Source organism: Adiantum capillus-veneris, chromosome 19 (assembly GCF_014529385.1).
Source record: "Adiantum capillus-veneris isolate H3 chromosome 19, ASM1452938v2, whole genome shotgun sequence".
NCBI lineage: Eukaryota > Viridiplantae > Streptophyta > Polypodiopsida > Polypodiales > Pteridaceae > Adiantum > Adiantum capillus-veneris.
In genome coordinates, this window is record NC_140949.1 from 13,678,938 (window position 1) to 13,750,017 (window position 71,080).

General features: G+C 42.5%; 1 protein-coding gene and 1 pseudogene across 3 annotated transcripts; one reads left to right on the plus strand and one right to left on the minus strand.

Moving 5' to 3' along the window:
* Positions 1-13,211: 13,211 nt before the first annotated feature.
* Positions 13,212-13,569, minus strand: LOC147433594 (large ribosomal subunit protein eL34 pseudogene; annotated as a pseudogene).
* An 8,668-nt stretch (positions 13,570-22,237) lies between these two features.
* On the plus strand, positions 22,238-58,720 carry LOC147433595 (uncharacterized protein ycf23-like). Of its 3 annotated transcripts, XR_015185283.1 has the most exons (11): positions 22,238-22,506; positions 22,724-22,789; positions 23,413-23,487; positions 23,587-23,649; positions 31,718-31,780; positions 31,873-31,962; positions 32,160-32,267; positions 56,669-56,791; positions 57,585-57,721; positions 58,360-58,446; positions 58,546-58,720. XR_015185283.1 is itself a non-coding variant. In XM_086490273.1 (10 exons), exons 1-10 carry the CDS (start codon positions 22,261-22,263, stop codon positions 58,332-58,334), a joined length of 1,026 nt encoding a protein of 341 aa, XP_086346399.1. In that variant the 5' UTR covers positions 22,238-22,260; the 3' UTR covers positions 58,335-58,720. The 3 variants fall into 3 exon arrangements, 2 of the variants coding, with proteins under 2 accessions (XP_086346399.1, XP_086346400.1); XM_086490273.1 differs by having other exon boundaries at positions 58,280-58,720; XM_086490274.1 differs by having other exon boundaries at positions 58,360-58,720.
* The last annotated feature ends 12,360 nt before the right edge of the window (positions 58,721-71,080 follow it).

Consider the following 71,080-nt stretch of genomic DNA (forward strand, 5'->3'; position numbering starts at 1 on the left):
GACATGGCAATAACTAAAAAGTGACATCCTAAAACAAGGCTTTGATTGAAAAAGGAAATTGTGTTGAAAAAAACAAACAAACAGTAAGTCTATGACACAAAACAAGGAAAAATAGCTTTTTGAACTCTGTGTTGATGTACCGAGTGCTCGAAGCAAAATGAGTAGTAGATCAAATTCAATAGCAACATCCTTGTGATCAACAATAGACCGCTTCTTTTGAGATTTATGAACCACCCTTAGAACATTTTGCATGATGCTCATCCCTCAAAAAATCCTCCATGTCATAGCAATAGGTGTGTTTTGAAATGCTCTGACAAGCTAAACAAGTAGCTTTGTAGGCCAATTTGCAGCAGCTTTTTGAGAGGAACCTTTGATGACACCGCACCCTTGCACTAGAGTGCCGCATGAGAACCATCTCTTGTATGGAGAGGGGGCCAAAAATTAATGGGCGGACAAAGTTGATATTAAGGATGTAATGGAAATGGCCTATGAACTTTGAGAGTAGCGGAATTAGGAAATTAGATGAAGCACTTTTGTGAGATTACTTTGTGAGCATAGCATATGAACTTAATTGATGGTAGCAACATAAACATGGTACTTAGTTAACTTGGCATGAACAATACTTTTGCAAGAGAGAGAGAGTTTAGAGAACATGACAACAGTTGAGGACCGGATTCATACGAAGCCGGTCCCCCCTCCAATAGGCATTTGTATTATAGTTTCTCCCATCAAGAGAGACTTGGTACAATACAATCTTTGTGTTCCTTGTGACCTAGGTGATACAATGAAGATGGAAAGCTTCATGCATCACAAGCATAACATAAACTTTGTAGAAAGCATTAACTATCCCAAGCCTCAGTCCCAAGGCCTCAAACACCTTGGAAAGCGGAGAGAGCTAGCGGGGAATGAGGATCGGGAAGAGGAAGAAGAAACATTCCATAGGAGAAAGAAATAGTTCCTCACTTATCATCACTCTTCTTGTTAGCATACATAATAGCATAGTAATGGAGATGGAGAAGATGGCAAGCTTAAGCATTGAAGCATGGTTCTTGGTTGGATTTGCATTCCATAGCCAAGAGTGTTGGTGTAGGCTCTCACTTCTCATAAGGTTGGAGAAGGAGGTGGAGTTCCTCAACTTTTACCAAGTGAGAATGATTCACAAAATGAGTGTGTGTGTGGTGTATACCCCCCCAACACCCCCCTTGCTTGCTTGGGGCGAGTTCTAGCCTTTCCACATGCTTCAATCTCATTGGACCCCTCTCCCCGTAGCCAATCACATGCAGCATGCATTCAAGTACATGGTCTTTGGACAAGTGTCATCCTTACCCCTTAGAGAGAGAGAGAGAGAGAGAGAGAGAGAGAGAGAGAGAGAGAGAGAGCTTAAAAATATCTAGATATTTGTTGGATGGAACTAGAAGCTCATTGGACCCCTCTTTAGCCCAACCAATAGCATTCAAGCACACCATGTGGCTAAGCATAGGGAGAGTCTGACATGTGTCCCATGTGCCCTTTTGGTGAGTGGGAGGTTAAGTCAAAGATTCCCCTAGCTTTGGGACTTCCCCCCTTCTTTGTAGGGTCTCTTTTTGACTCAAGCACCTTACCCCCCATGCATGGGAAGCTTCTCAAGTACCTTCCTCATCAAGTTTGTAGGGTCTCTTTTTTACTCAAGCACCTTACCCCCCATGCATGGGAAGCTTCTCAAGCACCTTCTTCATTAAGTTTGACAAGCACCTCAAGTACCTTAGTCATCAAGCACCTCAAGCACCTTAGTCATCAAGCACGACAAGCACCTCAGACACCTTAGGCATCAAGCACGACAAGCACCTCAAGCTTAGGTCGGCTTCCCACCTCAAGCTCAGCCCTAGCTTGCCTAAGGTCAAAGAAATTTTAATACTAACCATTGGAGGTATTTAATGAAGTAGAGGATCCCTTTTTACCCTATGACATCATTCCAAGATGGATGACTAGTCCATTTGGTGCTTGGGAGACGTAGCTGCCGCAAGCATGTCTGCTCTTTGATCCATAACATACTTCCAAAGTAGAGTGACAAGTTCTACTTGGTGTTTGGGAGACGTTGTCACCACAAACATGATTCTAAGCATGCATACTATTTAGATTTGTGCACAATAAAAAGAGAATTAGTCTTATGAGACAAAAACTTTTTTTATTTAAAATGCATTTTCATATGCTTACTCTAGTGCAGCATTTAATCATTGACAAGGTTCATATTATTCTTAAGCTAGGTTCCTTGCATGCATTTAGCATCTTTAAAAGGATAATTCTTTAACTTAATAAGATATCGTCAGATAATCTTACCGTTTCTTAATACCTTGTCCTCATGTCATAGGATGGACTTAGATTGAAGTACTTCTTCTTGATCTTTGATTTTTGGAGGGTCTTCAACTATTGCTTCTTTTGATGGCGCTCCTTTGTAAGGCTTATGTAGGTTCTCATGGAAAACATTGTGCATGAGCCAATGGTTGTGCAACTTCAATTGATAAGCCATCTCATTGACTGGCTTAAGAATTTTAAGGACCATAGTATCTTTTTGCTAGTTTAGCATCATACTCTTGGTGGTCCGTAGGACTCTTGCCTGTAGTATGCCTCAGATGAGCCTTCAAAAACTTTAGCAAGACCCAATCATTTTCCTTAAAGGCTAAGGCTCTTTTGTACTTATTAGCAGCAGCCCCTTTTGCCTTTCCTCTGAGATGGATATAACCCCTTTAATCTTTGTAAAAGATTCTTGTAGGTCTCGGCTATATTCATCAGCACAATGAAGATCTTCCCATGTACTTTAAGTAGTAAGGGACTTTTGGATCTTCCCTCTTTAACCTCAAAAGGTACTTTCCCCATAGAAGTATGTACAATATCATTGTACGCATACTCTATAAGAGGTAGGTACCTCTAGCATTGAGAACATTGATCTACTTCCATGACATGGGCTTTTAGTAGATCAAGAATTGTTAGATTAGTTATTTCACTTTGGTCATCCATTTGTGGATGATAGGCCGAAAGAGAAATTTAATCTACTTCCTAAATTCTCAAAGAGACCCTTCTAGAAATTACTGGTCATTTGTCTGACACTATGGGTGTTGGAAAGCCATGATGCTTGAAAATTTGAGATTTGAAGAGGGTTGCCCTTTGATGTGCCTTAATAGTCTTTTTGACAGGCATAGAGTGTGTTTTCTTGTTAAGCCTGTCGGCTGAAACAATCCAAGTTGCTTCCCTCGATCAAATTTCAACTTTTGGTATACCACGCATTTTGAAACACACTCTTGTATGTTTACTTTTCATGGTAGACCAACAAAAATACATTTCTACTCCTTGAAGAGTAGATTATGGATTCCCTCTTTGCCCCACATAAGGAGAAGTATGGGATTCATACATGACTTTCTTATTGTATGGGTGAGTAACACATAGCTTATTGCCGTTTGGAAGATAACCATTCTTCAAGGTGAATGGTTCTTTTTCCTTCCCTATTGTAAAGGCTGTAATTACGTACTTAAAGTTTCAGTCAGTAGCATACTCATCTATCATAGATCATTGTGAGTTGCTATAGACACCACATTTACCCTTGGTCGTTGTGAAAGTGCATCGACCACTTGATTGTGCTTGTTAGCAATGTGAGCAATATGAAATTTAAATTGAAAAAGAAAAATTTCCCATCTCATATGTTTGTCAGAGAGCTTGGTTTGTGTCATGAAGTTCTTGAGGCTTTGTGATCCATTTGTAGGATGAATGGAGTCCCCAAGAGATAGTGTTTCCACATGTTTAGGGCATATATAATAGCTTGTAGCTCTTTTTTGTATTTGCCCAATACTCACTTATCGAAGTTGAGTCTTTGAATCTCATATGCTATGGCATGCCCTTCTTGAAGCAAATAGCTCCAAGGCAATCACCACAAGCATCAAATTGGACCTCAAATGGCTTTGAGAGATCAAGTAGTGTGAGCACACATTAAGAGATAAGCTTCTCAAAAGCTTCTTGCACTTTTGCAGTCCATGAATACTTAACGTTCTTTTTTTTGTTAAGTCATGTAATGGGCCTTCTATTACCGAGAATTTTTTCTATGAAGCATCTATAGTATGCACACATACTTATGAAGCTTTGTACCTCATGTAGATTCCTTGGATTAGGCCATCCTTTTATTATCTCTAACTTTGCTAGATCCATACAAGTGCCAACTTTAGAGATAATGTGACCTAAATATTGAATCTCTTGTAGGAAAAATTCACTTTTCTTTTGATTAATGAAAAGCTTATTCTCTCTCACAACTTGAAAGATTACTTGGAGGTGTCCCTTGTACTCCTCAAGAGAATTTGAATGGCCTGAAGATTTTTGTCCATCATGAGTTTGAATGCGTCTAGAGAATTTGTCAGGCCAAAACTTGTAAATTATCAAATAGATCTTCTACCCACAACATGGGAAATCTATTTTTGATAGTGATCTTATTTAGTGCTCTATAGTCGACACACATGTGATATGTGTCATCTTTCTTTTGCACTAAAAGCAATGGTGAACAAAATAGAGAGAAGATAGACCTCACCATTTATTTTTCCACCAATTCATGCACTTGCCTCATGATCTCCTCTTGTTGAGCTTGTGAAACTCGATAAGGAGGCTTGTTAGGCGGTGAGCTTCTTGGTAGGAGCTCAATTGCATGGTCATCATCCCTCATTTTATAGGTAGCTCACTAGGGATGTCATCAATGAAAACATCTTGGAATCCATTTAGGAAATTAAACAACTCTAATTTCTCTTGATTCCCTTTATTACAGGGATATGGTGTTCCCCAACTCATTAGCATCTATATCATGCTCTCTTCCCTGTAGGTGAAGTAGATTCTCCTTTTAGGGAGCTTCATGTTGGAAGCCATGCGGTTAAACCATGGTGCCCCAATGACAACATTCTCATGTTTGAGAGGGGAGATGAAGAAATCCTTTTTGCCATTCGATGAGCACTTTGTCCTTTGTATCGCTTGCAAGGAATTGCTTTATGATGGAAACTCGTAGAGTTCTCCATGTCTTTGGGGCTTCACCGTTGCCATGAAGGCTAGCCCACCATTGACGAGCCGATTTTTGGAAGTGCATAGCTACAAGGTGTAGCTTGGAGGACTCCATGAAGCCCTCATCTCCAAAGGCCGCATCAAATTGTTGGATGAAGGCCAATACTTTGTCAGTAGCACCAAAGGTGAGAAAAGTGATACTCTTTCCTCCTTCTTTGAACTTGTTGAGCTTTCGTGACCTTAGCCATGCAGGATAAGATTTGCGATGGCATGCGGTTAAACCATGGTGCCCCAATGACAACATTCTCATGTTGGAGAGGGGAGATGAAGAAATCCTTTTTGTCCACATTGCTTTGGACACGAAGCCTTAGTTTTCCAATTAAGGAAGTAACTGAGATGTCTTGTCCCTTGATAGCTCCATTGCTTTCAATGCATCTCCCATCTCGTGGGCTTGTATGCCTAGCTTAGTGGTCAACTCCGTGGATATAAAGGCATCATGCTCTTCCATCTTTCCCCAAGCATAGGAAAGGAGAAATCTTTGGCAATGAGCATCCTCTTTTGGAGCTTCAAACATAGAGGCTCTAGGAGCCTCATTACAGGAAATTCTCTTGGGGCAAGGAAGATAACCATGGCCTTGATCCCCACACTTAAAACATTTGTGGTCCTTACAAAAAGATTCTAGCTCTCTAGGAGAGAGTTTATATTTACCTTTGAAAACTCCCTTCTCCTTGGACCGATTGTTGTTGTTGCTGGAATAGCCTTGGTAAGAATTTTGGGCATTGGTTTTTCCTCTTGGAATCACTTTTGTCTTTATTTTCCATGGGCTTGACATTCCGTCTAGCCCCTTGTTGGAAATTGATGCGCGAAGCAACCATGGTGTGGTGGATTACTTCGGTGATAGAACCAAATTGTTGAGAGTTAACATACTCGGACATCTCTTTGGATAATCCCGCACAGAATTGTTTCTTTTGCACGACAAAGTCTATCTTTTGAAAGACAGTAGCCTTGAGATGTAAATCCCAAAACTTGTCCATATATTTGTGGATAGACTCATGAGAGAGAAGACTCAAACTCTGCCATTCGATGAGCACTTTGTCCTTTGCATCGCTTGCAAGGAATTGCTTTATGATGGAAACTCGTAGAGTTCTCCATGTCTTTGGGGCTTCACCGTTGCCATGAAGGCTAGCCCACCATTGACGAGCCGATTTTTGGAAGTGCATAGCTACAAGGTGTAGCTTGGAGGACTCCATGAAGCCCTCATCTCCAAAGGCCGCATCAAATTGTTGGATGAAGGCCAATACTTTGTCAGTAGCACCAAAGGTGAGAAAAGTGATACTCTTTCCTCCTTCTTTGAACTTGTTGAGCTTTCGTGACCTTAGCCATGCAGGATAAGATTTGCGATGTCCTCCCCTCTTGTATTCTCTAGGAGGATAACTATTGCTTTCTCGAAAGAGGAGGAAGGTGAAGAAGAAGGAGAAGAGGGTGACCTCTTTCTTGCCCTTTTCTTCCTTTGTTTCCTCTCTTCCCTTTTGGAGTGATGGAGAGAAGGACTATGGGTTAACCGTTTCCTCTTGAGAGGAGTTGGCGATCATTTAGTCCGCCTTCTTCGTGGAGCCACATCTTCGGAGGAATTTAGGGATTCATTACTTTCTTGATCTTTGGATTCCTCCTCTCGTATGCGAGAGAGTCTTCTTTTGGGGGTCTCATCAAGAGGCCTCCTAAGCTCTCTCTCCTCTTGGAGAGGAAAGGAAATCCCATAAGCACGAAGTTGTTGAGTAACTTCGGCTTGCAAAGCGGGGTTGCCCATAGCTTGTTGCAACCTAGTGACAAGATAATTAACAAACATGGGGGCATCATCATTAGCACCTTCATGTGCAAAATCAAAGTTGTCAATGTTCATTCTACTCTCTTGGCTATTGTCAGCCATGTTAATTAAACTTATGTGTTTACTTAGTGTATGCTTTGGCAATTCAAAACCTTAGTTGCTACTCCTCTTAGCCTTTGAAAATAGGCACTTAAGTATCTACACCCACGGCTCGAATTTGTTAATTATAGAGAGTAGAGTGAGTCTAACATAGCGAAGTTGCCGAGCGATAGCCCCTTTTGGACTTCTTATGGCTCAATACTGGTAAAGCCGTAAGCAACTCTAAAGAATCCATTATTAAGACCAAAGCTCCTGAGGTGTGCACCATATCCCACATACTAGGCTCAACAAAATCGATAATAGATCCCAGTCCCACTTACCCTAATGTAATTAACAAAATCAACCATTAATAGGCTACTTAAGGACCTCTCTTCTTAAGTAAGAAAAGAGAAACCAAATGCTCTGATACCAATGTAATGGGAATGGCCTATGAACTTTGAGAGTAGCAGAATTAGGAAATTAGGTAAGCACTTTTGTGAGATTACTTTGTGAGCATAGCGTGTGAACTTAATTGATGGTGGCAACATAAACATGGTACTTAGTTAACTTGGCATGAACAATACTTTTGCAAGAGAGAGAGTTTAGAGAACGTGACAACAATTGAGGTCCGGATTCATACGGAGCTGGTCCCCTGTCCAATAGGCATTTGTATTATAGTTTTTCCCATCAAGAGAGACTTGGTACAATACAATCTTTGTGTTCCTTGTGACCTAGGTGATACAATGAAGATGGAAAGCTTCATGCATCACAAGCATAATATAAACTTTGTAGAAAGCATTAACTATCCCAAGCCTCAGTTCCAAGACCTCAAACACCTTGGAAGGTGGAGAGAGCTAGCGGGGAATGAGGATCGGGAAGAGGAGGAAGAAACATTCCATAAGAGAAAGAAATAGTTCCTCACTTATCATCACTCTTCTTGTAAGCATACATAATATCATAGTAATGAAGATGGAGAAGATGGAAAGCTTAAGCATTGAAGCATGGCTCTTAGTTGGATTTGCATTCCATAGCCAAGAGTGTTGGTGTAGGCTCTCACTTCTCACAAGGTTGGAGAAGGAGGTGGAGTTCCTCAACTTTCACCAAGTGAGAATGATCCACAAAATGAGTGTGTGTGTGGTGTATACCCCCCCAGCACCCCCCTTGCTTGCTTGGGGCGAGTTCTAGCCTTTCCACATGCTTCAATCTCATTGGACCTCTCTCCCCCTAGCTAATCACATGCAGCATGCATTCAAGTACATGGGTAGTCTTTGGACAAGTGTCCTCCTTACCCCTTAGAGAGAGAGAGAGAGATCTTGAAATATCTAGATATTTGTTGGATGGAACTAAAAGCTCATTGGACCCCTCTTTAGCCCAACCAATAGCATTCAAGCACACCATGTGGCTAAGCATAAGGAGGGTCTGACATGTGTCCCATTTGCCCTTTGAGAAAGGGGTGCCCTTTGGGTGAGTGGGAGGTTAAGTCAAAGATTCCCCTAGCTTTGGGACTTCCCGCCTTCTTTGTAGGGTCTCTTTTTGACTCAAGCACTTTACCCCCCATGCATGGGAAGCTTCTCAAGCACCTTCCTCGTTAAGTTTGTAGGGTCTCTTTTTGACTCAAGCACCTTACCCCCCATGCATGGGAAGCTTCTCAAGCACCTTCCTCATTAAGTCTGACAAGCACCTCAAGCACCTTAGTCATCAAGCACCTCAAGCTTAGGTCGGGTTCCCACCTCAAGCTCAGCCCTAGAAGGTCAAAGTACTTTTAACACTAGCCATTGGAGGTCTTTAATGAAGCTAACCCTAAGTTCTTTTAAGCTCCATTAGATGCACATTGCTCTTTGATAGACTACCTCCTTTTGGACCCCTGTGGAGATGTAACCATCTCTCCTCTTGGTCCTCTGCTGAAGTAAGTCTAGAAGCACTTGTTGCACATTGCACTTTGATAGACCATCTCCTTTTGGACCCCTATTGAGATGCAACCATCTCTCCTTTTGGTCCCGTGTTGAGATAGGTCTAGAAGCACATGTCTCTATTCTAACTCTTGTTCCCGTTTATTCTCCCACATTAAATGATCAATATAATATGAGAAAATCATTTGGTAAAGTTAGATATTATATTCTATGACAAAGGATCTTAAAGTAGAACCGCTTGGGACTTTGTTTCACAACAACAACATTTTGCAAAGCTAGTTTTTCTTGGTCGTTGTTTAGCATAGGCAGCCCGAGAGAGAGAATTTTTGAAATCCTTGTCAAAATAGATGCTTTGTTGCCCCAAGCACCTCTAGCAGTGGCATTTTGATATGTTGTGCAAACAAGATCGCTGGCTACCTACACTATAATAGTGTTTGGAAACGCACTTCTGCACCACCATGGCCAAGTTGCATTGCCTGTTGATACCTTGCTATTATTGATAGCATTTTGAGATGACGTCTTACTACTGCCTAGGAGCTTTGCCTTTCCTTTGATGACTTCCACCACGCTTGGAATTGCCACAACGTTTTGATATGCCGCTCACTAGGATGACGACAAAAGACAAGCTGCAGGTGCTGCCTATCAAAATGCCATGCCCATGCTTTGGAGTCCCTACCCACGTGGTTTTTGATAGCACTTTGAAAGGCTTCTGCTAGGGAGGATGGTAGTGACAAGGATCCGTGGCATGCTTGGATGTGTAGGGAAGGAGGCAAAAGAGAGAGAGAGAGAGAGAGAGAGAGAGAGAGAGAGAGAGAGAGAGAGACGTGGGTGTTGGCATTTTTGACAACTGACTGTGATGGTGATGGTAATAGGTGGTAGTGACGACACGGGGATTCACAGCATATGCAGTGGCATAGGGACAAAGCCTGACAGTGGTTGATGGTTACTGCTAGTTGTGGCCAACGACTGCCACTGGCTCTGGCTAGTGGCGGTTCGGACAACCCATATGGCTAGCGACAATGCTAGTTTTGGCTAGTGGCAATGCTGGTTGTGGCTCATGGCAATGCTGGCTGTGGATATAGTGGCGGTTTTGACCAACCCATATGGGGAAAGGAGCGATGACAATTGACAACAAAGAGGGGGTTGAAGCAAGCAAGGCACCAAATGGTAGAGAAATGAGTGTATGGGCGAGCAAAGAGAGAGAGAAAGAAGACAAGGCCAGCTCAGAAGGGAAGTATGAAGTGTGTGTGGTATGTGTATACATGAAGAGAGAGTGGGAGAGCTTGCTCCTCCCTAGTGATGGCCAACCTACTGCGTTACCTCTGTGCATTGCCGAGCCTAATCCTCTCTTTTTCCACTCATTAGAGCTTAATGATAAGCTAAGATGGCCACCAAGACCTTATAATTGTGTGTGGCCCACATTGATTCGGCCACCCGAGCACTACGGCTGGGCATTCTCCCCTTGAACCCCATACTCACGGCTCTACTGCTGGAGGACTAGAGTCACACATATTTTACTTTGATTTTAGATTGTTGGTGCTATGGCTGCACCATAGGAGTATCCATTTGAATAAAAGTGTAAGGGTTACACAAGTTGAGATTGGAGGAGCTATGGGATGTTGGACCCTTACACATAATATTAAGCTCTTATTTTCCTATGGATTGAAATTCCATGGATCATCAATTTGACACTCAAGCTTGGGCCTCAAAGGGGCTAGATTCTAACAAAGTTGGATGCCTTAATTATAACTATGATAGTACTAGGTATGGTGTCAACCCAAATATTAACAACTTTTCAGCATCACTTTTGTGGCATAGCTTGAGGGATCTCATGTACTAATTCTAGTGGTTGTGCCAATGTTTGAGTATAACCCCTAGAACTCTTTGGTCCATGGATCAATAGTTTGACTAGCATGAAAAATTATAGATCCACATGGTAGAGAGCTGATTGTGACAATATCATTCATTTTGTTTCAAAAAAAAACTCATCCCTTGGGTTGGCCCAAGTTTTTATGCATACCCAATTCCTAGTGAATTTGATTGGAATACCCAAACCACAAGAGCAATACGACTCTATAGCTCTTCAAACTATGCATGCAATATAAACATGCATATTAATACGTAAGGAAATAGAATTTTAAAACAAAACTGGTCAACAAGAGGATGACTGAAATTTAACATGTAGAAAAGCTCATGGACATTCAAGGTTAGGTGATTGCTATTGGTATCTCTATATCAACTAATTATCTTGTTATCAACTTTGTAGATGTCACTTAGGTGGAGTAAAAAGGAATTCACTAGTTTCACTAATTGCATGAATTGCAAAGAGCATTACATGCTTAAAAAATTCACATGCATTAAATTTTGAATATTTGATGCTTAATTTTCATCACAAATCTATCATGAGCATTGAGCTACTAATTGATAGTCCACTTGCTATATTGGCAAACACACATACACACGCAGAGGAGATGAAGGATAAGAAAGTATCAACTCTCCTCCAAATCCACCTTCTCTTGGATGTCCCCTCCTCGTTGTTTCTTGTAGATAGAAATTGTGGGTCATGCCTCCATAGGACTCTTCCACCCATGGCTCGCCCCACATCAAAAGTGTGAAGAATCTAAATGCTACTAGTTTCTAGCAGAGATAAGATGGGTGGCAATACCTTGCATTATTTTATCCCAAGCGGGGATTATTGCCACTAGATTTACATGCTTTTTTAGACTTGAGTGGTTGCTCCCTGTAGTCATCATCAATGGACTACGAGAGGGATATGAAGGTCTAGTGCAAGGGTTCATCATTTGAGGGAGAATTCACCACTTGATGAGATGGAGCAAATTCTTAAAGATTAAATTCAAGCAGTCGTGCAAAAAATTAATGATGGATGAATAACTACAAACAATTTGTGCCCTCTTTTCAACAAGAGAAAGATGAAGTTTCAACACACAAAGGAGAAGAGGAAGACCTAATTTTATCCACCTATCACATAGCTCTATCCAATATCATTTCTAGTCAATGCATGGACATTTCTTAGAAAGATTGTGGGAAAAGGCAAGCTAGTTTGAAGGAAAAATTGGCTGACTATATTGATGGAGAAGAAAAACTTCAAAGCCTCCAAGATGACGATTCATTACTCTCTTTGAAAGAGATCACACATGCTAAATATTTCTATTTTGGATACCACACGCAATCATACAATAGAGAGTTCTTTTAATGCTATTGCAAGGAAAATAGATATACCTATTTGATTGGGTCCAAGGCTAAAGAAGAAGCTTAGGGATGCACCCTTGGTAAGATCTCCTCTAGCAGATTATGATGGTAACTCCATAGCAACAACACTTTTTTGACATGAAGAGAAGTGGATTGGATCAAGGATGCAAAGATAACTATAAGGTTGGAGTAATTGAAGCTATTGGCTAAGGTGGACATCAAAATAGACATAAAAATTCATGTTCAATTGTAAAACTTAATTATATTTTTTGCAAAGCATGATTGTATAAATATACCCCAACTCAATAAGAGTACTAGCTTGTAGTGGATTCAGAGATGATTACCCTATGTGAGTAGATTGTAAGCAACTAAGCTATTATATGCCTTATTCACCAAAGCTCTTTGAAAATTTTAGAATCCCTAGGGATAAAAGTGAGTTTTAACACATTCTTCAAGGTAGTCGTTTAAGCTGAGCAACACTTCATACTAAGAAGCTTTTGCCAAGGATCCAATTCAAGATCTCTCTGTCCAAGGTGTCCATTTGTAAAACCAAGTACACAATAATAATCTTTTCCCTTTTCATTACATGATTTGTTAGTTGATACACAATGGTAATCTCTTACTTATGCTCTTCAATATAGTTGTTTTCATTACATGATTTGTGTTGGCTAGAGATGAGCTATCTGTTGGTCAAATATACTATTTAAGCAGTTTAAATCATGTTTTTGTTTGAAGAAGGATTAGAGAGGTATTCCTAAGCTAATGCAAGCTTGCAATGCTAGTTTTGACAACCTATGAAATGAGGGGTTGCAATTTTTTAGCACTCAAAATAACTTTTTTTTCCAGGTCAAGCATGGTGCACTAGGGGATTGGAATGGAGCAAGCTTTTTGAGTGAGCTTTTCTTCTCTTTCTTCTTAGATGATGTATTTTACCAATATGCTCGAGGTGATTGGAGTGAGCTTTTGGGAGAGATTTTTATATTGTTATCTCTCTCTCTCTCTCTCTCTATATATAATATATATATATATATATATATATATATACATATACACCCTTCTCTCTCTCTCTCTCTCTCTCTCTCTCTCTCTCTCTCTCTCTCTCTCTCTCTCTCTCTCTCTCTCTCTCTCCTCTCTCTCTTCTTTTTTTTTTAATGGTAAAGGAAGTAGCAATCTTGGCCATATTACTAAAACTTTGATGTCTGCTTCTCCTTCGACTTTGGAAACTTCAGCACTTTCTTCATGATCTTATACTCCTCCACAAGAAAAGCTTTGATAATTCTCTCTCCAACTACCCCTCCTGACAAAGCGCCATCATACACACAATTTACAATATTTTTCCTCTTGCTAAGATGCATACTATTCAACAAGGCGCGGATGAGGAATCCCTTGTATGCACTTTTCTCTGATGGCACACTTTGACCCACTCGCTCTCTTCTTGGCATATTAAAAGACAAGCTTCCCACCTAACGTTTTTACAATGCGTATCTGATTGGTCTTGGTTACATAGCTATGGCGGTGACGATACGTGAGCCTTTGCATCATCACGCCTACCTTGTGCTAGATGAGAAACCCTATTGATCAAATGTGAGCACTAGTTGGAGAATCGTCTCTCTCTCAATCTCTTTAGAGAGAGAGAGAGAGAGAGAGAGAGAGAGAGAGAGAGAGAGAGAGAAGATAGAGAGAGAGAGAGAGAGAGAGAGAGAGAGAGAGAGAGAAAGAGAGGGGGGACAAAGAGAGACTCTCGCGTATATATATATATATAGAGAGAGAGAGAGAGGTAGAGGTAGACAAAAAGGGAGTGAGAGAGATGAGATATATATATATATATATATATATATATATATATATATATATATATAGAGAGAGAGAGAGAGAGAGAGAGAGAGAGAGAGAGAAAGGAAGAGAAAAAGCCCGCTCAAAAAGATCTGCTCGGAGCGAGCTTTTTGAAGGAAGCTTCTAGAGTGAGATTTTTTACTAGATTTGGCTATGTAGAGCAATATCCAAAAAAAATTCCCTTTGAAGCTAGCTCCTTATTCTTTATAATTCTTATTCTTTATAATTATAAAGAATAAGGAGATAAATGTGGGCGGTTGGATACTGACCGGCGGACACGGGCAAAGCACAGCGAGACACATCACCTTTACCTAACATTGCCCTCCATCGTGGTCATGTGAAGCCACAACAACATTGTAATTGCTAAGTGAAGGTGATACACAACATGGTAGTTGATAAAGCCAAGGAGAGAGAGAGAAGAGAGAGAGGGGGAGAGTACACGAATGGCGTTGCTTGCTGCTATCGGGGATTCATGAAAGAGGGTCGACACTGCTTCCACATTGCTCGAAAAGAGTAATAACTTTATGCAGCAAAAGCTGTTAAACGATTAGGTTTGTTTAAGGATGTTCCCTTTGACAGTTGTGCAAATATGCCCAAATCAATCAAGGTGAAAATGTTATGGATAAGGGAATTTAAGATTTGTACCTTGTGTACCTTGTAGACTAAGGTTGTGTAGTAGGCATTGATCTAGCACCGTTAGATGGTAGAACTAGATCCTAGGGCTCACAACGAATGCAGCTAATAGGTGGCAAAAGCTAAGGCTAGGTGAAGATATTATGTACACTTATTACCCAAGTTCTCATTATGAGCTATGGCCATTTATGTCGGCCAATGTGTATTTATTTTTGAGCATTGAATAATCTATAAATAAATAAGTGTAAGAGAAAAATGCTCACTCTTGCACGGTGGGACATTGTACCCAAGTGTCTGTGTTAGTCTTTTCTCCTCTCCTCTCTTCTCTCTCGTCGTTTCGGTGTAGCACTCCGCTCTAAGAGGTGCACCTGCACGTGCTCGCTTACTCTCTCGCTCTGTCTCTTTCTTATCGCGTATAGCATGGATTATGCGTTGTGCGATTCGTCAGGTATGCAAATTCGTTGTTTTATGGCTTGTAGCACATTGTTTTCGATATTTTGCAGTCCCGCTACGCTGCCATTTGTAGCATTGGTATCAGAGCCAAGAGCTACATCCTTGGTAGGGATTAATGAAAAAGATCCGAAAATTGGTATCCAAACAAAGATCTATGCTATCAGGCACCAAAGATGAGTGCATTTATCCAATTTTTTTCTATTTTATTTAATTTTTGCATCCTTGATATTATTTGTTACTCGCAAATCTTTGAACAACTTATCGCTAATCCTTCTTTACTTGGTAATCGGGGAAAGATAACTAATTAGGATAGTAAAGATCATCATTTTATACCATGAGCAAATTATGTAGTATCAATATATATACATACATAAGCATGATCAACACAGACAAAGCTCGTAATGATAGGATGCGTGTGTTTTATATATGATTAAGAAGAATACGAAGTTTCATGTCATAGGGTGAATCAAAGATGTACAAGAGGAGCTCAAGCACAAAACCTAAATCGAAATAGGTGTAAACAAACAACACACCTATATGTATATATTTCTCATTTCTTCCCTCAACGTAGGAGATGAATCCAAGAAACCTTGAGATGGAGTTGATCAAGAGAGAATCCATAGCTCAATCTTGAGGGACCCCGCCTCAATGTTCTATAACACATCATGGGAAAGATCCCTAAGTAAAATGGTTATAATAAAAGTTATAAGCTTCTTGTTTTCAAAGAGCCACCACATCTGCACAGTGCAAGGTTGACGGGCGTCTACAGTAGCTGCAAGTGATCAATTGCAAGTTCGATAGCATCCAACAACAGGTTGTAAATGACCAAGTGCAATATAAGCGACAGAAGTAGGCCACAAACGGCAATGACCACGTGCAGTAACGTCAGCACCAGCGACAACGGCAACGCAGCGTCACCAATGGCGCACTATGACGATACTCAAACATCCACCACACATCTTAGAAACCCATGGCAAAAGTCATCGATCAGCTCTCTCTCTCTCTCTCTCTCTCTCTCTCTCTCTGTGGATACAGCCAACACAAGAGCTGGGCACGAAGATGGCTTTCTACAGAGAGCATCTTCTCCAGCTTACGGAGAACGGTTTTGTGACGAGTCCTAGATACATGGACACCCACTGGTCTCATGGGATATGATGTGCTATTGGCCAGATCGAGGCTAGGAGATACAGCGGAGTACCAACAGAGGCTAGGACATGCCCCCTGTGTCACGTGGAGCCTGAGATAAAGTTGCACTACACATGCCACTGCCCCATCTACTACGAGATATGAGGCCGCTTCCACTGCTTGTTCAGAAAGGACTTTGGATCACTCTCCAAACTCACCAAGTACGAGGATTAAAGATGCCAGGGTTTGTTTCTGCTCGAGCTGCGCAAACACAGAGAGAGCCCGATGAGAGGAGAGGCTAGCCAGTCTCAAATACACATCACATACTTCTTTAGAGCAGACATTGGACACCAGGAGGAGCTACCACCACAATAGAGCTTGTCGCCTCACACCAGAGGCACACTGATCGACCGAGCGACTAAGTTGGGGAGATCTAGAGGCCCACGACTGCGGAGGACTACATAGCATCGACGAAGGCTACATCAAAGGATTCGGATCACTTTGGCCCGACATGCATGACGCCCGATCAAACTGCTGACCATGGACGAGATTGATGAGATCTGCAAGCGATTGATGCTGGATCTCTTGTGATTTAGCTATCCGAATTAGCTGCTTAATTCACACCTACCAGTTTACGATTCAATATTTTTTTATTTTGTCATTTTGCTACTTTGACTTTGTATCAGATCCACCACATTGTAACGTTCTAGTCTCGTAGGTCACTTTGGCCTTTTTAAGACGTTAATATAACACTTCATTTCATTTCATTTTTCTCTCGTCTTCACCCCCCCCCCCCCCCCCCCAACACACACACACACACACCTCTCACCAGGTGACAACCATGAATTTCTTCCCTCGCATCCATCCACAACACACAAATTACTTGTGCATGGCGGCCATACCCACAATTTCTGCCTGATCTCGCCCTCAACTCTCACATTCCTACGATGGCCAACCTTCGCAATCCTTCTCTTTCAACCTCTCCCAGTTAAACTCTATCTCTCTCCCTCCCTTCCAATATTCTGTCTCTCTCTCTCTCTCTCTCTCTCTCTCTCTCTCTCTCTCTCTCTCTCTCTCTCTCTCTCTCTCTCTCTCTCTCTCTCTCTCTCTCTCTCTCTCTCTCTCTCTCTCTCTCTCTCTCTCTCTCTCTCTCTCTCTCTCTCTCTCTCTCTCTCTCGCAATTACGAACGACAACACACCTAGACTGTGCCGCTCTCGATTTCCAGTTCTCAACCACCTTCTAGCTTTGCATGGCAGCTATCATAGCTCTCAAGTTGCGTAGCCACGATCTAGCCCCTACCAACATTCCCCTATGCATGGAACACACAAAAGCGTCGTTACTTTCGGATGACACTCACATACTTGGAGTTGCCAAACTTTCTTTATTTTTGCCTTTTTTTAGTTTGATGGCCCACTGTTCTCAAAAATCCTTACAATTGAGGCTCTCTCGGTGTGTGTAAGGGCGTGCATGCTTGTAGAAAGGGAGTAAGAAACACGACAACTCGACAGGAGGGAGCACAAGAATAGAAGACGAGGAAGAAGGACAGCTCATGCACACATCAAAAGAGAGGAGCTCAAAGTTGCAATCATGCCAAATTTTTGAGAAACTACCTCTCCTCTCCTCTCTCTCTCTCTCTCTCTCTCTCTCTCTCTCTCTCTCTCTCTCTCTCTCTCTCTCTCTCTCTCTCTCTCTCTCCCCCCCCCCCCCCCCCCCCCCCCACACACACACACATACACAAATAGGCGCCACAGCAACCTCCACATCTCCCGACCTACCATCGTTCATACCTCTTCATCGTCTAAGCTCGCACTACGCTTCAACATCTTCCGATTGCTCTCCTGACATTGGCAAGTTCTACCGGCACCATCAGGCATTAGTAGCACCTATCCGTCGATTCAGTTTGCAAATTGTCTCTTCCACGGCTTCTCATTCTTACACCCTCTCCCCGTTGCTTTGTACATGACGCCCTAAGTACTTTCTCCAGTTCCACCACGACACCTATGGCTTCGTCTTGGCCCAACGAAGCAACCATCATCCCTGTCACCCTCGGGCCTCTAGTCCTTGCAAGATGAGCTCATATAACTTCGTCAAGAATACGAACGCCTGGAAAACCATTTTTGAAAGCTTTGCCTTCGAATGTTGGACGTGCAAACCTCTATCCACAACCTAAACTCCATTCTAATTAGCCTTACCTAACACCTCCTTGAGTGCCCACCCTCCACTGATACCAAGACACCTCGTCTCAACCTCCCCTAGCTCTACTTTTCCCGATCCTACGCCATAGACAATTTTTTATTTATAGTAATAAGCCTATACACGCTCCCTTCCACCCTCTTTTGGGTAGATCTCTAATGTAGCACATTTTGTAAAAAATGTATTTATTATAATGCAACATCTCTATCGTCTCTCTTATGTTGTGATTGTCTCTCGTGGCACAAGCAATATGTCATGGTTTTCATGATCCTTTTTCAATACATACGCAATACAATATTCCCGAATCCTTTGCTCTTTCTAGCAATCTTGTCAAGCATTATATTTTAAGTTTGTTATTACTTTTAATTAGCACAAGCTAGTACCACAATTTACCTGCTCATATCTACAAATACTCCTAATGTAAACTTGGACTGTAACCACTTTTTGCAACTCATGTGATGATAATACTACATGGTCCTTTCATGATTTATTTCATTAGTTGAGGTTATAAAAAGTCACGAACTCATTTGTAGGGATTAAAATTTGATGTACTTGCAAATTTATGGACATTTTCCTACTAAATTAGTCATTGTCAATTTTTTTCTAGTTCTTAATTATAGTAAATTTGGTTATGACTATCTGTCTGGCCAACACTCACCCACATGATTTCGATCACCGTCTTCAAATTTTACTTTTATTTTCCCTAACTTGTTCTATGTCTAATGAATCACAAAGAGCTTTGTAGACCATTTCCTTTTTGGGTTCATTATAAGCATACCATTAAGGACGCAACACTGCTCCAAACTCTTAAATGTGACTACTCCTCCCATTCAAAGAGAACAATACAACTATTTCCTTTTTGGGTTCATTATAAGCATACCATTAAGGACGCAACACTGCTCCAAACTCTTATGTGTGACTACTCCTCCCATTCAAAGAGAACAATATAGCTATAACTCTATCCACACAAACACACCGGTATTTGTATATTTTTAGTTGCACAATATCCTTTGGGTAAGATACTATGAGACAGTGAATAGTAGTTTATAATAATTTTTTCTACTTAAACATACTCTATCTTTGTCAAATTTCTGCTGACCTTTATTATATAATTTTTGCACGATTCCTTCACAAGTTGATGTTATAAAATGTTATTATGGCATTCTCTACAATAATTGCTTCGTCTTTCCCTTTTCTTTGGCACTTGTTATTGTAAATGTCATCATCACTAATTTGCTTCTAATTTTGTTGCGACCATCGTGAGTGGTTTAGAACTTACTCTCACATATACAGTACACCTCACCAAGCACACCCTCATCTCACACAAACCCTTGGTCGCATTACCCAGCATACTAGTTGAGACATAGTACATTGTTATGGCAAGGATCTTATGGGTTGAACTGAATTGGAATGGCAAAATTTATACACATGTTACGCATGAAGAGGGTAGGATTCTCCGCTCCACACCTTGTTATGGATACCTATGGTTATTGACATGTGTATTAGAGTGTCTACGCGTCGTGAGGAAGGACTCTCCACTTTGCAATAATGTCATGGAAATTTATGGATGTCGATACATGTGTACTAGAGTGCTTACGCCTGGTAAGGCATGACTCTCTGTGGTTACATTATATGTGGAACTGAACCACCGCATTTGGTATGGATTGATATGAAAGGATATGATGAATTGGTATGGCAAGGTGGAAGGGTGACAGATGGCGGTCTATTTAGAACAACATTTCTGACCAACGTTGTACTCCGCACCTATGCACATTTACTTCATTTTTTGCACTCCCATCACACCATACACATGTTACATATTTTTGCACTTTTAAATTGCTTCCTACTAATCATTGCTACTCTTTTGGTTTTTAGCTACTCATTGTGCTATGCAAGCATGTACCCAACGTCTTGTACCTCACATTGGACCCACCACTTATGTACCTTGCAACTAAGGACAATTGCTTTCCCAACCCTGGATTATGTTATCGATAAGGGAATTTAGGATTTGTACCCTCAGCACCTTGTAGACTGAGGCTGTGTAGTAGGCATTGATCTAGCACCATTAGATGGTAGAACTAGATCCTAGGGCTCACAATGAATGCAGCTGACAGGTGGCAAAGCTAAGGCTAGGTGAAGATATCACATTTTATGTACATTTATTACTCAAGTGCTCATTACAAGCTATGGACATTTATACCCGGTCGGCCAATGTGTATCTCTCTCTCATCGCGTGTAGCATGGATTATGCATTGTGCGATTTGTCAGGTATGCATATCCATTGTTTTATGGCTTGTAACATATTGTTTTCGGTATTTTGTAGGCCCGCTACGCTCCCGTTTGTAGCACAAAATGTCTTTACATAGGGTACATGGGCCAATGCTGAGACACGATGATTGAAGCCTAATGCGTCTTGTCAGATGTGAGATGTAAATGAAGTTTCACCTCAAGCTTCATCTTTGCGGCGACAAAAACCTCTAGCAATTTTTTTAATCAACTTTGTGGTCGTAAGACAAAAGCACATAGAGAAATCCAATGCAAAACAAGACTAATGAACTTGACCCTCGAACCTTTGAAATGGGGACGAATGGGGTGTATCGCTATGCTAAAGTGACATACCGAAAGTGGGGTTGCCACTTTACTGCCCCCATTACCCTACTTCTACTATGAGAGCAACTATGCTTTCTCGTTGGGATGTCTCTTTCCCCTCCTTTGAGGCAAATGTAACCTTTTTTCTTTTTAATTCATTCTGTTATTTTCAAAACAAGGGAAAAATGACCAAAATACCCTTGTAATTTGTGAAAATTTCTCAAAATACCCCTCAAATTTGAAAATTTCCCAATATACCCTTGCATTATTTTGAGATGGATTTGCCCCATTTTTTGCATAGTCTAATGTTTATGACAATGGAGACAAAATTATTTGGAAACGAGCTCACAATTAGAGGCATTTGTGTTCCAAAATGATAAACGATTTTATATGAAGAGTCCTCAATACCATCTAAAATCCTAGTTCTATCATCTTCTATAGAGGAAAATCAATCTTCTTATGAAGATTTGCAAAAAAGTTGTTTATGGAGATGTTTGGGAGGTTAATTAGGGGTATTTTGGGAATTTTGGCAGAATTAGGGTATTTTGGGAATTTTGGTAGAATTAAAGGGCATTTTGGGATTTTTTGGCCAAATATGAGGGGTACCTTGGGAATTCTTCAAATTTGAGGGGTATTTTGGGAATTTCCACAAATTGGTAATCCCCCTCCCCCCCCGGTTACTAATCGAGACCTTCTTTTGGGAGGTGGGATCAATGGCTCATGATCACCGATTGATTGTGACCGTTGGATTGCCTATGGAATGCAAAAGATTCCCACTTTCTCGGATCGAGACTTGAATCCACTACCCTCTCCCCCACGGAATTGACTCTAACCACTATCGCACGTTCGTTGAAAGGTGTGTGTGTGGTAAGTTTATAGATCACGGCGTCGCGGACAAGTTTACATCGAGTTCGCATTGAGTTCACACCAAATTTGGTGTGGTGTGCAGACCCTCCCCAGTTCACATCACGTTGAGTTCACACCAAATTTGGTGTGGTGCACATACCTCCGAGTTCACTCTTAGTTCACACCTAGTTCAAATGGTGATCGGAGGGCTCGGATTGCACCCGCATCGTGATGCCTACTGTGGCCCCCCCCCCCCCCCAAAAAAAAAAAAAAAAAAAAGAAGAAAAAGAACTATACCTTCTATTAAAGTACTAGTACAGTCGGTGGGCTTCACCCGTCTCTCTCTCTCTCTCTCTCTCTCTCTCTCTTTGCGTCACTGTGCTCTCGGAGTTGCAGGCCACACCCACCGCTTGAAGGAGGTTCTGACGCGTGGCGGGGGAAAACCGGAATTCCCTCCCCCTGTATCCTTAGTATAGATATAGATATAGATATATAGAATAGATATAGATATAGATAAGTTTGCATCGTGTGACTACCACCTTAAAGGGGAAACATTTTCGATGGATTTCACAGCCATGGCGAGCTCGGGAGTAATGACGACGAGAGCTGCCAATGCGGCCGCTTTTTTATCGTCTTCGTCGTCTCTTGTCACTCACGTGCTTTCTGCAGAATGTCTTCCTACTCGCGCCGCTTTAAATAAGAGCTACACGAAACTTTCCATATCTGCAGCTGCAGCTCGACTTGAGTCCCCCGCTGAAGTTCGCAACTTTGTCCTCAGAGATTTTGTTGCTCGTCGTGCTTTCAAGGTTTTTTTTTTTGTGGAGAGAGAGAGAGAGAGAGAGAGAGAGAGAGAGAGAGAGAGAGAGATGCTCCTAGGACTGTTTGAGACCGCTGTTGTGTAACCATGGTTGCGACCTACTGTATTGAATTAACCGGGCTTGTGTGTGCATGCAGTTGTGGGTTATGTTAACGTGTCAGTATTACATGGGATGGAAGAATTAAATGGCTGAGCTATTTCCCCAGGTTATTTCTGGTTTGCAGAATTTTGATGCAAAGAATGTTACTTCTGTTGTCATTGCCGCCCAGAAGGTATCACATCTTTAAAACTTAATTTTGTTTTTTTTTTTGTCCTGGAGGAAGTCCTTCTTGTGTACTTGAGACTTAATCAATAGTGCTTTTGATTGTCTGTCTTTCCACACACTCTACTCTCTGTGGCAAGTTGTGTACCTTGCATAATTGCAGGCAACACATTTATAGTAGGAATGGTCTTTAATTTTCAGGATGGAGACAATGTGTAAGGTGTATCTAGGGTGATGTTTTAAGGAGATGGTCTAGTGGATGACTAACGTGATTCTATATTATGCACTTACTTGGATCGGTGAATGTGGTTGTTCCTAGGCTTGTGTAAGGTTATGTGGATGTTGTGACCGTCCTAAAAGAATGCCTCTTAGTACACACAGAGAGACTTTGTCAGGTCAACTCAGTTTCTTTAGTACATGTATTGCTGAGATGACATTTCTGAGAAGCTCTGTAGTTAGATTTCAACATTTGTCATTCACCAGCAATGATGCTTTTGAACTTCGGGTCTTAACTCAAATCTTTCAGGATTGGCATCTCTGAACGGCTTCAATAGTCTGGCAAAGTGTCCGTTATCATAGGTTACTGCTGGTAACACACCACCTGTTAACATTTTGATTGTCCTTTTGACACAGGGAGGGGCAACACATGTGGATATTGCCTGCAGTCCTGATCTTGTGAAGCTGGCTTTGCAGTTGGCAAGCTTGCCTGTGAGATTTTTTTTTTTTTTTTCAACGTTTGCATTTTTACTTTAATAGTTTTTTTGCAAGGATGCGAGCTTCTGATATGTGGCTTATGATTATGGGCAGGTATGCGTATCGTCTGTGGAACCAGAATTTTTTTTGCCTGCGGTGGAGGCGGGTGCTCACATGGTATGTAAGATTATCTCAATTCTGCATTCAAGGCTTAAATGATCTTTTGCTGAGCGGGGGGAGGTGTGCCTGTTCACTGGATGTAAACAAGTTAGCAATCTCTCTGTTTAAAGAGAGCAATGGAGGGTACACCGGCATCCATTTGCTCATTCGATTGTGCAGCAACATTCTATCCTAGCCCAGAGTAGTACCAGCCAAGTGGCAAGTGCGGGCTCTTTCTAAAGCTCTGTGGGTGCATTGCCCACTCCTTGGGGCAATTGCACTACCATTCAATAGAGGTTCCCGCCAGCTTTGTAGCTGGCTCGAATCTTTCTGAGAACTTTTGCAACCATATACTTAGCAGTTTCACAATTCTGGGAACTTCCCTATCCAGGGCAGCTGCACTGCCATTCATGGGTGTTTCCCGCCAGCTCTTTTGCTCGCTCGAATCTTTCTGAGAACCTATGCAACCATATTCTCAGCAGTTTCACAATTTTGGAAAGTTCCCTATCCGATGGTTTAGCCAGCTCCATCAGTTTTGGTGCAGCCTCCTCAGCCCCTTCCTCGGCTGATTGAATTCTCACACAGGAGAGTGGCCTAGACTTTGGTCGATTGATTATGCATGAGGATGGCCAAGGAAGTTTCCAGGAAGCTTTCTCTCAGGCTGTCAAATAGCCCCTATTGATGGTTACTGGAATTTCCCTTCTGGTGCTGTTGTGCCTTCTATGAAAGCCCTGATAGGCAGCTCCCTTCTGCTCTAATGCTCCACCAGGAGGGTGAAGCGTCTTGGCTGCTTCTTGGCAGCTACTGGAAACTTTGTGAAAGGCCATCCATTAGCTGCTGAGGTTGCTTCCCAGCAGCTTTCTGGTGGCTTCCCGGAAGGTCACACAGGTGCAGAAGGCTGTTTCCTGAAAAATTATAGGAATGTCCCAGATGGAGGTTATTCCTTCTGAGAAGTTTGAGTTGGAGATGATAGCATGAACCAGAAAAGTCCTTCAAACTGGCTTCTAGGAAGCCACACAAGGAGGTTTTGCAACTTCCTACATCTCTTAATGCAACTTCTTGGAAGATTTCTCTACATTGTTGAGGCAGCTTCTTGGAAGCCATGCCACATATATAGTGCCACACGGGCAGTCTAGACTCTACATGGACACAACCACATGTGCAGTGGGCATTGATAGAGCCAGATGTGTAGTCATGTGGACAGAGCTACGTGGGAGTTCACATGGTAATGCTACATGGACAGTACTGCGTGAACAGTCCACAAGGATGCCCCCACGAGCAATCCACATGGACAATGCCACACTTGAGCAATCCACATGGCCAATGCCACACTTCCTAAACACTCCTCGCAATCATTTTGTTAGCCTGGAATACCTACCAACTATATTTCTTTTGGTTATCACCAAAATATGTATCTTACTTACTACAACATTGTGTGAAAACATCTTTTGTTTTGCACTTTGACATGCATCTCCTCACTATGTGTGCGAGCTTATGCATGGCTTACCCGTAGGTACATTTGATGTAAATTCTGCTCAGATACTTGTACTGGCTTGTGAAAGACTTATTAAATGGTTATGAATTTTTTATAAAGCTCAAGGTGTGGCAACATCTCAACTCGATATATAAAGAGCCCTAGGTGCCTAAAGATCATCAGCTAGTGCCCTATCTAGCCCTCTTCTTTGTCGTTTTTGCAAGTAGATTGCAGGCCTCCTGTGCCTGTGTTTGACCGTCAGCCTCATCCCTCTCTAGAGCAGCCTCTCAGGGTGGTTGCATCCCAGCCAAGGTTCCCTGCAGCATCCTCCTTTCAGCCCAAAGACATAGCACTTCTGTAGTGAGGACGGCAATCTTGCCTGGCCCTGAAGCCAGATCTCAAAGGGCTTCAATTAGACAAGATTTGTGGCAAAGAAGTTGAAGGTAGTCCTTCTCATTGGGGTTTTTGTGCAGCCAGCATCCAGCCAGAGGTAGAGGAGCGTTGCAGCCCTAGATCTGGTTTAGAAGGGGCTGTAAAAAGACCCAAGAAGCTCTAGACTCAGATCAGTCCAAGGACCGCCAATTTTCAGCCCATCAACATTCAATTTTGTCAAAGAAGGGAGTCGATCTAGACTTACTAGACTGTCCTGAATTAGCTCCAATAGGTGCCTTGATGTAGGAGGTACTTGGAACAATCGCTAGAGCAGGTTTGGAGTATTGCAGCAGACAGCCGGTGCCAAGTCGTCATTTGGTTGGATTTTTATGGTAGATATTGTCATCATTGTGCAAGGATCAAGGTATGGTCCTTGTACACATCGATTGTGCAATTTACTCTAGACTCGGATCATTCCAAGGACCACCAATTTTCAGCCCATCAACAATCAATTTTGTCAAAGAAGGGAGTCGATCTAGACTTCCTAGACTGTCCCGAATTAGCTCCAATAGGTGCCTCGATGTAGGAGGTATGTGGAGCCATTGCTAGAGCGAGTTTGGAGTATTGCAGCAGACAGCCGGTGCCAAGTCATCATTTGGTTGGATCTTTATGGTAGATATCGTCATCATAGTGCAAGGATCAAGGTATGGTCCTTGTACACATCGATTGTGCAATTCAGAAACAGATATACCACTCTGGAGGAGTCGAGGGATTTTTTGAGAGCTGGTTGGGACCTGTTGTGGTGTGATCTTCTCTCTCATAACATAACCTTGCCCCCCTCCAAACCCCCCCCCCCCCCCCCCCCCCCCCCCCCCCCCCCCCCCCCCCCCCCCCTCTCTCTCTCTCTCTCTCTCTCTCTCTCTCTCTCTCTCTCTCTATCGGACTCTATCCCCTCATTGTTTAAGTAACACCCTCGAAGCAAAGAACCAAGAACTAAATACTAGCACAATCCGGCAAGGAAGAGGTGTTTGGATTAGTGTGATATATGATCTTTCTATCACATCCATCATCCGTCGGGCCTCCTCTCTCTCTCTCTGGTCTCATAGGTCATTTTGGCCTTTCGAAGACGTTAATATAACATTTTATTCCATTTCATTTCTCTCTCTCTCTCTCTCTCTCTCTCTCTCTCTCTCTCTCTCTCTCTCTCAGCCTCAGCTAGAGCGGGATCTGTATCAGTTATTATAAGTTGGGACTCAGGCGAAGCATGGAGGCTATTCCACAAGCATTCACCACCACCAGCGGTCACCTCCACTGAGACATGGGGGGAATATGCCACATCTCTCTACACAGCATCAGGGCAACCACCTCTGCCGGACCCACTAGAGACATGCCCGAAGACATGTTCTTTCTTTACTGCCAAGAGGGTAAGGAAAGCCATTGACAAGATGAAGACAAGGAGAGCACATGATCATGATGGTATGGTAGTAGAGCACTTCATCCATGCCAGAGATATGCTTGCAGAGCTCTTGGCTATGATGTTTAATCGAGCCATGTATGAAGGCTTCCCGGAGACTTGGAGTATGTCTACGATTGTGCCTATTTTCAAGTTAGGAGATTCCATGATTCCCGCGAATTATCGCACCATCATGGTTGGTCACACATTAGCTAGGTTGTATGCATCTGTTCTTGAGCAAAAGCTGACTAGATGGGCAGAGCGAGAGGGCATAAGAGCACCAGGGCAAGCAGGTTTCAGGAGAGGTTTCTCCACTCTTGACCAGATTCTGACACTCAGAGCTATTATTGAGGAGGGTAGACACCATGCCAAGAGGATCTATTGTAGCTTTGTGGATTTCCGCAAAGCTTTTGACACAGTGCCGAGAACCAGACTTATACGCAGACTACAGGACATGGATGTGCCTACTTTTCCCATCCCCACTTGCCGTCCCGCCCTCTTTTTTACACTAAAAATCCATTTGAGCCCTGTCCCCCGTCCCCCGCTCCCCGTCCCAGAATGCGTCCCTTGTGACTATGGATATGGGGTATTCTGGCTCTATGCAGGACAGTGATGGGCGGGTACGCACCACTGAGGGAATGTCTGACATGGTCCACTCCACTATTGGAGTAAAGCATGCCCCCTATCCCCGACTCTTTTTGGGATGTATGTGGATGAGTTTTTGGACTATGTAGAGCGTCAGGGAGAGAGGGGGGCTCAGCTAGCAGGGACACGGATTCCGTTGTTACTATATGCTGATGATATTGTGCTGATTTCTGACTCTCCAGAGGGGATGCAACGTCATTTGGATGCTCTCCATACATTTGCTCGTGACAGTGGATTGTCTCTCAATCTGGGCAAAACCAAGGTTATGGTGTTCAACACCACACCACAGTGGGTCAGGAGGTCGGCACTTACATTTATGTATGGCGAGGAGACTGTGGAATACACAGATGCATATACTTATCTTGGGGTAGTCTTCGGTGGACCGGTGTTTTCACTAAGGAGAGCATCAGAGACTAGACTGACGAAAGTATATGCAGATTTGGGAGGACTAGAGAGGATGTGTTCGCAGGTTCAGTTTCAGGAACCGCGAACAAAGCTCTGGCTTTTTGACAGTCTAGTAACTTCAGCTATGCTCTATGGAGTTCAGGTACTTGGACCCTTAGTAGACCACCATGGGAGATGTGGCAACACAGATGGATGGAGATGTATGGAGAGGCCTCTGGTCTCTATGATCTCTCAGATGATTTGGGCTAAGGCCTCAGTACCACATGAGATTATCCGAGCCGAGCTAGCCGCCCCCCCCCCCCCTCATGGTGGAGGCATTGACTAGATCAGTATCCTTTATGCACGGTCTATGGGATCTCCCCAGGGACAGATACGCTCGGCTTGCCCTCGAGTAATCTCGACAACTAGCTCTACAAAGTGATACATCATGTTGGTATGGAAAGATGACAACATGGTTTTAGTCGCATGGTCTCAACATGGATAGATTACCTCCGCTTCAATACTCCCTGGATGCACCCTCCCTGTCTCTCATATGGACAGAGATCACCAGACTCGTACGTCAGGATTTGATTCAGCTAGATACCCGGAGCACATGGATACAGCCGACACAGGAGTTGGGCACGAAGATGGCCTTCTACAGAGAGCATCTTCTCCAACTCACAGAGGACGGCTTTGTGACTAGGCCTGCATACATGGATACACACTTATCTTATGGGATAAGATGCGCTATTGGACAAATACGCACATCCTCACATCAGCTCCATATCGAGACTGGCCTATTTCGAGGGGTGCCAGTAGGGGCCAGGATATGTCAACTATGTAACTTAGAGCCAGAGACAGAGCTGCACTACACGTCATTGCCCGGCATACTATGAGATACGGGGCCGCTTCCACTGCTTGTTCAAAGAAGGTTTCGGGCCTTTTTCTAGAGCCATGAGATACAAGGATCAGAGATGTCTTGGATTGTTCCTGCTAGAGTTGCGCAGTCTTAGGGAGAGCTTGCTGAGGACATCAGGGGAAAGACAATCTCAGAGACGAATCACAGATATCTTTACACCAGCCAGAGGAGAGCCAACGGAGCAGTCATTACAGCAGATCTCAGAGCCTAATCATACTAGAGGTACGCTGCTTGACCGAGCCACCGAGCTTGGTAGATCCAGACGCCCACGACCTCGGAGGGTCTCCCACTACCGACAAAGGCTGCAACAGAAGATACAGATCACTCTAGCTCGACATGCAAGACGCCCAACCAGAGTATTGACCATGGAGGAGGTCGATGAGATCTGACAGCGACCGATGAGAGATTTCATCTGAACCCACAACCCCCCCAATTTCCTTTCTCCTTAGTGTTTTAGTGTTAGTTCTTTGTAACTTTGTAATTTCCGTACTCAAGACATGGTATCAGATTCACCAATCGTAACTTTTTGGTCTCATAGGTCATTTTGGCCTTTTGAAGACGTTAATATGACATTTTTCTCTCTCTCTCTCTCTCTCTCTCTCTCTTTTATATATATATATATATATATATATATATATCGGACTCTCTCTCTCCATTATTTCAGTAACGCCCTCTAAGCAAAGTCGGATATATATATATATATATATATATATATATATATACCTCGGACTCTATCTCTCCATTGTTTAAGTAACGCCCTCTCTCTCTCTCTCTCTCTCTCTCTATATATATATATATATATATATATATATATATATATATATATATATATATATACTCTCTCTCTCTCTCTCTCTCTCTATATATATATATATATATACTCTCTCTCTCTCTCTCTCTCTCTCTCTCTCTCTCTCTCTCTATATATATATATATATATATATGTAAGGTGCAGCGGAATGAATGTTGTATTTTGTCAAGATTAGTGATCTATATTTGCTCAAGGTTCCTTTTAATTCTTAGGGAAGGAGAGAGCCTTCCGTCTTTATGGAGAGTGCTATGATCACGAACAAAGTGAGTGGATATTGTGCGTGCAAGTGTATGAGACTGAGAGAAAGAGAGAAGAGAGATACGACACTCGAGAGTTTGAAAACCCTCCTCCGAAGGCCCCACTCTCGTCGGCGAGAGTGGTCTGCTTTGATTGCACAAAGGTGTACAATGCGTATGCAATGGACTGATGCAACTTGGACTATGCTGATGATGACGACGGTGATGATGACGACGACTTAGGGCTGAAATCTGGGGTCTTCTATCTGCTGAATTTCGGGGCTGTTTCGGTGGCTGAAAATGACTGTTTTACTGCTGTCTTTATGGCTGAATATGATGGGTTTGTCGAGGTTCATGCTGATGACAAAAATGCTGATGATGTAGCAGGTTCAGGCTGCGTTTTGCTGCTGTTGTTGAAGGCTGAAAAAACGCTGACTATGGCAGTGATTCCCATGCTGAAAACGCTGATAAAACGCTGAGGTTTGCTCTAGGGTTGGCGATCGAAAACGCTAGTGGCTGTGGGTTGTTGGTCGTGGGAAAAACGCTAAGGGAGGTCACTTTGCTAGTGAGGCTTGCTGTGGGAGACAACGCCAAAGGGAGGGAGTGGATGGCGATGCTAAATGCTGGGGATGGCTCACCAAGGGATGACTTGGGGAGGTCTTGTTGAGAGAGGGAGGGAACACCTGCTGCTTGGGGAAGCCTGTTGTGCTCTTTGCTCATCTGCCAAATTGTGCTAACTTGGGTTTGCTTATATATTAACTTACCCAATTTGCCCTACTGAGTTCCCAACAAAAGTCACTTAATAAATAAGTGAAAAATGTTAAAAATAGGGAAAAATAGGATAAAGTCACTTGAAAAATCCCCAAACTGACTCTGATGGAATCTGATGGAAATGCTTATGCTTATGCGGTGTGCAACCAGAGGATATGCATCTACACTAAGTGACTGTGCATGCACGGTCTACGAATAGACTCACAAAAGTGCCATATCACTTCTAATCTAAACTGACTGGACTGACGGGAACCCTGCTATGGTGTAGCTTGTCCACGGACACATAGGGTTGGGATGTGTCACGTGACCCTCTTGGACTCTATCTCTCCATTGTTTAAGTAACGCCCTCTAAGCAAAGAAGGAAAAAACTAATTACTAGCACAATCCGGCAAGGAAGAGGTGTTTGGATTAGTGTGATATATCATCTTTGTGTCACGTCCATCATCCGGTGGGCTTGGCAATAGATTTATTTTTACCACATCGGAGATACTTATCATTATGTGCTTTTATCTTAGAAGAAAATATGCACACACCATTGCTAACTAATTTTATCTGATTGCCACGGTTAGTGGAGCTGGAGAGTTGTTTAGAAAGTCTACTTCAAGAGTAATATGCCCCCTCCTATATCTCCACCAATCTTTGCAATAGAAGGCTACCATATGTTACTGTTTGTTCCCTTTATTCTTTGCCAATTAGGCTTCTTCATCCATCTAACATTGTAGACACCTCCTCAGTAGCTAAGCAATGAAATGGCAGGCCTCAGAGTAAGCAGAAACAGCATATTTCTGCAGTATTCTGCCCAAGGTAAGTCCTAGAAATGGACTGTTTTTGTCATTGCCTTCAAGTGCATTACAGACCAAACATACCTTGTCCATTATTGTGGTGACTGTAGTGTGCAATGCGTTTTATAGTCATTGCAGCCATCAAGCTGGTGATTAGGCTTGGAGCAACCGAGTGACAAACATCAACTTGTTTTGATATGGAAGAGGACTGACTTTTTTCTCTTTACCTCTCTTTGCAGGTGGAGATTGGAAATTATGATTCTTTCTATGCAAAAAACAATCGATTTTTTTCTGCCGAAGAGGTACTTCATAATTTTCTTTACATAAAGAATGACGGTACTAGGATTTTAGATTGTGTAACATGCTTGCTTTTTCTCTTGAATTTATTTTCTAGGTCTTGGATCTTGCAAGGCAAACTAGAAGGTTGCTTCCGTCTACCGTTTTGTCTGTGACTGTACCCCACACTTTGAGTCTTGATGAGCAGGTCCCTAACTTACGTTGTCAATAATCTTACTAAATTCCAGTCTTGTAAACATTTCTTTGGTAATTGTGTGCTCCTACCTGCTACGTAGCTGCAAGGATTCTTTTAGACTTGACAAAGTGCCATTTCTACTACTTATAAGTGGATTGTATTGAAAAATTTGATCGCAAAAACTATTCAAAAAATTTCCCTTGCTGCAGGTGAAGCTCGCAGAAATGCTCGAGGGTGAAGGTGTTGATATTATCCAGACTGAAGGTGGAACAAGCACTAGTCCTTCTAAGCCAGGTGTTCATGGGTTAATGGAAAAGGTAGTGCATCAAAGGTTATCCGTCAATTGCATTACAAGCTGTGTGTATATGTGGGGAAACAGGGCTGTAATTTACAAAAGACCAACTATGCCCACAATAATCTTAGGATGGAATAGGCCATCTACAACTGCAGCCTAAAGCCATCTCGTGAAAAGCTGAAGAACTGAGAGAATGCCAGTGGTACCTCTCCTCCTATGTGGCTCCTGAAAGGTAGGCACCCAGCAACGTCCTTAACACGATTATCCACCCGTCTAGAGAGAAGAGGCAGGACTCAAGAGGATATCAAGGCCCAAGGCCAGGATTATGACTTTGCAAGTGATAACATATTGAACAGCACTGAGACCAGGATGAGCCAGCATTGAACCCCGAGAAGCTGCACTTATTGTCCAATGCTTGCTAGAGCTCGCATCCATTACCAAGGGAACTGGAAACATGATCAATCACTAAATGAACATGGAGAGATTGCAGAATCGTGAACTTTACTTGCTCAATCTGGCTCCTGCCACGATATTGCCAACGTGATCGAGTTTTGAAGATGCTGTCTGTGGAACCCGACCAGAGTGCATCAATAATCAAACATCTAGGCAAAATATGAAATGAGGCAGCTACATGACCAAACTCCATCTCACCAGCGGCCCCAAGGGCAAAACGACACAACATGCACAAAAGAAACTGGAGGGAGGAACAGAGATAAGCCAAACTATAGACCCCTGAGTTGCTGCATACTCTTTGCAGCTAATGGGATCCTTTAGGAGGCTCTTCCAGGGAAGCGGAGCGGCGTATATACTCTTTCCTTGGGACATGGGCAAGATCTTCAGTTCTTTTCAGTTTGGATCACGGCCACATCACATGGCACTATGCCCCTCCTGAGTGTTTTATTCTGCATTCTTCCTACACGCTGCCTTGATGTATCCATAGCACACATCATGTATTCCCAATTTCCCATCTTGTACATCCTCTATGTGATAGGCTGCTACATCCCTAGAGGTCTCTCCACCGTGCATCAACTTGGGGTGAAGGTAAAGGAAGGCTCTGCCTCAAGCTATTATATTCTCTCTCTCTCTCGCCATCAGAAGGAAGCAACTCATCATCAGACCACGAGGGCAGAGAAGATTTGCAAGGGGGCTTAGCTTGTCTGCACATCAGCCTGCTGATTTCGGACCAGGCACAAGGTACAGCTGATTACACAAGGGATGCAGCCACTGGGGGAGGAGCGTATCTGACTGTGGAAGGGGTAGCTCAGAACCAATTGCACACACAAAAGGATTGCAAATGGCAATCAGCCCGTACACCAGACATTGCAATTGTGTGGGGCAGAGGCAAGTTAAGCCCGGACAATCAGCCCGACATCCAGCTCACACAGAAGGAGCATAGCAAATTAGTCCTGGCGTAGAGAGGGTGGGTGCTACAATTCAAGCAGAGGGGTACAGATATTGTATGTGAAGCCTCACTGGAGGTGCTTGAGGATGGACCAATCAGATGACCTCGGGGATGACGACATTTAGGCGGGGATTCGAGAGAGCACGCTATCGCAAGGTTCTGTGAGAGTAGAGATTCTAGAGTCAAAGATGACTTGATGTATGAGAAGGTATAGGTGATGATTAAGGCGGAGCTAAGCCTTTTGAGGGTGACATTGAAAAAGAGATGTATACAAATGCGGAGACTTACAAAAAAGCTATGTATGCAGATATGAGGAAAGAGTTGGACAAAGAGATGCTTGGTAAGCAAGACGAGATGTACACATCATTGTAGGTCAAAATGCAGACTATAGTGAGGGTGGAAGCGAATGTAATAGAATGCGTGATGCAAAAAGATTAGAGGATGCACTTGCTGCTTTTGAATCCTGGAAATAAAACATGGAAGAACGCATGAGTGAAAAGGATGCATTGATCGAAGCACTTAAGGGAGAACTCGCAACTTGTAAAAATACCATTAAGGAGCAGGTGAAAACTCTACGTGAAGAGGAAGAGCAGAAGGCACGAACAACCTCTTCATGGACGGAGCACCTATTTAAAACACAAGAGAAGGATGATAAAGCTGAAAAGTGGATTGAGGACGCAAAGAACGAAAAAGATAATATGCATGAAGCCACACCGACATCCACTATCATCAATACGACAATTGAGGAGGAGCAAAAGAGGAAGACTAGAGCCCTTCATGTGCATGTTACAGGTCTCAAAGACACTGGAAAAGTAGAAGAAGAAGTGAAAGGACTCTTGAAGCGCATAGGCATTTCTGAACCCACACACACAGGTGCTTGGAGAGTGGGAAAGAAGGGAAGTGATGAGAAAGGAAGTTCCAAGGAGAGAGCACTCATTATACGTTTCCCTACGTTGGCTACCCCGTGAAGTTCGAGAATCAAGTACTTTCTGGACTTCATATTCTTCTTGCCATCGATCTCAACTAGAGATAGGGTTTGTTGGGTTCTTCTGGGAATGTTGGATGTGCGACAAGGCTCTAGAACTGAGACATGAAGGACTGGATGAATCTTCATGGACTCTGGTAGTTAGAGGCGATAGGTGACTGGTAGTTAGAGGCGATAGGTGACTGGATTGACTTAGCCTAGAATCTTGAATGGTCCAAGTCGCTCGTAATCTAGCTTTTTGCAAGGACGAGAGTAGTGTAGATCATGACGTAGAAGCCATACTTTATATAACCCCTCCCCCCCCTCGTATGCTAGGTGCTGCATCCGATGCTGGACTGTATTACTCCTGTATTTCTTGTGAAGTTGAGCTCTGATACCTTGTGAGTGCGCGTGTGCGGAAAAAACACACACACACACACACACACACACACACACACACACACACACAGAGAGAGAGAGAGAGAGAGAGAGAGAGAGAGAGAGAGAGAGAGAGAGAGAGAGAGAGAGAGAGAGAGAGAGACGGTGGTGTGTGGAAGAGGGGGCGATCAGCCCCCCATGACTACCAGTGTGTATCTGTGGGTATCTCCCTGTCCCCATATATAGGTGCCCAAGGAGAGATAGGGCAATGCAAGAAAAAAGCCCCCACGACCCAACAAGAAAAGATAGAAATACGAGGGCACCCGGACAAGGTGGGCGGCCGGACAATGCAGTCTAAATGCATATGCAAAGGGTTGTCAACCCGGAGGCACACTAGCCGTATATGCATGCCGTACATGCATGCCCTAGACCTGTGAAGCAGCAGAGTGGTGTAAGTCTAACACCCCCTCTCATCACTTGATGCTGAACAAACCGCATGAAGCCAAAGATGTGAGGCAAATGATGAAGATGTTTGCTGCAATGTCCACTGAAGGACCATACTCCGACGAACTCCGTGAGTGTAGCAACAGTCTGGGGTGTCACGACTGCCAAGAAAGCTCCATGGTAGAGTGCCGTCACGAGAGTAGTGTAGCAAAGTGTTGTACTCCGCCAATACAGGGTGAAGATAGTGTTGAAGGTCCCGAACTGAGTGTGAAAACAATTCCTTGTCGTAAAAGAAGTGCCAATAGACCTGCAAGTGTCCTACCCAATAGTATCTGCGGTGTCTGTAGTCAAACCGCCTGGAGAAAATGGGGAAGCCGAGGAACCGTCATGAGAATAACCGGAAGCCTGTCAATGCATGAGCCTGCAACCCAAGGTGGCTAAGATGTGAAAAACTCCTGGAAGGCTAGATGTAGCAATCTGTGCCATTAACGTTCTCCGAAACAAGGAAAGCCAGACTAAACAGTCTGCACTGTAGAAGCTACCGTAAGCTGCAGTAGTCACCGGGAGACCGAACGGACCACCACCGGATGGTGTCCTGTTAGTAGGTAGGGTAATCCAAGATGAGGGGAAAGCGAGACTCAACAGTCTGCGCTATGAAGGGCCTCTGAGAAGAGGTGTGGTCAGACCAAGCTGTTTGCACCGTGATCCTTGTGTACGAAGAAGGGAAGCAAGACTGAGCAGTCTGCACTTTGAATAATCTTTGAGAAGAGGAAAGGCCAAACCAATCTATCTGCGCCATCTTGCCTGTATCTCCTACCTCCAATCCTCCGGTGTCAACCAAAACAAAATTCGCGCCAACGCCACCAAACCGCAACTCTATGTGGCTCTCAATGTAAATGGGCTGGGAGTGGCCTACTGCCCAGGTCGAGGGATAAGTCTGCGCTGTAAGGTTACCGGGGGTGAGTGTAAGCAACTCTAAAGGGAGAAATCCAAATGGTCAGGAGTGTAGAAGAGCAATTGCACTACCATCTGAAACCGGCCTGTACTTTCAAAAAGGGCGGTAGACTTTAGACTTAAACCTTATTTGCTTTCATCCATTTAATTTGTCACCCACTTTACCTGTACTTTCAAGACACAACAAAGGGGAGAGGGATACAGGCTGCTAGATTGCACCTGTATAAGTAGACCGACACCAGATTGGCCCCTAACTTAGGCGCCCCTTTCTGTATTTCTTTATTGTTCAAAAGAGGGAATAAACGCTGTGGTTCCCTACAAGCTGCCCCACACAAACTTGGCTGAATTTCAACTGTTCCGGCCCGATTTCGGCAGCATAACTGTACTAGGACCCTTCACAGTCAGTATTCCCACGCATTGAATGACTTTCCCGATGCATATGGGCACTTTGCAAAACCTGGCGAGAATCTGCAGCACGCTGAATTCTCTGTTTTCAGCCCCGAAAATGCGCCAGATCACCTGTACAGCTGTCCCCTCGCGTCCCCGAACCTCCTGGGGGTATTAGGGACCGTTTAGGGCCAAATCCCTAAACCTGCAAAAATACACAGCAGGCTGTAATTTACTGTTTCGGGCTCCGTTTCGCGTGCCGATCGCATCCGTAGCAAGTCCTCGAGCTCCCGCACCTGTAGGGCTACTTGCCCTTTGAATCGGACGAGATTTCTGGCGTGAAACCTCTCCGAATTCACCTGTACCTACGGGGGATTAGCTGCTAGCTAATCCAGTACCTGTGCAAGAGGTTTTTGCCTTGGCAATCGCGCATGAACCCACACAACTGTACATTGGTCAATTGAAAAGCCCACTAGAGGGGCATAACATACTGCCATAGGGGAGAGAGAGGGCAGTGCGTAGCGTGCAGGGCATCACTCTTGGCACCGCACTGTACATAGGAGGGAAAGGAATCACTCCATAGCTCTTAACTTGTGACAAAACTGAAAAATGAGCCTTCTTCCTCCTAAATTCAGCGCCACTTCTTGTTGCATGAGGAAAGTGCACCAGAAGGTGCCACTTGGCACATTTACAAGCATTTTCCCGTTTCGGGGTTGCCGCCTAAAAATCTCCTAACCGGTTGCCCAGTTGACTTCACGGCAGAGTAAGAAAATGTTCCCCTTGTCATTTCGGAGGTAATGACGCAAACATATTTTCAGGTCCCAAAATAGCAGTTCCCTAAATTTTAGGAGATGCTGCCATTGTATCTTTCTAGGTCATCTGATCCCCTTTGTACACTGCAGCCACACCCAAAACTTAAATGTAGCCTCTGTAGCAAAGGATTCCACTTTGGTTAGTCAATGATCCCACTTTGGCTAACCATAGTCTTTGTCCAACCTTAGTGCTCACTTGCCCTCGGGCCTGGACTCCCTCTGGACAGTTCCACACTAGCTATGCAATGCAGGGCAGTTAGATTTCCCGAGGGGTGTTTCCAAAAAGTGAAAGTAAATAAATAATAAGAAAGAAATCAACAAAAAGGATAGATAGTAGTCACACGCTGGTGACATACCCCCCTCTTGAAATCTTAAACGTCCTCGTTTGCATCTGTGTCGTACATGCTCACAGTCAACACTGAGGTATTCAACACCTGTCGACACATGTACGACACATACATGCTCATTATCAACCCTGGTGTATTCAACACCTCGTCAACACATGTATTGCCTGCGTGTGAACCTTGTCCCAATGACATAGTGGTAGCTTCGCACTCTGCCATTGCTTTGAGTCACTGACTTTCCAATGACAAAATGGTAGCTACACATTTTGCCACTGTCTTAGAGTACACGTTGGATCTCGTAACACTTTCGAGCATACCCAAACCGACAGTTTAAGAATGCAGTTACACATGTACTCTTTAATAGAAGCAATTACTGTATTCTTGACAAACTGACAAGAAATACTCACTTCTATAGCACTAAGCACATTTTTGGACATTCCATAAGAGCAATTGCCAAACTGACAATCTGTACAAGTCTAACATTCATGTAACTGGTATTTCATTTGAGCTCAGTTTAAATACCATGTACATCATTTCTTTCAGAAGCCATTGTCACACTGACAATCCATGTAGCTTTGAAACTCAAGGGGTCAAGGTAGGTTGCAAATCGAAGGCTTCAAGGTAAAGTGATAACACAGTTGGTGACTCTGCAAGTTCACCTTCTTCCATCCACATAGCATCCATTGGTGGATAGTTTCTGAACTTTACCAAGTAACGCCTAGTAACCTTGCCTTTCACTTTCCTTTCTTTGTGTGCCAAAATGTGTTTGGGGACCAAGATCTCGTCAAGTTCCTCGACTTCCGGCTGATCTTCAGCTGGCATATCCTCTGGCACATCACCCACATAGGGTCTGAGAAGACTCACATGAAACGCATTGTGAATCTTCCAATTGTCAAGCAATTTCAGCCTATATGCAACATCACTGATTATGTCGCACACTTGAAAAGGCCCATAGTAACGCATGCTGAGCTTTGGAAACAGTCTTTCCTTGCCCTTCATCTTCTTTAACCTTGCCTTTTCAAAGGGTAAAAGCACCCAATCACCAAGTGAGTATACTACTTCACGACAGTGACGATCAGCTGCTTTCTTTTGCTTTGCCTAAGTCTTTTCTAAGGCCACTTTGACCTTCTTGTACATTTCATCCATGTCCTGAACATACTTATCTGCTTCAAATATCTTGTCCTTTGTATGCAGTATGGGAGGAACTTTCTTGCCACCTTCAACTATCTCGAAAGGTGCCTTGCCAGATGATGAATGCACTGTATTATTGTATGCATACTCCACCAATGGCAAATACTGCTCCCACTTTCCTTTATGCTCTGACACATAGCACTTCAGTAGATCTAGGACAGTAGAATTTGCCTCTTCTGACTGCCCATCTGTTTGAGGATGAAATGACGAAGAGAATTGGAGCGTTGTGCCCATATTCTCAAACAAGCCTCTCCAGAACAAACTTGTCATGCGTGGATCACGGTCGCTAACAATCGACTGTGGCATGCCATGATACTTGAAAATATTGCTCATAAACAAGTGTGCCATCTGATCTGGCTTTATCTTCTTCTTGACAGGAATAAAATGAGCCTGCTTGCTGAATCTGCAAATGATGGTCCAAATACCATCATTTCCTGTCTGCGTTCTCGGAAGATCAAAGATAAAATCCATAGCAATACTTTCCCATGGTTTATCTGGAATAGGTAGTGGTTGCAATAACCCTGGTGCCTTTTGCCTGTCAAACTTGACCTTCTAGCAAATTAGGCATTCTCGCACAAAGGCATCCACGTCTCTTCTCAATGTAGGCCAATAGAAGAATATCTCAACCGCTTTAACTGTAGCATCGATACCACGATGCCCTGCATACGGTGGGACATGACTCTCTTCCATAACTTTGCGTCGCAATGGCTTTGTGACACACAATCTGCCATGCATCATCATGAACCCATCTTTGAGAAGATAGTGTTCATGATGCTGTCCATCCATTAATTGCTCGAAGACCCTTGCAAAATCTTCATCATTTGCATACTGTTCTCTCATATCATCAAGTTCATGATGATAAGGAATTTGACACAACTGAAATTTGTGGCTTCCTTGACAAGGCATCAACCACAACGTTCTTCTTGCCTTCCACATGCACAATCTGAAAATGGAACATGGACAAGATATTTGCCCATCGCATATGCTTCTCAGATAACTTTGTCTGTGTCAAGAAGTATTGCAAGGTCTGATGGTCCGTTTGGACAACGAAATCTGCACCTAGCAGGTAGTGTTTCCAACTTAAGAGCGCATGAATCACAGCCAGTAACTCTTTCTCATAGACCTGCATGGTCATCTCTGGCCCTTGCAAAATTCTGCTCTCATAGGCTACTACCCTGCCATCTTGCATTAGCACTGCACCAATGCTACTACCACAGGCGTCACACTGGACCACAAATGAATTCCTAAGATCTGGCAACACAATGACTGGATCTGAAGTCATCTTTTCCTTTAAGAGATTAAAACCTAAAATCTCTTTCTGTGTCCATCTAAAGGTGACTGCCTTCTTTTGAAGAGTATGTAAAGGTGAAGCAATCTCAGCGAAATTTCGGATAAACCTTCTGTAATAGGAGCATAGTCCCAAGAAACTTCGGACATCGTGGACCGTCTTCAAATCTGGCCACGACTTGATCACTTCAACTTTTGCAGGATCCATTCTGACACCATCCTTTGAGACAATGTGTCCGAGAAAATGAATCTCTTCTAGAAAAAATTTCGCTTTTCTTTGCATTGATGAGCAACCTATGACTGCATAGCTCTTTGAACACAATGGCCAAGTGATGCCTATGCTCCTCTTCATTCTTTGAGTAGACTATCATGTCATCAAAGAATGTACCAACAAACTGCTGGTGTGGACGGAAAATTCTGTCCATCATCCTATTGAACGTAGCAGGAGCATTTGTGAGACCAAAGGGCATCACTAAAAATTCGTAAAGGCCAAACGTTGTTCTAAAAGCAGTCTTGTGCACATCCTCTGATCTAATGCGGATCTGATGGTACCCACTCTTTAGATCTATCCTGCTAAACATAGCTACTCCTTCTAATTTGTCCAGAATATCATCAATTCTAGGTATAGGGAACCTATTCTTTATGGTATTCTTGTTCAGTGCACGGTAGTCGATGCACATACGCCATGAACCATCCTTTTTTTGCACCAACAACACTGGAGAACAGAATGGGGATGAACTGGGCTGAATCAGCCCCTTTTCTAACAGCTCCTGTACTTGGCCCATTATCTCTTTCTGCTGAGCCGCACTAACCCTGTACGGAGGCTTATTTGGTGGGCTACTGCCTGGCACCAAATCTATCGCATTGTTTGGTGCAGCGGAATGAATGTTGTATTTTCTCAAGATTAGTGATCTTTATTGCTCAAGGTTCCTTTTAGTTCTTAGGGAAAGAGAGAGCTTTCCGTCTTGTAGAGAATGTGGTGGTCATGAACAAAGTGAGTGGATCTAGTGCGTGCAAATGAATGAGACTGAGAGAAGGAGAGAGAAGAGATACGACACCGAGAGGTTGTAAAACCCTCCTCCGAAGGCCCCACTCTCGTCGGCGAGAGTGGTCTATTCTTTGATTGCACAAAGGTGTACAATGTGTATGCAATGGATTATGCAACTTGGTCTATGCCGATGACGACGACGATGACGATGGCTGAAATCTGAGATCTTCTAATCGCTGAATTTCGGGACTGTTTCGGTGGCTGAAAATGACTGTTTTGGCTGCGTTTTCTTGGCTGAAAAATGAGGTTTCTTAGGGCTGAAAACTGATGGTCTTTATGGGCTGAATCTGCTACACTTTAGGTGAATAATGCCGGTCTTAATTTGCTGCTGAAATCCAAAAACGCCAAGGGCTGAAATTGGTCCTTCTGTCGTCGGGGTTCTGCAAATGCAAAAACGCTAGGCTGATCTGCTGTGTCGTGATGACGCCGGGGCTGATCTGCTGTGCACAAATCGCCAAGGCTGATCTGATGCAAAAACGCTAGGTCTTCTGTGGAGAAAACGCCAGAGTAGTCGCGGGGGTTGGTCTTGCTGAGAAGTTGCCTGTTGAGCAAGGTGCTCCTGTTGCCTCTTCTGCCATTTAGTGCTAACTTGGGTTTGCTTATATAGAAACTTAGCAAAATTGCCCTACCTACTTTTGTTGGAAAGTCACTTAAAAATAATAAGTGAAAATCCCAATAAATAGGAAAATGCACTGGAAAATTCCCCTAACTGATGCTAATGGATTCTGATGGAAATTACGATGATCATGCTGTGTGCAACCGGAGGATATGCATCTATGCTAAGTGACTGGGCATGCACTGTCTACGAATAGACTCACAAAAGTGCCAGATCACTGCTAATCTAGACTTGACTGAACTGACTGAACCCTGCTGTGGTGTAGCTTGTCCACGGACACATAGGGTTGGGATGTGTCACGTGACATCCCCTCCTTTTCAAAGTGAGGTACTGGTACCGAACTGTATGGCGTCGAGGGAGATCGCCAATAGCATCCGGAATCCTGGAAGGGACTCTTCGCCGGCCCACTCTGATGTGTGGGTCATGCGGTACTTGAACTTCATAAAGGTCTGCAACGCTTGCTTCTTTGGGCCGCGCCGAAAGCGACACAGAGTCTTCTGAATCTCCTTTCTTGCTTCAACTTCGTCTAGAGTCCTGCTTCGTCCGTCTTCAAGAATCTCCATGGGTGAAAATTCCTGAAACCATCTCCAACACAAAACCATGAACTACCCATTCCATGTAAAGTGAAGGAAAAAAATCTTGTCTTCTCTAAAGACTGTGTATGCAATGTAGATGAACAAATAGACGGAGTGACAACCCGTTCATCAAACACACGCAAACAATGCGATCGAATCTTTTCTGTTTGATCGAAATCAATCAACTGTGGCAAATCACAATGGAAATGCCCATGCTTGGTGCTCATACTATCATGTGCTCTTTCGGAAACTGTGTCATGCCAAGGAAGAAACATGGAATGTGACTTCCTGACATACAAACTTTTCAACTTTTCCTGAACAATCCGCATACATCCGTGCTCATCCATGAGAGAAACGTGCTCAACATACAATATGTCATGCCTAGGAAAAGGGATCATATAACGATGCTGACTAAAATACAGGAAACCTTCACGAATGAAACACTCGAACAATGCGTGCGTATCAATCATGCGAACACATAATACTTCTTGTGATGGTTCCTTGGACCAAGGCTCGAGAGTCAAGATCGGTTCTTCTTGAATGATCGAATCGTCTTTTGGGGGATCTGTGGACCTTGACTGGAAAGCCAGGATCGATTCTTGGTGATTGATCGAATCGTCTTGTGGGGGTTCTTTGGACCTCGACTCGAAAGCCAAGATCGCTTTTTCGTGATTGATCGAATCTACGACGACAACAACGACGACGATGGCTGAAATCTGAGATCTTCTAATCGCTGAATTTCGGGACTGTTTCGGTGGCTGAAAATGACTGTTTTGGTTGCGTTTTCTTGGCTGAAAAATGAGGTTTCTTAGGGCTGAAAACTGATGGTCTTTACGGGCTGAATCTGCTACACTTAAGGTGAATGATGCCGGTCTTAATTTGCTGCTGAAATCCAAAAACGCCAGGGCTGAAATTGGTCCTTCTGTCGCCGGGGTTCTGCAAATGCAAAAACGCTAGGCTGATCTGCTGTGTCGTGATGACGCCGGGGCTGATCTGCTGTGCACAAATTGCCAAGGCTGATCTGATGCAAAAGCGCTAGGTCTTCTGTGGAGAAAACGCCAGAGTAGTCGCCGGGGTTGGTCTTGCTGAGAAGTTGCCTGTTGAGCAAGGTGCTCTTGCTGCCTCTTCTGCCATTTAGTGCTAACTTGGGTTTTCTTATATAGAAACTTAGCAAAATCACATCTTCTTCATGCAACTCATCATGCTTGTGAGAGATCACATCTTGATCATGCAAATCATCATGCTTGTCATTGGCATCCAAATCATCATGCTTAGCAATATCATTCAAATCATCATGCTTATCTTTGTCATCCAAATCATCATCATGTTTCATACAATCATGCAAATCCTGTGTATCATGCGATGGGGAAGAAGAGACTGAGAGAGTCTTTTTTTCCCGATCCTGTTGTATCTGAGCCTGCATTCGACAAAAGAGTCGCAACATCTCTTGCCTTATTGCTTTGTTCTCGCGATCAAACTTGGCTTGCATTTCTTTGTTCTCTCGATCAAATTCTGCTTCTCTTGCTTTGGCTTCCAAGCGTGCTTGCTCGCTCTCACGCGCTATGGCTGCCATTCCTTCTTTGTATTTACGATCTATGGCTGCCCTTCGTTCTTCGTAAGCCTTTCTTACTGCTTCTCTTTCTTGGTCTAACTCCTCCATAGGAGTTCGTGCAATCTTTGTCGTAGATGGGGAAGGGTCGGAAAAAATTTCTGGTGAGGAAAATTCTTCTTCGCCTCTCTCATGCTCATCACCTCCAAGCGAAGTATCCATTCCGCTTCGAGTGATGACCATTCTGCAATCGTGGGTTCTTGTGGGTTCTTAAGTTCACGAGGAACTTGGGTTCTTGGGAGTCTTGGGTTCTTAAGTTTACAAGGAACTTTGGTTCTTGAGGGTCTTGAGGTTCTTGAGGTCCTTGATTCGTGAGAATCTTGGGTTCTTGAGGTTCTTGAGTCTTGAGGGTCTTGGGTTCTTGGGGTTCTTGAGGTTTTCTTTCGCTTGCAAATCGCGTTGGAGAAGGATCTTCTCTTCACCCGAGTTCTACCCTTTTTTGCGGGCGCACCCCTTGGCGGCCTTGCGCTCACACCAAGGTTGCTTTTTCCCACCTCACGTCGATTGGCCGGCTGCTAAGTGCACGGTCAGCTCTCAATGAGTGAAAAGAGACACAAGGGGAGGCTGGACAAGCCCTTCTTTCTTGGGATTCCTGTCACTGTTCAACAAAACACGATTAGGAATCGCCGCGCCCAAGTAAACTTGGGTTCGTGCGATCGCAACAAGCAAAAAAAATTTCTTGTGGTTCTTTCCTTGAGTATTGCAGAACACTTCCAAAGCTCTGATACCAATGTTAGGTGCAGCGGAATGAATGTTGTATTTTCTCAAGATTAGTGATCTTTATTGCTCAAGGTTCCTTTTAGTTCTTAGGGAAAGAGAGAGCTTTCCGTCTTGTAGAGAATGTGGTGGTCATGAACAAAGTGAGTGGATCTAGTGCGTGCAAATGAATGAGACTGAGAGAAGGAGAGAGAAGAGATACGACACCGAGAGGTTGTAAAACCCTCCTCCGAAGGCCCCACTCTCGTCGGCGAGAGTGGTCTATTCTTTGATTGCACAAAGGTGTACAAAACATTGACCTTTCTTTATCTAGCACAGATAAATTTGATTCATCACAATCTGACACTTCACGTGCAAAAACCAAGTACGTAGAAAGATGCTTTTTCATTACAGAAGTAATAGCAGAAGCTGATACAGTGGGAATAGACTCCCCTTTAAGCTTTACATCCAGAATGTGAGTCTTTTCCCTGCTCTGTATAGTGATCTTTTTGTTGTAGGCATCCATGATTCCCTGTACACGAAATAACGAAGGAATACCTAACAACACATCACATCCGTCCAGTGGCATGATGTAAAATTCTTTAGCATCTACAGGACTGGATATGTAGGCGCAACTTTCCGATAATGGGTGTCAGCCTCTGTATGGCCAGGACATGCCAAACCTGCCTTTGCTGTATACCCCATCTCTTCAGGTCTGATTTCCAACTTTGAAGCCAATTCTAGGGAAATGAAATTGGCTTTGGCACCTGGATCAAAGAAGATAAGCACTGTTTGATCCCTGACCTTTACCCATGCTCTGCAAAGCTCACTTGCATCTGAATTTGGCTTGTCGCCCACCATATCTTGCACTAGACCAGCCATGGGCTTCTTTCCTTTCTTGTCCTCCTTGTCTTCAGAATCAGCTGGCCTTTTCTTTGTAGGACAATTGTAAGCAATGTGGCCAAGCTGCTCACATATCAAGCATTTGTTCTCTGACCTCAAGACCTTCTTTTGCTCTTCCGACTTGCGCGGAAAACGTCTTTTCCATTTCTTCGCTGGTCCCTTTTCTGATTCAGCCGTAGTTTTGTCTTTCCCTGCGTTGACTGGCTCCTGAGTCACTTTCGGAGCCTCCTTGGGAACATTTGAATTCACAATCTTCTCCCTTGAGCAAACCATTGCCAGTGTTTGCTACCTCGATGAGCCGCGTCAAAGTAGTGACTTTGGTCTTCGTACAGTACTTTCTCAATCCTTTGGGTAGGCCACAACAATATTTTTCAATCTGTTCTATCAATGGAACAAACCTATAGGAAGTTACTGGAAGTAGAGCTTTCCAAAACTTCCGATTGTAGTCATCGAGATTCTTGCAAGTGGCAGCATTAAGCTGGTGCCATTCTGTCATGACATTTGCTTCAAAGTCATCAGATAACCATGTTACTGCAAAAATCTGCTTGAAGTAAATCCATGTGGACGGAGCTTGCCCTTGAAGCAATAAAGTTGTCCACCATTGTCCCGCATTCCCTGTCAAGAAAGTGGCTGCCTTGCGGACCTTTGAAGCCTCTGTAAAGTTTCCCCTTGCATAGGCCTTGTCAAACTGTTGGAGGAATGAGAGAGCCTTCTTCCTGTCATCAAACCCTGTAAAGGTCGTGAAAGTCACACCTTTGCCACCTTCTTTGTACGGAGTTGGCCTCTCCAGCGGCGTTAAATTGTCATATGGAAGTGATTGAAACATGGGAACACTGCCATATTTTGCTGCTGATTTGTAATTCCAGCCATACCAAAATTTGCCCGTGGCATCCCAAATTGGCCCTGAGTGCTTTGAAACCTTGGTAGCATGCCCGTGACACCATACATGGGGTTAGGCATCATCGTTTGAGCGCTCCGGAACACTGTTCCTGGCGTGTAAAACTGATTTCCAGGTGCATGGCCAGCCATGCTTTGGAATACCGATCCACCTCCAAAATAGCCAGGGTGTACTGAAGGTGGTGGGAAGACTTGTTGCATAGCCTATAGGTTGCTTCCCTGTCCATTAGAACTAGCTATAGGCTATTGAAAAGTGGTTGGCTGAACTGGTACAGCTTGAAAGACTTGCATCTCAGCCACCTGTTCTTGCACCTTAGGCACAGGTTGTGGAGACTGCATGTTCTCCGTCAAGTGTACATGCGTTTCCATTGACTGTGCAGTATGAATCACCTGTGCTCGAGCCTTAACAGGCTTTTGAATATGATCCAGTGACCCAACTTGCTGAGACGGGAGAGAAGGTTGCAGAAAGGCTAAAAACCTCGGATTCTGCATTACTTGTGTGAACATAGCCACAACAGTAGCCAACTGGGTCTTGAATATATCATCATCCGTCTGTGGTGGTCTTGAAAACTCACCCACTTCATGTGTCTATTGACCCTGCGAAGAGGAAACCTCTTCAGTCTGTGGTGGTCTTGAAGACTCACCCACTTCATGTGTCTGTTGACCCTGCGAAGAGGAAACCTCTTCAGTCACATCATCTGGTCTGTCAGCCATAATTGCAATTTCCTGTGTCTGGTCTATGATCCCCTGTGTCTTCAAGCCCAAATTGACCAAGGCTCACTTCTATGGGAAAAAGTGATTTAATCTCGGTGATGGAACCATGAAACCGGCTTGTACTTTTAAAAAGGGCGGTAGACTTTAGACTTAAACCTTATTTGCTTTAATTTATCGCCCACTTTACCTGTACTTTCAAGACACAACAAAGGGGAGAGGGATATAGGCTGATAGATTGCACTTGTATAAGTAGACCGACACCAGATTGGCCCCTAACTTAGGCGCCCCTTTCGGTATTTCTTTATTGTTCAAAAGAGGGAATAAATGCTGTGGTTCCCTACAAGTTGCCCCGCACAAACTTGGCTGAATTTCAATTGTTCTGGCTCGATTTCGGCAGCATAACTGTACTAGGACCCTTCACAGTCAGTATTCCCCACGCATTGAATGACTTTCCCGACGCATACGGGCACTTTGCAAAACCTGGCGAGAATCTGCAGCACGCTGAATTCTCTGTTTTCAGCCCTGAAAATGCGCCAAATCACCTGTACAGCGGTCCCCTCGCGTCCCCGAACCTCCTGGGGGTATTAGGGACCGTTTAGGGCCAAAACCCTAAACCTGCAAAAATACACAGCAGGCTGTAATTTACTGTTTCGGGCTCCGTTTCGCGTGCCGGTCGCATCCGTAGCAAGTCCTCGAGCTCCTGCACCTGTAGGGCTACTTGCCCTTTGAATCGGACGAGATTTCTAGCGTGAAACCTCTCCGAATTCACCTGTACCGACGGGGGATTAGCCGCTAGCTAATCCAGTACCTGTGCAAGAGGCTCTTGCCTCGGCAATCACGCATGAACCCACACAGCTGTACATTGGTCAATTGAAAAGCCCACTAGAGGGGCATAACATACTGCCATAGGGGAGAGAGAGGGCAGTGCGTAGCGTGCAGGGCATCACTCCTGGCACCGCTCTGTACATAGGAGGGAAAGGAAGCACTCCATAGCTCTTAACCTGTGACAAAACTGAAAAATGAGCCTTCTTCCTCCTAAATTCAGCGCCACTTCTTGTTGCATGAGGAAAGTGCACCAAAAGGTGCCACTTGGCACATTTACAAGCATTTTCCCTTTTCGGGGTTGCCGCCTAAAAATCTCCCAACCGGTTGCCCAATTGACTTCACGGCAGAGTAAGAAAATGTTCCCCTTGTCATTCCGGAGGTAATGACGCAAACACATTTTCAGGTCCCAAAATAGCAGTTCCCTAAATTTTAGGAGATGCTGCCATTGTATCTTTCTAGGTCATGTGACCCCCTTTGTACATTGCAGCCACACCCAAAACTGAAATGTAGCCTCTGTAGCAAAGGATTCCACTTTGCTTAGTCAATGACCCCACTTTGGCTAACCATAGTCTTTGTCTAACCTTAGTGCTCTCTTGCACTCAGGCCTGGACTCCCTTTGGACAGTTCCACACTAGCTATGCAATGCAGGGCAGTTAGATTTCCCGAGGGGTGTTTCCAAAAAGTGAAAGTAAATAAATAATAAGAAAGAAATCAACAAAAAGGATAGATAGTAGTCACACGCTGGTAACACCATCCAAGCCAAGCTCCGGGTGACTCCGAATGTAGTCGCATAATGATGCCTGATCTCCCGCATCTCACGGGTAAACTCTCCAAGAGAGTCCAAAGCACTGAAGTCCCACTCCAATTTGTAGATCCAAGCAATGAACCTATCTAAGAAGAGATCCAAGATTCTCTCCATAAGTCCATGTAGATGCTCCCGTGTAAGCAAGTCATTTGATGTGTCGAGGTCAAGTGGTAAGTGTCTGTCCACCAAAGATGGTGGTGTCTTCTCTGGGAATGTCAAAATCGCATATGCCATGAGCATGGCCATATCTCGCGTGAACTCCTCTGATGAGTGCATAGGTGTGTCCATAGCAAATCACAAGTCACCACCCCCTCTAGAGTGTGCAACCGCCAAATGATGGCTGGAATGAATGGATCTCCCAAGGATCGTACGCCCGTAGATGATCAAGCAGATGTTGAAGATACCGTGTACTACAGCAGTCACTGAGAGAACGCATGGACCACTACTGGCAAGAGGTAACTTCATCCTCTCTGAAAACACAAGCCAAGAGGTTGCTGTCCACCCAAAAACGCAACTGCGAGGTGATGAAAACACTGCCATCCAGTGATCACTCTCGGAACGGACCGGAGCGATGCAGAGGGTATGAGGAGGATGGTGAATCCCTGGCACAACCCCAAGTGGGCTGGAAACAGAGAAAACAGCAGTGGTATATGGCTGAAATCTGGTGGAAATGGAGAGTATACAAGCCGGCAAGGCACCAGATGCCAAGCCGGGTAGATAGGGTAAGATCCGGCAAGATCTGGGGTGTACCTCGTGTCACAAGCAGCCCCATGCTTAGAAAACGCAGTTCCTCCAAAAAACGCAGGCCCCCTAAAAACGCAGGTGGCTGCCTCAAAAACACAGATGGAGGAGCTGTGGTTCCGGCGAGGGAAAGGGGTCTAAGCCCTAGTGCTAGCAGAGGGAGAGAGAATCACTGCCTATAAATGTGAAAACGCAGGTGGAAACCTCAGTTCTTTGCGATAGAAGTGCTCCAAACTCCATCGCTAGCCGGGTTGATGCAAAAACCCTGGCAGATCAAGCTTGAGGAGAGAACCTTTGCAGAAGCGTTGGTCCCATGGAGAGTCTGAAGTTGCTGATACCATCTAAAGCTGAGCTCTGATACCATGTGAGAGTGCGCGTGTGCGGAGGCATGAGAGAGAGAGAGAGAGAGAGAGAGAGAGAGAGAGAGAGAGAGAGAGAGAGAGGACACAAAAACGCTGGTGTGTGGAAGAGGGGGCGATCAACCCTCCATAACTACGAGAACAAGAGACCCTCAAGACAATGTATTAGTGTGTGTATCTGTGGGTACCCCCCTGGCCCCATATATAGGTGCCCAAGGGGAGGTAGGGCAATGCAAGAAAAAAGCACCCACGACCCATCAAGAAAAAATAGAAATATGAGGGCGCCCGGACAAGGTGGGCGGGCGGCCCAGAAGTGGGCGGCCGGACAATGTAGTCTAAATACATATGCAAAGGGTGGCTAGCAGCCCGGAGGCACACTAGCTTTACATGCATGCCCTAGACCTTTGAAGCAGCAGAGAGGTGTAAGTTCAACATTTCTTTGGATCTTCTTTTATGTGCATCCTCAAATCCTCATGAATTTTGGATAACTATAGAGCAAGGTTTACAATAGCTGGGTTCTTCACTTGATGATCCGCATGGATATCCATTTTGGGATGCTGACCATGGTTGGCAAAGAAGGGGGTGTGGCGAGTAGAAGCATGAACAGTGTTAATGTAAGAAAATGGTAGTAGATCCACCTAATTATCTTGGTGCCAATTGACTGCACAACTTAGATATTGCTCGAGGACTTGATTTTGTCTCTCTGTTTGTCCATCACTTTGCGGGTGATTGGCTGATGAGAAGTTTATCTGTACTCCTAGTAACTTGAAAAGACTTTTCCAAAAGCTAGAGAGGATGTGTGGGCCTCGCTGGAAAACAATGTCATTAGGTAAGCCATGACAACGATAGATATGCTGTAGGAAGAGTTTGACTGTACCTTCTCTGGTGATGGTTTTGGTGGTTGGAATGAAGTGTGCCAGCTTTGTAAACCGGTCCACGAATACTAGAATGGAGTTACCCCTGTGATAATGCTAGCTCCACAATGAAATCCATGGATATGGGTCACAATGGCTTGCTTGGAATAGGCAAGGGATGATGAGGGGCCTTGGATCTATTGCAAGTGTCACGAGTGTCTGCATACTCCTTGACAAGTTTCTACATTTGAGGCCACCAATAGTTATGTGACACAAGCTCAATTGTTTTATTGACCCCAAAATGTCCTGCTGTTGGAAGGCATGCCTCTTTTGTAGTATTTACAAGCGTGTTGAGCATGGGGGAATATAGAGGAGACCTTTATAGTAATTCAACCCATCAAGTCCTCATTTACACTTCCTTGCCCTTGTAGGTGTCTTTCGATATTCTAGGCAAGCGGGTCCTTGGCAGTTTGCTCCTTCACTTGGACGAGAAAAGTAGAATGTTGTGGACCCTTGCTTATGGTTGCGTTTAGCTTGAGCTGCTCAAGCTTCAAGATTATTGACTCTTGTCGATCAAATGTTGCATCTCCTTCTTTAGGTGAAAGGTAGGACCTTCTCGGTTTGGCTTACCTTGTTGATGGCCAGGTCTATAAGAAATAATGAAGTCAAATCTTGATGAGATACCACTCCACCTTGCTTGGTGACAATTCAAGACACGGGACGACACCCCCAAATTTACTTGCGAAAAGGCGAGATGTGGCGTAGAGTTGGCGGAACTTTTGAATTAAAAAAAAATCTCGTACAGATCTGTACGATACGGAACATTCTGTATGGAAGCAACCTTGCGTATGTCACTTGTGCTGCTTGTGACGGTTTCTTTCCTTCCCGTTTTGTTTACTGCTCTAATTCAGGTATTTTTCTTTGTTTCTCATGGTTTTTGTTAGTTTAGCTTGCTTGCTTGTATGCGCCTTATTTCTTTTGTGTGTGATGCTTGTGCCTGTGGATCTGCAAGTGCTTGAGGGGAGTGCGTTCTATACGACTGCTTGTGGTTGAGGTGTGTGTGCATGTATCTGTCAGGTGCAGCGAAAGAGAATAAGGATTTGCTCGGATCTAGTACTCCGCATACAAGCACAAGGGACACTTTACTTCACTTGAAAGAAGTGAACCGAACTGAGAGAAAGAGAGAGACAAGAGAGAGCAAAGAGACGACACAGGGATGTTGGGTCCCAACTCTCAAGGGCCCCCTTGCTATGTTGCCAGAGCAAGTACTTTCTTTTTTCTTGCACAAATGCTACTACCATGATGCAGATGCTAATGGGTACTAATGATACTGATGCTGGGGATTGGAGGTACTATGTTGATGACGACGACGACGACGACGACCGTCACTGACATGACGATGTCGCCATGAAGATGACGACGCGAGGTTAGGGCTGAAATCTGAAAACGCTAGGTCTAATTGCTGTTGATCTGTGACTGCTACGGGACTGATCAGTAACCGCCGACGCGGGCAAGGCTGGGAATACAAAAACGCTGGCTGTCTGAGGCTGTCAATGCAAAACGCTGGCTGTTTCTGGCTGAGAACTGAGTGCTGATGCAACTGCTGGAAAATGGGAACAAACGGCGAGGATCTGCAACCAAAGGGGTGCGGGATCGGCGAGGCTAAGGGTTGAAAAACTGAACGTAAAGACCAGAACCCTAGAACCCTAAAGAGAATTCCATAAATTACGTTGCTATGCTGACGTGACAGATCGTACGGAAAATTCTGCGTTTTGGGCTGGCTGTGTCACGTGGCAAGCTGTACGGATCTCCGCGATTTACGCTGACAGCTTTTGGACGTGAAGCTTTTGAGTTTACAGCTTTTCATGTACTTGCTTTTGATTTTGAAGGCCATTGGCCTAGAAAGATGTACTGAGGGGGTACTTTCTCTCTTAGATTTTGCTAGAGAGCACTGAGCAGAGAGGACCCCCAGATTTTTAACTTTGCTTAAGCATTAATATAAAAATAAATAACGAAAGGGGCACCAGACTTTGGGGCCAATACCTCTAGGCACAGAACTATGCCGGGCCTTGTCGACTCTCTATTTAACTGTGATTAAATTTGTGAAGTCGTGTGTTGTGCCAGATTTCCGGCTTGGGGTGTCCAAGAGTGTAACAGTGGTATTAGAGCTTAGCCGATTTTCCTTCCATCGGGAAATCCGATCCTTTTACTGCGACACACATGGATTCAGGTGACAAATCCCGCAAGAATCAGACGAACCCAAGCGACAACTCCGGATCGGGACAAAGTACGGAAAATTCTAATGGACGATGACCGGATCCTGACGATTCAAAAAAAGAGTACGGGCCACCACGGCCTACAGAGTATGAACGAATGGAGATGCGACGTCAACAACAGATTGATGCTTGTGTGAAGCAAATGCTCAAGTATTTGAAGGATTCTTAGTATGCAAAATTTTTGACCAAGCATCCGATCAACGATGTGCATACCCGATGGCGTACAACCATCAACTCACCTATAAAGTAGGCATTGAAGAAACTACCTGCCCCGCGAACATACATTGAAGATGAACTTGATGATGTGATTGAACGACGAGTCAACCAATTACTGAAGACCACGAAGCATTCAAAGAGACGCAACAAGGGAACATACTACCCTGGTTATTTGGGTCAACAGTCTTCTTTTGCAAATGCACGGAAAGCCAAGAAGCGTGTACGCTTTGAGGGTGTGTACAGTTTGTCCTCATCCTCTTCTGATAGTTTCGACAACTCTTTCTCTTCTAACTCCAGTGATGAGGACAGAAAAGGCAAGAAACGATGAAAGAACCAGAGACATGGAAAGAACATGAAGAAGGCCAATAAAAGCAAATCCCACCGAAGATCTCGAAATTTTTTTGACAGTTCTGAGGAGGATTCATCCTCTTATGAGAGTTGGACTCTGATGACCAGATGTATTATTTAAGAGGAAGCACTTTTATAGAGCCAATCAATACGACTTTCTCGAGGATAAGAGCAAGAAGACCAAAGAATTCAAGGAGGGTGGACAAGCACTAAAATTTGATACCTTTTCAGGCTTTCGAGATGCGCACAAGGCCCTTGCCTTTATTCAAATTCAATGTAGCTTTTTTTGGAGGGCGTTATGCATGATGGAGCTAATGGTTATATTGTCTTGTGGGTGACTACCATGGGTCTATACCTTGCACTTTCCTTCAAGGGTGAATCTGGGCTTATCCTGGATTCATCTAGGTATATTTTTTAGTCGTATTGCGGACATGCAGACTTCACATTGTGAAGTTTTCGTCCGAGTTACGACCAATTGATATTGTGCTAATTCTTTCTATCTTTTGTGGTGCGTATGCCCTATCAACTACCTCATTTTTGTGCTAATTTTTCCGATTTAATGCTTCTTTTAGTGCTAGGCTTCATTATGGCTGAGTCTGCCCTTGATCTCCGGAGTCATGACAGAAACTCAGCACGGTGAACTTTGTGTTGATGTATGCTCATGTGTGTGTGTGCGTGTGGTGTGTGTTGTGTTGGGGAGCATATGTTAGTACCTAGTTCTACACCCACTATTGGGCACTGACGACGTTAGTGGGGATGTCGTGGTATTTAGTCAATACTATGCATGATGGAGCTGATGGTTATATTGTATTGTGGGTGACTACCATGGGTCTATACCTTGCACTTTCCTTCAAGGGTGAATCTGGGCTTATCCTGGATTCATCTAGGTATAGCTTTTTCTGGAGGGCGCTATTCAAAGAACTCAAAGATTAGGAGGGCAGCATCGTATTTGAAAGGAAATGCACGCACATGGTGGCCCACTCTTCTGTTACGAAAAGAAGTACCAACAAAGTGGCTAAAGTTCAAGCGGCTGTTTATATCCTTGTGGCTCACTCGGGAGTACGATCGTGATGTGATTACCACTTGGAATCATCTTCGGATGACCAAGGGAGATACTTTGGACATTTACTACGAGAGATTTTGGGATGTTTTTCTACCCGCCTGCTCTTTTAAAAAGTTCAGTTTTAAGTAGAAAATCCAGCGATTTCGCTGTGGACTTCTCAAAGGGATACGAGATTACTACTTATTATAGAAATCTGAGTCCATACAACAACTGATGGGACATGCTAAGCAAGGGTTTGCTATGCATTCAGGTAACTTGACTTATCCAACAGATCAACTTTCGACAAATGATGACAGAAGAAGAGGAAAGAAAGATGCTCGTCCGTGATTGACAGAGAAACAGAAAGACGAATACCTCAAAACGAGGAAGTGTTTTGACTATGGGAAACAAGGATATACATCTGCACGATGCCCCAAAAAGGCACAAGAATGAGAACTACTGACATGTCGAAATAGTACAGGGCAAGAAGATACTTGCTCCAGAATAGATACTGGATAAGAAATTGAAAAGATTTTGATGTGCTGGCAGTATTCTGCTTTATGACTTTTTGAATGAACAACTTTGAAATGGGAATTCCTGAAGATGACTTTGATTTATGTGTGTAATTAATGTTTTTTTTGGAAGATCTTGTTATTTGTGTACAGATAACATGTGAAATCGAGAATGAGATGGTGACGAATTTGCATATGAATGCAATTGGGAGCAATGACGCTCAAGAATGAACCTGATCACGATTCAAGGTAAGAATCATGAATTTTGAATGATGATGATGATTCCTATATGAATGAGATGACTAGATACTGTGGTGAGCGCATTAAGAGTTCCTAAGGGATGGGATGGCTACACAGGGATCTAGGTGCATCAAGACTTCTTAACGGATAAGATGACTATATAGCCACGCTCGTTGGTGCTACTAAGCTAGGAGCAAGGGAGTGAGGAAGAATGTTACAAACTTGGACACCCCAAGTCGGAAATCTGGCATGACACACACGGTAATCACTTATAACACTTCACAAATTCAATCACAGTTTGAGCACCAATGAGCGTGGCTATATAATCTTTGATGAGATGTCAGCAAAATGGGAAAAACGCAACCTTTTGGAACCTTATTCTTTGTCCCAAAATAATAATGGTGATGCTAAAAGAACGGCATGGTATGATCACTAGCTCATTGAAATTTATGGAAAAAATTATGATATGGTATAGAAAAATCCTCAACCTTCTTAGTATGCAATTGATTGCAAAAAATTGCTATTTTTAGTGAAATGCTATGGTACACCAACTTTGGAGGCTTACCATGACCAAATAGTGAGGAATTTTCAACGTTGCTCATTTTTCCCTAAGTAGTCGTATCTTAACTTTAAGCACAAGAAAGACTTTTTAAAAGAGAATGGATCTCGTATGAGTTTGGAGGTTTTTTTCAAAACCCTGAAAGGACACTTTTATGTCTTGTTAGGTTACCAACCTAGTGTTAAGTATGTAGGGGATTCATTCTTTCAAGTCCTGTACAAAGTTTTATGAAAATATAGAATTTATTAAATTTGTACTGTGTGATGTCTTACATCAGCTGTCGTCTTGAAGAAGTGATTGTTCTTTTGTGGTAGCTTTATATTTACAATAGACACCCCCCTCCCCCCCCCAACACAAACACAGACACACACACACACACCCCCCACAAACGCCCTCACACACACCTTTTTTTGATATATTTGCAGGCTGCTCCAACACTAGCAGCTGCATATTCAATTTCTAAAGCGGTGCAGATTCCAGTCATGTGTGCTTCTGGTTTAAGTGATGTCACAGCACCACTGGCTCTGGCTGCTGGGGCTGCCGGAGTGGTATGTTTTCTTTTGATCTGTTCAACTGTTTAACTTTCTTTTTTGAAGATAGAACGCTGAAAGGCTTCAGCTCACGCTGATGATAAAATTCTGCTTGGAGTGAGAGTGAGTACTTGGTAGGGGTTGGTGCGTGAGCTGTGTTACATTTTTTGAAAATGTCAGTCAAATTTAGTATCAAGAGAAAGGAAAAGGAAAACAGTTAATGGTCTTATTGTAGCACCAAAAGCTTTGATTAAGAGTGTCGTCGACTACATGTTGCTACTGAGAAACCTTCAGAATGTACATGTGGAAGCATGTTTGACAACTGTAAATTGGAGGAAGCTTTGGCATAGCGGTGTAAAGCCCAAAATGTTTCTTTTTGGTACTTGAGAAACTGTGAAACGTGCCTGGTGGCCATGAGAGATGTGTTTGTCCTTGAATCATTGTTCTAGTCAAAATTTTGTGATTTGGAGTCCGTCAATTCTGTTGTCCAAGCTTGCTGCCTAACTGATAAGTTATCCCTCAGTTCACGATTTACATCTCGGTCTGAACCACAGTCTACTGGTTAACGGTAGGTTGCCACTGATGTGGCCTGTAGATTTGATCTATTTGCCAGAGGTCAGAGATGTGTGTTGAGTTAGCACTATTCAGGACCTTTGGAGTCAAAGTTTTAGTGTCTTTCCTTAATGCCTATGGATATTCTTTCATTTGCTCAATATTTTTCTGAAGCTAATTACACAAACAGGGAATTTTTAACTGACTTCTATTGTTTCTATTTATGTATAACTCCTAATTTCTTTTTGGTTTTTGGCAGGGAGTTGGGTCAGCAATCAATAAACTGGACAATGAAGTAGCAATGATTGCCTCTGTTAGAAGTATTGCGAATGCTTTGGGCCTTGCTGCTCAAGTCTCTGCTCAACATGCTGGTCCTATTGGATCTTCTAGGGTCAGGTGAAAAAAAAATTGGTTTCTAGATTGAAGGGATGGGTAGTTTGACTGGCTAGTCAGTGCTCAGGTTGTATGTTTGGCGACAGTAATAAAGGCAAGAATGGGACATTGCGATTTTGTGAGTCCCCATTAGGCACTTGGAAATTTTGTTTTACTTGAGGTGTACATGACTTTTGAAATGGCAGTAGCTAACACATTTCTCTTTGTATGTAACTTTTCAACGACTTTGGTTTTTGTACTTACGCTGTGATCTTTGCTAGTGTGAATGAGTGCACCTCACAAGAGTTTCACGGACAGCTGAAAGGATTGAACTTTAGATTTGCTAAGGGATCCCTTAGACAAGAAGAGAGGTGTACAAATCTATTAAGGTTTTTCTAGTTTGGATATTCAATTGCCTCATTTGTAAAGCATTCAAATGATTGCTTGTAGCATGTGATGTTGTCACTTAGATTTAATATAAATTAAAGAATGTTTTTTATAGGCTTGTGGTGCTCACCTCCGAAATTTTGGATTTGCCACTCTGCTTAACTGGCTTTTAACTCCATCTCTCCTCTCTTGTAGCATGTCTCCGAAAGTCTGTAGAAATGGATTTGCCACCCTGCTTGACTGGCTTTGAACTCTGTCTCTCCCCTCTGCTGTAGCATGTTGAAGCTAGTTGGAGTAGCTTCACTATGATGGCGACATGCACTAGGCATCCCTTTGGAAGATGTACTATGCGAATGACAAAGGTGAGTTGTAGAAAAGAAAAGAATTTCGGTGTTGCCCGTTTAAATCTTTGCAACTCCAATCAATCAGAGGTCTATGATTTGATTATCACGCTGGTGCAGGTGCATCTGCCGTCTTGTATATGCACTTTGTTTCACTTTGTATCTGCAGTGGGTTTCCACCAGCTATTACAAGACTTTGCCAAATTTTAGCGCAACATAGGGGTAATTGATAAATGCGAAAAGATGTACGCTGATGCTGGAATATAGGTATAATCGAGAATAATGTTGTGATATGCATGGCAGTTGTTGACATGCATGCCCGAGTGTGGTACTTTTGAAAGACCCCTAGCAGTTTTTCATGACCTCATTTTGAAATGTCGTCTTTTGGAATGTGCTACCAACGGGATAAGCCCAACATTGGGCTTTTTGTTGAAAATCTCCAGTGCTTGGGATGTATACCTGATGATGCATAGTCATAAGAAACGCTTTGATGATGCCAAGTAGAAACAAATAGGGGCGAGTTAGGGTAAAATAATACCTGAAACTGAGCATTGTGTTAGTAGTCACATTACATGTGTGTTAATTTAATCAGCCATCACTTTATATACTGTGCTAAATTTTTAATTTTTAACCATACAGGTCAATAGCAAGCCATAGGTAAGAGTTGGTGCTTGTGCAATGAACGAAGTTGTAATATGCCAGGAGTCCTTGTTAGAGTTGAATAGTGTGTGCGTTTGTATGGTTGGAAGCTTACTCTAGCTACAAGAGAGTTCTCACAAGTCATGATGTCTTTGTTTTGTGGGTCTCACATGCAGAGAGGGAATGTCACACTTTGTAGAAACAAGTTGAGCCTGTGACATTTCAAGACTAAAGTTTGTCCTTAAATAGGTGTTTCATCACCCTGTTTCGTTCTCATTTATAAGTCATTTAGGTGTTTCAAGTTCTGGTTTCTTTTGAGTGGACAATACGGGATTTCATGTGGCTATGATATGGAGGGGCTCTTACCAACTGTCATATCATGGGAGCTAAGAGTGTAGAAGAGATATGCTCAAAACGGTAAAGGCGTGCGTTGAATGCAGGCTGAGGGTATCCTGTGACATTGTTTTGCTTGGTAGATCTATTTAGTCTAGGTCTGGTGGAGAAGATCAAGAATTGGTTAATAGTTTTTGAAACTGTGTATGATTTGAAGCCCGATGTTGAGCTTTTGACTTGCGTGATTGACCTTCTTGAACTGGCTGGGCACCTCAAAAAGGCAGTTGAAGATATTTTTGCACGGGCTGGACACCTCACAAAAGGGCAGTTGAAGTAATTGAAGACCTGTCTTTCTTGGGTAAGTCTGCTTATTCGGCAGTGGAATGTACACGTTTCCATGGAGTTTTGATGTGCAAAAGTATAGGGTTGAGAAAAAGAAAACTCGGGAAAATACCCGAGTTTACTTTTGCGAGAAGACCTACAGCACGCGTCTAATGTCGGGGCCTTTGATCACATCTCGCATGCCCGTGGTAGATATAGTTGAGGCTAGGGGCATAGTCTCTCGATACTGTACAGATTTGTTGGATATGCGGGAGGTAGGCAAGCTGAATGAGCGTAAAAATGGTTAAGGGCATTCCTCCATTGTGTCTCCTTGAAATCCGCACTCTCAATAGTCCATTGTCGATTCTCTGACGGGTTTTTCATTAAAGGTTCCGTGCCATTTGCCATGAGGCCCCTATCCTCGTATATAGGTCGTAGGGAATGGAAAGTTAGCTTCTGAGATGCGTATCAAATGGGCATATGGAGAGTGGTAGGTAGGGCCCCCCAATCTCAAAAAGAAAAAAAACCCTCTCAAAAGATCTCAATGCATTAGTGAAGGGTGAGTTTAGAAAACGAAAAGCCCATTGGAAATAATTGATCTCCATATAAAAGAGTGGTCGAGTATCCATTTATCTTTTTCTTTTCTTCAACCTTTAGTTTCCTTGCACTATGCAAATGTAAGATAGTGAATTAATTTTTTTTTGAAGCCATTAGGTAATGCAAATACAAATAGGAAAGTTCCTCCCACATTGAAAGAAAAACGCAGTCAACATTGGAGGGATAAAAGCAACCAAGATATGGCTCATTGTGTACAAGATTATGATAATGTGGACATCGATACCAACTCCATGCAGTTCGTGTATGGTTTGCCCATTTGTTTAAGGCCACAAGCATCCTCGTGCATCTCTTTGTATCTTTTTGATCATAATTTTTGTTCGCACTCTGGCTACTCCGATTTCCAATTAGTTTGCAAGGTTGTATAGGTTTTGGAAAAGTATCTAGAGATGTTGTGAAGTCTAATGAACAAACTTACATGAGTCAAGAGATACATTATTGCTCCACTTTTCAAATTCACACAATTTGCACATGAAATCAATCAAGCAAAACTAGTTCTACTCGAGCACTGTGTGTGAGAGCGTGTGCACGTGCCCGCATGCGTGCGTAGGCACGCAAGAGCAAGTACGTTCGTGAGTAATGCCCATAGTGTTACTATTTCCACCTCTTGATGCCCATTTTGAGCTACCCAATCAAGGAGTGGTTGTGAACAGACATAAGAGGGATGGGCAAATGTTAACAAATTCTTTTGGCCAAGGTGAACAAACATAAGAAGGATGGGCAAATGTTAACAAATTCTTTTGGCCAAGGAGCCCAACTTGATGTGCTACAATTTGATATGATATAGTAGAACTTTATGGTTCACTAGTAAGATCGCAAGACCCTTGCCAAAATAACTGTGTCATCATTGTCATTAGCAATAGGTGACTAGCCTTTCACATCACCAAAAATCCTTTTCATGAAGTTGTATCAGGTGTGCTCCAAAAGAATATTGTTGCTTTTCATAGGTACACAAGGAATTAGATTTGATACCTTTAAGGATGTATGAGCTTCACATCACATGCCAAACCCATCATTTGTATCAACATAGCACATAGCGATATGGGTAGTGTCTTTCAGTTGCCCATGCACGGATATGCAAACTTTCTCGACTCTCTGATCAATAAAATGAGAGCAAGACAATATTGCTAGATATTGTCTTACGCTAGATATTCCACATGTCACATATGCACCTCTTCCATCAACAAGCAAAAGAGGTATTTATGTTTTTGGCATGACTATTTAACCTTGTTATAGACTCCCAACCTTTTTGACATGTTTGAGTGCTATTTTCGTATACTCTTCACCACTCATTTGTAGCTAAATGTAAGCTTTTTGTCAATAACTTTCAAGCCATGTCCCAAATTCCTTTGGAGAGGCACAACCCATAGCTTGTGATTAGCTGTCTAAGTGCCTTTGAAGAGGCACCACTTGTAACCCTTCTTTGATAACCCCCTTGCAATCAATAAAGTGAATTAAACAACAAAATAGAACTTTGTGTATATGGCTAGCTATAGCTCTTAATTCATGGCCAATAAATTACATATGTTAGTGATAGAGCATTTAGTACATTACAAAAGTTTCCACAACGCAAAATTACTATACACTACTATTTACCAAATCCAGCCCACTGTGAAAAGGGTCATCATTATTATCTTAGTTTTTGAGTCAAAATTAGGATTATTAAATTAACACACTAAAATGTGCCAAAATTTGCCAATTCTCTTCAAGACACTTGAAATCTGGTCAAGACTTGTGAAAGTCTAGAAGGGGAAAAGTAGACTAAAGATTGTTCTTTTGTGAACACGGTCATGCACAAGCAAGTTGTGAACATTGCTATGTCAATGCAAGGAAGTCACCCTCTCCATGTTTCGACAAAATTGGCCATGGGGGCTCGATAAAATACCCAAGAGAAGGTATATGTTGTATATGAAACCCACACTCTGCTTATTACGCATATGAGGATTGGAATAAGAAACTTATAGAGTCATCCAATGATGTCAAAACTCTTGAGAGAGAGTAAACCACATCCAAAAAATAGACACTCATGACATGTGAAACCAAGTCATGATTGCACATATTCTTTTGGAATTTTAATGGATGGCTCTTGCAATCTATGAACTTACAAAAGAGGTAGATGTTATACTATTTGTTGAAACTGGGAAGCATGATTCCCAAAGGATGAATGGATTTGACAATGGATTCAAAAGTATATGTACATTGTTTGATGTGGACACAAAGTGCAAAGAACAGGGAGGACCAAGGAGAAGTAGGAGTTTTGATCAAGGAAGGATGAAAAGGCTATGCTATCTATGTACAATTATCTTTCCAATACATCTTATCTCTTTACCATTGAGGATCTATGTAGGGACAATAAAAAAATTTGAACCCTTGCAAGGCAGGGCATTTGAAAGTGATGAAGCTAGAAAACAATCAATGGACTAGAAAGAAATCATATGGTTGGATTTGTGATAGGCTTAACCTTTTCACATTAGCATGGCATGCCTCAAGATTGGATCTTTGATGGAAAAGCTTTTTGAAACTATATTGCAAGAAAAATTGACGACATGGGTTGAAGGAAATAGAAACATGCTCACAAGCTTTTGTCAAAGTCATAACATTATTGATTATCTTGTTACTCTTTGGGCTCTCATGGAGGAAAGCCAATTGAAAGGAAAGGATTGTATTGTTGCTTTGTGAAATTTAGGAAGTGCTTTTGGTATGGTTCCTCAGTAATATGTTTGGAGATGCATGGAAAACTCCAAGTAATAGGTGGATACATGTGTGCAATTTCACCATATTGAGAAAAGGATGTGTTGAGTACACATGGGAGAGGAATTTTCAAAACTTTTTCTCAAGAAATATTGGTGTTATGCAAGGGTGATTATTCACCAACTCTCTTTGGGCTATGCATTGCATGCTTGTGAAAGCCCTCAACAAGGGGAAACCATGCACTGGTATAATTCAAACAAACACACTCAAAGTAGTAGAAAGCTTCAAGGGCCTTGTCCTTCATGTTCTAACAAATCACAACAAAATGGCAGGAATGTTCCATGTATCATCTTGAAATCGGGAAGAAAGCCGACTATGCATTTTCATTACTAGGTATGATGAGCATTCACTAGATGTGCTTATCATCTAGCAAGATACATTGTAACAATGGAAGGAGATTTAGAAAAAAGTGCCACATTGTTAAGGCTAACTGGAACAAGAAATAAATAGCATTTTGCATACAGCTCCCTAATTTTTTGTTTCTATCGAATGTAGGAGGATTCTAGTGACAAGCTGATATAGTTTCGTTAGCGTGGGGGACTCCTAGTATTAGGAGTCGGTTTTGGGCTTCTAGTGTTATAAGCAAGTATATGAGGAGATTTGAAGCGTACTTAGGAGAAATATTTGCATTTTGATATATTGAACTCCTTGTTTTATATTTTACTTGTATTGGATAATACGTGTTTTAACTCGGGAGTAAAAATTTAGAAAAGAACAAGACTTAGTGTTTCTTTTTCTCATAGTACATTTCATCCAAATACAATTTTGTGAAGAAAAATGGACATTAGTCCATTTTGGGCCACACAAGGGATATAAAATTTGCACCACCAAGTAATAACCAAATACTTAATGCATACAGAGCAAGGTGGTGGCAAATATAGAGAACATAGGCATATTAAGGATCTTTCACTGGTTCTACATCCTAGTTTTCTCAAAGGAAATACCTATGCGTTTTCAAGTACTCCATTCACAATTTTCATGCATATGTTTTTGAAACTTCAACATTATTATATGGTCCATAATCCCTTCCAATAGATTTCAACATATTTTTTTAATCTCTATAATATCATTGAAGTTACAGACAGTTTCACCATTTTTTTTTTTGGTATGAAACTTATAAAAATAGCTTGGAAATATAGTGTCTTTTCTTAGGAACCTCGAAGAGTATTGAGCTCTCAAGCTCAAGTTTGTCTTAGCTTGTGTGCTTGTCTAATGGATTGTTAATGGATTGTTTGTGTTGGGATTCTCTAGATATATTTGCCCCATTGCAAGTCTCAACTCTCTTTCTTTTTGCTTTCAAGTGTGTATGTGCATGTGTTTGTGATTAGCTATGCATGTGCTTATTTCTATTCACAGAGATGATCTCGTCAATGCTTGTGTAGAAATTTCCATGTGTGTTTTTTGTGCATACTTTGTTGACTTGGGAATTGATCTCTTGGTAGAGTGGATGTAATGGTATTTATTTATGGTGCATCAACATATATTTGTTATATGAATGATAGGTGGAAATCTATTTAGATCTCAATTCTTGTAACACTTTTGGAATTTTATACATATGCTCACATGGGTTCACTTAGGGGGGAGTGGCCATTGCCCCCAATTGGTGTTGATCTCCCCTCCCTCCCCCCCCCCCCGCCCCCTCTCTCTCTCTCTCTCTCTCTACCTTTTAGCACTCCAGTTTCGGAGGTCTGCACACCGCTCTCTATCATTCTATGTTCGTGTCTTGTGTGCAATCATGTGCACATACGATTCTCTAGGTATGCACGTTGGTCGATTTTGTGGCGTGTATGTGTGCTATTTTATGTATTTCCAAGGTCCCCGCATTGTCTAGGTATCGAAGACGAGCATGTTCTTGGTGATGTCACTACCTTCGAGATGGCGTAGTTAATGGAGCGAAATTACAATTATATGAATCCAAGTTTCTTTATTTCTTTCTTTCATTGGTGATTGCATGAATCTGTGATAATCGACCCCTTCAAGCAGTCTTTGGTTACAATTATATGAATGTAGTAAGTATTATTATGGTATGCTTGAAAAAGTAGTTGGAAAATAATATTGCGTGAGGCTATATAAGTTTTGATTAGTAAGCACGGTTTGGCGTTATTTTTACAACTTTAATATGTCGTAATGAGGCTAGTTTTTTATACTAGAGAGATCACTAAGAAGGGAGACCTACAACTTAAAAGAAAAGTGAATTTTGTTAGCATAAGGGTTTACCCTCGTGGGAACCATCTCCAAAATAATTGACCTTTGACTTCAAATGGGGGTCGAACAAGAAGTTGACAAAAGACTCCTGCGAGCCTGTGCACTTGTCGATGGGCTATGAACGTGTATGTCAATGGGTTCCGTTGACCTCACACTCAACACACGAATGGCTTCATCATCGGAACAATAGCAACGGAACCTGTAGGCACCCCACATCAACAAAGAGAGCAATGACATTTGATAGTTTTGCCATGGATGGCAATCTCAAAAAATTGTAACAACATTCGTCCTTTGTGGGGCACAATCTGCACAAGACACCTACCTTTCAAGCATAAAGCAAGGGCACAATGTGCCTTTGTTGAAAATAGGGACATGCAATTGAGCGTGCGGAACATACTTAAAGCGAGGAGCCTTCTTTCTAGTAGGTTAATACCTATCTAGACTCTCACCCTAGTGGTCGATGTCCATAATCCATTCAATATAATGCAAAATGTTAATACTAGGTTGGTAATGTGACACTTTTATGTCCAATTAAGTAACCATTTTACTTAATTATTTTAAGAGTTTTAAAATACTTTTTAGTGCCAAAAAGTTGGCTTATGAGTTGATTTTTTTTCGGTGTATCAATTTTTCACCATTAACCTTACTCTTGCACATCATCTGTCAACTTAAACTATGTGAAAAAATGTGTCGTGTTTTTGGTCCTTCTCCAAAGCTTGCCAACTTCACCATAAAACTCCTATTTGAGAGGTCTAGCATTGTAGAGGATTAGCTTTGGTACTTCTCAGCATGTTTTCATGCTTTTAAGGAGAAGCAGATGTTCAAATTAGTAATCCCAAAAATTCAAATTAGTAATCCCAAAAATTTATCGATCCTGTTGTTTTTTGGCAAAATCTTACACTTTTATGAAGTTTTTGGTGGCTTTAATGAAATCGGAAGGCCATTTGGATTGCATAGTTTGACTTAATAACCTAAAAGGATTCTTCCTTGAGTTTTGGAGCACCTAATACCCCATTAATAGCTTACTTTAGAAGGATGGTTGATTTTTTGAATCTAGCATGAATAAAAGCCATTCCAGTGTATAGCTAGTATAGTTTTATTGAAATTGGTAATTACCTAGGTCAATCATGTACACTTGGTAGCTAGTAACAAATCTAATCATAACCTTCAGATTTTCATATATATATATATATATATATATATATATATATATATATATATATATATATATATATATGGGACTTTGGAGGTCATAATTGAAAACCCTAATTTTTTCTTGTTTGCTGTTTTTAGTACTTCATCGTCATGACCAAGATCCTTATTAGTGAGATTTTTCATGTGCTATTGACATACTCCATGCTCCTCATGAATGTGAAGGCCCAAAAAACCCCAAAAGAACATATGTATATTGACAATATTGAGCATGGCAATATACACTTTGATGATAGGTCAGCACAATGAAAAAAATGTAAATCTATTGTATCTAATTCTATCTCCCAAAAAAACATGACGAGTTTAAAAGAACGATAAGTTTTGATCACCCAAACCATAGAAGCTTGAGGAAACATTTATCTCTTGGGAGATAAAAATCCCGAGTCTTCTCAGAATGCAATAGACAACCAAGAAATGACTATTTTGAGCAAAAAACACTGGTACATCAACTTTGGAGGCATGCATGCCTTGGTCAAAATATGCGATGTTTTACAAGTTGCCCATTTTTCTCATATGTATTGGTCCTAAAACTATAAGCTCAAGAAAGGTTTTCCAAAAAGAGTAGATTTTCTATGGTATTGTATTTTTTTTTCCCAAACCTCGAAAAGACACTTTTATGTCTTCTTACTTTGCCAACCAAGTGTTAGCATTATTTAACGCCCTTCTTGCATATTATCTCCTTCCTTATCTTATTCAATTCATTTCCAAGATTCTTCAAGAATGTCTTCTTACATCTCAGGAATTTCAAGGATTTCCTTACCCTATAAAAAGGAGAAATTGGTATCAAACCCACAACATTAGACTTACATCTATCTTTACATGCCTCTTGTAACCACTCCAATAGTGATGTTGAGTTGCTCGAGTTGCCAACACATGCTATCATAAAAAAAGGGATGCAAATCTACATCTACACCCCAAGCTATTGCACATTCCCTTCTCGTTTGCTCAACCTTTGCATGCTCTCTTTTCGTCTTCCCGCCGCCTTGCGTGACACCTGATCACACAACTTGGATACGAGGATACGAGGGGATACGAGGTCGAGGGGCAACAGACAACTTGGAGGACTTGAGGCAAGACATGGAGTCAGCACCGACGGTGCAAGTAGATTTGAGGGACAAACACACTGCTAGACATAGCATTGGCAAAGCGACACAACTTCAGAGCATAGGAATTCTAAGGCATGTGGCAGGCCGACTCAAATTCTAAAAACTCATTTACCACCAAATACCATACAACCTTTAAGCTTAAGCTTAATTGCCCTCGAAGTGGAATGTTTACAAACGACCAACAATTGTCAAAATTTTTAGCAAAAATAAAAGAGACACACACTTAGACACCCAACATGGAGAGATTTTTGAGCCCAAAAGTACGCAAAAGATTCCCACAACAATCCCCCACAATAGGCCAAAACACGCACCAAAGTAGAACTAGCATTGTAATAGTTCATTAGCACTTTGCCGACATATTGAGTGTCACAAGAGAGAGCAGTAAAAGATTCTTTCAATAGACTCTTGTCTTCATTTACATACCACCTATTGTTTAAAGCATTTTGAAATTGTCCAAGAAAGCATCCCTAATGTATATATGTAAAAAAAGGTCCTCTTACACTTATCCACCCCCAAAATTAGAGACATCCACCTCCCCTTCCCCATATAAATACACCCACCCTAGGGTTGCCACAAACAGTTTTCCTAACTAAGGAAAATAAGGACAGTCTTTAAAAAGAAATGGGTTTTAAGTTGAAATTTAAAGCATTGGCTGATATTTACACTAGAACTTGCAAAATCTTTCAACAAAAATAAGTATCCAACATCATGAGTTTGTCGCTACTTACGAGCTTCCTCTGTATGAACAACAAAGCCTTTGCAAATGTCTTCTTATTTGCTAACCGCAAAGCCAACAAAATATTTTCCTTTTGCTAACCGCTAGAGATACTCGCTCACCACGAAATACAAGTGCTACTAACCATAGCTTATTCTCATCTAACAGTGGTATTTTCTCACTAACCACGAGTTCAAGATACCTATCAATAACTTCCTTTTCAAGGAATAACTTTCAATAGTGATCAAACACGTTTGGTTTAACAATACTTTTTCCAAACAACTCTTTTAACTTGATTTAGAAAACACAAGTCTCTTGTGATGATATTTGTATTCTTGGTCATTTTTGGGACATCTTAAGCTTCCCTTACTGAGATCAACTTATGTATGGACAAAGCAAAAACTGACAATTTGACTTACCAAGATAGGAGTTGGTGCAACGACAACTTGTGATTGAGGATAACCATCAAAACTTTCATTCACTGATGCCAGAGGTTGAAGGTCCTTTGGAGCTTTAGTTATGGAGTTGGAGCTTGCCGTTATCTTCCTTGGTGGGGCCATCTCAAAGGTCTTCAAATGAGTGAATCTACAACCGAGCTTTCCTTTTTTGGACGATAGATAATGTTATATTCTTGCAGAAGCTCTATCTAGTGCTTTCGTCGCATATTCAAAGTTGGTTGTGTGAAGAGCCACTTTAAGTTCTTATGGTTGATTATAAGTCAAAACTTCTTCCCAATAAGTAATGCCTCCATAGCTTTAGAGCGTGAATGACTGCCAATAGTTCAAGGTCATGGGCTGGGTAATTCTTTTCATGTATCTTAAGCTTACATGAGGTAAATCCTACAGGTCTGCATCATTGAACTAATACTCTAGCTGCTATGCCACTAGCATCAATGGCAATGTTAAAGGTTTGGTTGAAATCCGATAGCTTTAAACAAAGCACGATGGTGACATACTGCTTAAGTTTATCAAACATTTTTTTGTGTTGTGGTTATCAACTATTCTTCACCCCTTTCTTTAAAAGGTGGATCAAGGACGAAGCAATCACAACATAGTCTTCTATAAAATTTCTATATCAGCGTGTGATCCTAAAGAATCCTCTAGCTGCTCACGTACATTAGATGGCTAGATCCATTCAACAATGTCTTGAACTTTAGCAGGGTCATCTTAGAATATAGGTTTGTGTTGTTGAAGAATATCTAGCACCTCCTCAGGTGAATTTGTGTTCTTGCTCATTCTTTGAGTATATTAGAATACCATCAAAAACTATAAGGACAAAATCATTTAGGTAAGGCTTGAAAATATCTTGCATCAATCTATTGAATGTAGGCGATGCATTAGTCAGACCAAATGACATTACTATACATTCAAAATGGCCATATGAAGTGTTAAAGACTGTCTTTAGAATATTTGATTCTTTTATTCTAATTTGGTAGTAACCTGATCTTAAATATAAGACCTTGGATCAATGTAACCTATCCAATAGCTCATCAATTTATAGTATAGGGTAGTTTTTCTTAATGGTTACCTGGTTTAGTCCTCTATATAGGCAATGCACGCTCAAAGAGTTCCATCCTTCTTTCAAAAGAGTATAGGTGCTCCCTAATTTGATTTGCTTGGTCTAATAAATCTATGTTCTAAAAATTGATGCAGCTGTTCCTTTACTTCAATGGCCTCTCGTAGGGCCATTTTAAGAGGTCTCTTTGATACAAGTTCACTTCCCGGAAAATTCTTGATCTCATGGTCAATTTCACAAGCAGAAGGAAGAGTGGTGAGATGTTTTGGAAAGACATCAGTGCACTCATGAAGCCATGAAGATTTTGTATTTTTCAACTCTCATACTCTTTCAATAGATAGTTTGCTTTAACTAATTGAATCGTTGGAGTCCAATTCTTCCCCTGCTCTTCGACTTGCTTTGCCCATTTATTTCTAAACGTCAAACGTTCTTAGCCACAGTGGATGCTAGCGTGATTCTTAAATAACCACTCCATGAGGAGAATACCATTGTATATCTCAACTGTAAGGATTCTAAAGAAATTTGAGGTAGTTCAAAATCAAGGGTCCCCAAAAGAATATCGAGATACCATAGTTTTCCCATGAGCCAATTCTACTGTTATATGTCTAGATTGTTCTTGATTTAAGTTCAACTTTTGCAAGCATTTTGGAGATAGAAAGGAATGAGTACTACCACAATCAAACGAGGAGATTAAAATATTTACCTCAATGTATGGTTGGCATTTAAATAACAAAAAATTATATTTGTGCTCCAGGGTTGTTAATAGGTGCATAAATAGTTGCTCCCTCTTCTTCTTCACCAAGAGTAGACTCTCTTACAACTGCATGTGCATGGATGTTCCTTCCTTAAGCTCTTCCTTGGTTGGTAATGTATAACTCCTTACATTTAAAGCATCAAACATCCAACCGTGGAGGGATTTGTGCATTGGTTGTATAAGCTCTTTGTGGTAGTTTATCATTGAAGAATCTTGTCAATTTCCTAGTACCAGTAAATCTGTAATTCTATTCAACTCTCCTTCTAACCCCTTGATCCTTCATCAAGGGCTTATCTCCTAGTGAAGAATCTTGTACAATGGTGGGTTTCATGGCTTCTAATTGTGAACTAATTGGCTCCCTTAGGCCTTGACAAAAGCGGTATTGTTTCATGCTAAAGAACTCATTGATCTTTATTGCCTTATGGATAGGAGGTAAGTCTCTCCCCTTCACTACTTGATCTCATTCCAACTTTGGGAGTTTTCTAATAC

What these genes read in the sequence shown, in the direction of transcription:
- LOC147433595 (XM_086490273.1), top strand. Translation starts at nt 22,261, where the DNA reads ATGGATTTCACAGCCATGGCGAGCTCGGGAGTAATGACGACGAGAGCT. An exon ending in TGCAGTTGGCAAGCTTGCCT is followed by an intron (nt 23,488 to 23,586) that starts GTGAGATTTTTT and finishes GATTATGGGCAG; the next exon opens with GTATGCGTATCGTCTGTGGA. An exon ending in GATTTTTTTCTGCCGAAGAG is followed by an intron (nt 31,781 to 31,872) that starts GTACTTCATAAT and finishes TTTATTTTCTAG; the next exon opens with GTCTTGGATCTTGCAAGGCA.